This window comes from Phytophthora cinnamomi (genome assembly GCF_018691715.1).
Source record: "Phytophthora cinnamomi strain GKB4 chromosome Unknown Contig35, whole genome shotgun sequence".
NCBI classification, from domain to species: Eukaryota; Oomycota; class Peronosporomycetes; order Peronosporales; family Peronosporaceae; genus Phytophthora; species Phytophthora cinnamomi.
In genome coordinates this window covers 690,799-759,755 of record NW_027150968.1, presented here as the reverse complement: position 1 = coordinate 759,755, position 68,957 = coordinate 690,799, and the positions used below count along the sequence as shown (strand labels likewise).

The 68,957-nt window shown below is 54.2% G+C and overlaps 9 protein-coding genes across 9 annotated transcripts; 7 read left to right on the top strand and 2 right to left on the bottom strand.

Moving 5' to 3' along the window:
- Nucleotides 1-9,389: 9,389 nt before the first annotated feature.
- IUM83_17040 (Pogo transposable element with KRAB domainlike) lies at nt 9,390-9,710 on the top strand (the record flags this gene model as incomplete). Its single annotated transcript, XM_067941966.1, has 2 exons — nt 9,390-9,474; nt 9,553-9,710. The coding sequence occupies 2 exons, from the start codon at nt 9,390-9,392 to the stop codon at nt 9,708-9,710; spliced, it is 243 nt and encodes an 80-aa protein (XP_067792435.1).
- A 4,082-nt stretch (nt 9,711-13,792) lies between these two features.
- IUM83_17039 (Vacuolar protein 8) lies at nt 13,793-15,316 on the bottom strand (the record flags this gene model as incomplete). Its single annotated transcript, XM_067941965.1, has 1 exon — nt 13,793-15,316. One exon carries the CDS (start codon nt 15,314-15,316, stop codon nt 13,793-13,795), a length of 1,524 nt encoding a protein of 507 aa, XP_067792359.1.
- Nucleotides 15,317-19,170: 3,854 nt separating this feature from the next.
- IUM83_17038 (uncharacterized protein) lies at nt 19,171-20,052 on the bottom strand (the record flags this gene model as incomplete). Its single annotated transcript, XM_067941964.1, has 1 exon — nt 19,171-20,052. One exon carries the CDS (start codon nt 20,050-20,052, stop codon nt 19,171-19,173), a length of 882 nt encoding a protein of 293 aa, XP_067792360.1.
- Nucleotides 20,053-21,634: 1,582 nt separating this feature from the next.
- On the top strand, nt 21,635-22,474 carry IUM83_17037 (Vacuolar protein 8; the record flags this gene model as incomplete). The annotated part of the gene is made up of 1 exon (XM_067941963.1): nt 21,635-22,474. One exon carries the CDS (start codon nt 21,635-21,637, stop codon nt 22,472-22,474), a length of 840 nt encoding a protein of 279 aa, XP_067792397.1.
- Nucleotides 22,475-47,127: 24,653 nt separating this feature from the next.
- On the top strand, nt 47,128-48,371 carry IUM83_17036 (Retrovirus Polyprotein; the record flags this gene model as incomplete). Its single annotated transcript, XM_067941962.1, has 2 exons — nt 47,128-47,535; nt 47,619-48,371. 2 exons carry the CDS (start codon nt 47,128-47,130, stop codon nt 48,369-48,371), a joined length of 1,161 nt encoding a protein of 386 aa, XP_067792398.1.
- An 18-nt stretch (nt 48,372-48,389) lies between these two features.
- IUM83_17035 (RNA-dependent DNA polymerase) lies at nt 48,390-50,031 on the top strand (the record flags this gene model as incomplete). Its single annotated transcript, XM_067941961.1, has 2 exons — nt 48,390-49,605; nt 49,673-50,031. The coding sequence occupies 2 exons, from the start codon at nt 48,390-48,392 to the stop codon at nt 50,029-50,031; spliced, it is 1,575 nt and encodes a 524-aa protein (XP_067792399.1).
- A 51-nt stretch (nt 50,032-50,082) lies between these two features.
- Nucleotides 50,083-52,220, top strand: IUM83_17034 (Gag-pol fusion protein; the record flags this gene model as incomplete). Its single annotated transcript, XM_067941960.1, has 3 exons — nt 50,083-50,714; nt 51,444-51,621; nt 51,996-52,220. The coding sequence occupies 3 exons, from the start codon at nt 50,083-50,085 to the stop codon at nt 52,218-52,220; spliced, it is 1,035 nt and encodes a 344-aa protein (XP_067792400.1).
- Nucleotides 52,221-52,259: 39 nt separating this feature from the next.
- IUM83_17033 (Enzymatic Polyprotein) lies at nt 52,260-52,958 on the top strand (the record flags this gene model as incomplete). Its single annotated transcript, XM_067941959.1, has 1 exon — nt 52,260-52,958. The coding sequence occupies one exon, from the start codon at nt 52,260-52,262 to the stop codon at nt 52,956-52,958; it is 699 nt and encodes a 232-aa protein (XP_067792357.1).
- A 745-nt stretch (nt 52,959-53,703) lies between these two features.
- IUM83_17032 (uncharacterized protein) lies at nt 53,704-54,260 on the top strand (the record flags this gene model as incomplete). The annotated part of the gene is made up of 2 exons (XM_067941958.1): nt 53,704-54,125; nt 54,200-54,260. 2 exons carry the CDS (start codon nt 53,704-53,706, stop codon nt 54,258-54,260), a joined length of 483 nt encoding a protein of 160 aa, XP_067792373.1.
- Between the last annotated feature and the right edge of the window lie 14,697 nt (nt 54,261-68,957).

Below are 68,957 nucleotides of genomic sequence, written 5' to 3'. Positions count from 1 at the left end.
GGCGCTTAAGTAGGAGCCCCATACGTTTTTTTGTCGTAAGTTTAGCGATACTGTACTACACCAAAACATAGGCACCATTTCCTGACACTCGCGCGGGCATTCCCAGCCACAGAAAGAGAACAGCGGCTGTTTTAGAGGCACGTCCTTTTGAAACGGTTTTTTTCCAACGTATTCTGGTCAGTCAACATCAAGGTGAAAATTGGACGTTGTTTTATTTAACAGGTGGGTCGGATTTATTCAAAGTTAGTTTTATTCGCTAGTCAGGTCGTCGAGCACTTCAACGCCGCGTTCAACAATGCGAGCGAGGTAGCTTGTGACCGGAGGTGTAGGCTGTTTGCTATTCCGCGGCGGCGCTAACAGCGTGTTAACGTCACCACGAAGCTTCCAGACCTTCTCCAAGAAAGAACAACATATCCCAACCTAGCGCGAGCTCCATCGAGCGCCCCACTCAACAGGCGGCCACCCACACTATGCTGCGTCAAGAATAGCAGTGCCTTGACATCCGTGGTTGGTTGGATTTCTTTGGTGGCGGTCCTCCTTGGTATCGTTGGCGCGAGAATGCGAATGACACTCAACCATCGAGTAAGCGTTTGCATAGCCCAACGCCTATTCGACATTTCCGCCAACATCTATAATATTTTAGATGTGGTACACAAAAAACCTCAATGGCCATATTCAAGTGGAACGGAGAAGTATATTAGTACTATTGCATGGGTCTGTGATAGAATTCTTACCCCCACTCTCGTAAAGGGTTGAGTAATTGTCGAAACGGATTAATGTACATGTATACATATTAGTGTCCTCCAGTGAAGTACATATAGAGAGAGTTCGTGGTCGTTCGTACGCCTTGTGTTGTCCGAGTACAGACAATGACATACAAAGCCGGCAGACACAAAAAGCTGGCAGACAAAGTCGTGCAGTGGACAACAAGGACTCACCAGCCAATCATATTCAATCAGTAGACTTTGTCTTTGTATTCCATATGCTTCTGAGTACTTTATATGAATTTACGTGTGCTTTGGGAAACTCTAGACGTTTTTATGTCATTTTACGTAGCGCTTTTTTATTAGGGGACGGCATTCATGATACTGGCTTTGTATGTCGTTGTCTGTAAACAGGCACACGCTACCCATCATCGCTGTAATGTACAGGAATGGCTCGCGCGGCTTTCTCATTCAACATCAATCAAGTTTACAGACAGCGCGCCATTTGTCCAACCAACCTAAGTTGGGCACAGATGAATACTCGAGCTAAATGGAGGCAGGCAGCGCCACAACCTTGAAATCGTCTGCGGACAAGTAGCGAGTTGTATGACGCGCCACGTGCTTGACGCTTAACCCTTTCACTACCAGAGATTTCTTACGGGTCTCCTTGGACCTATGGCTCTAGCAAATCAATTCAACGCACAGGGAAAAAAACGACCAATCAAAAACACCAATTTTTACACGTGGCGACGCTGGTTTACTTCACGGTACTTCCAATCAAAAGTTTGAGAGGTCAAGCTACATGCCGTCGCGCCCTGGTCAGTGTCGCTACAACGGCAATGGTCTACGGAAGTAGGAGCCGTTTGGGGTGGACATCACGGCAAGCCCACTGAGGATGCTGACCTCCGAGCGGCGGTGTCGCAGCCCGCGCGCTCTCAGCTCAGCGTCATTTCGTTATAGCATTACCTCAAGTATGCGTGCTTAGCCGAGCACCCCATGTAGTATCAGTTTCCAATCTACATCCGCCAACCGCTCGCACTCCTGCACATGAAATCCTGTGTAATATTCACATTGGCTTGCTATGACGCTATCACTGTAAGCTCATCTAGTTTGGTTAGGATTCTGTAGCGTTGCCTGATGTATGAATTTGAATATTAGCTGGTATACATTCGAACCTGCTCCGCACCCTTCCAGGCCAGGGTCCGTGTCGGTCTCCCAGTCTCACGTGTCGTCGTCGGCTACATTGAACAACGCATCTAAGTCCTTTTGGCCACGAAGTGGAGGCGGGGCTGCTAGCTAGACGAGAAAACAACTATGGCAGGTCACACGAACTGTTTGTGGCTCCTGCGGTAATGCATTTTACAGGTCCATGGAGACCTGTTAGGTTGTACAGTGCTTTGCCGTCGTCTCGTAGCTTTTAGTTTTGTCCAATCGCATCTTGCGATTAGACCTCTCATGGGTCCCTATGGACCTATAAATCACTCCATCTGGCTGGTAGTCAAAGGGTTAAATGGTAGCCGTCGTAGTGGTTGTGCAAATGATGCTGTCCCTGTGCAAGATTTGCCCTCGAGCCGGATTAATGGCAGCAATAACTGGTGATAAAAGTGTCCATCCTCCAATAAGGCTCCTTCCAGCTTTACCTTCCCCCAGTAATTGTTCATAACGTCGCCGATGTACAGCCACTGGCTGCCAGTCGCCGCATTGCGTTGAGTCGGAAGAATCTTGGATGGAGGGGACTGAAGAAAAGGGAGAGGCCATATCGGTGGGTTTGCTACCGCTGGCGTTGCTGCCACGGTCCCGTGCATCGCTCCAGTATTGTCTCCAGAAGACAGGTTAATCAATTCATTGCCAGTCATTCGATTTCTAGCTATTATGTCCACTCAATATGCAGGCAAGAGCTTTGTGCTGACGTTGCTAGCGTCACGTATTGTGTGTATGTGCCACACATTGTCCCAGAAGGGGTGTCGTCCCTAATGCGTCCCGCTTCGACCCGCAACAAAGAGCTCATTCCGCATCCCGCGAGATACAAGACTGAGCCTTACAGTAGTTTTTTTTGCTGGTGTGCAAACAGCTACATACTGTACGTCCTACAATGAGGCACAAGGAGCGCAATGCATCCAGTCGGCAAGTGGTCTCCATCGTGTCCTTGCCGCCAGAATCCACCAGTTGTACATGACATGGACTGTTGCCTCCACTCATTATTAATGTGCCGAATGCTCATCGTACCATGCGTCCTGCGTGGTATGCTGGACATCACTTGGCGCGCATTTCTCAAGCCGCATCGTGTAGTTGAAGCCTGGATTAATAAGCGTTGAAGCCAGCTATTATATTATATTTACAGTGATCTGCTTCCTCTGCAAACCGGCAAAATTCTATAATTTTCGATATTGCATAGTTATGCGAAAAGTACCGCACTCCGACTCTTCATCCCAAAGTACTGATATAGTTTAGTAAATCACCCCAAGCCCGGATAGAATGGTTCGTATTGCTCCGTACGAACGTGAAGAACACGTTGACATAAGCAACAATGAGAGAGATGTCAATACCCAGGCTGATTATCGGCAGAGGTATGGAGTAATACCCACAACGAGTCTTCAGGGATCGATCTGACGAATACTAAATCAGTATGTTGGTGTTGTTGGATTGTCTACGTAATTACGCGACAAGTTATACATTGTATATATATCAGGTGTTCGTTGAGGAAGCAGATTTCTGTAATGCACATGCAAAACCTGACGGGTAATCGTCAGCATCAAAAGGTGCAAACATGTGCTGCTAGTAATCCGACGGACACGACACCTTCGCCTGTCAACGATACAATGTATCGTTGACAGGCATGTCATGTCAGCAGCAATGGAGGCATACCCGTTGTCGTTGTTTGGCTGGCAACAGCCATAACTCGTATGAGGGGCTGGAAATAACTACATGTACATGACATCTTGTATACCTTCATTGCCGCTCTCCGAGCGTGTCACCATTGCCACCTGTCAGATTTGCGGCACATGGGATAGCCTCCTAAAAACAAAAATGCTGAAATTCGCAACACTGACCTTGGAGTCAACAATACGGAGCAACGCCTACGCCCCTGATGTTTTCTCGCCTCAATGTGCCTCTTCCTGGACAGCAGCGGGTGCTGGTCCTTCACCGTGTAGTCGTCTACTGTTGATTCAGTCTTGAATTTGCCGACTGAATCCGAGAAGCGAACAGGAATGCTTAATAACCTGGTTGGCACCGTCACTGAGGCGGTCACCTCGGACCCGGCCACTGCTGCGTACTCGTTGTCCGCCTTCGCTATCGGCGACTGGGGTACTACTACGTACAAGAGCTCATGCTGCACCCGCTCAGAGGCTTACACCAACTACGATATCGTCGCTGAGGATGTTGTTGCGAGCTTGATGAACACGGAAGCCGGTACCGCAGCTGTGAAACCCCAAGTTATCATTGGCCACGGTGACAACTTCTACTGGACGGGAATCAACAGCGCCTCGGGCCGGGATTCGCGCTTCACGACGACGTTCGAGGACAAGTTCAACGGTGACAACATCAAGACCATTCCGTGGGTGAACGTGATGGGCAACCACGACTACGGTGGCTCCAGCTACATCTGCCACAATGGAGACAACAACGCCAAGTGCGAGAGCACCGAGGCGCTGATTCAAGGACTGGAGAACAAGTTCAAGTGGCAGTCGAAGTACACGAGTCCCAACGACAACCGCTGGATCCTGGAGGACCACTTCTACGTCCACCGCATTGAAGACGCCGCCACGGGGATCAGCATTGACATCTTCAATGTGGACACTAATGACGCAGACATTCACGGCGCCATGCAGATCTGCTGCCAGTGCTTTGGGTACACGAGCGGCGATAGCACTGCCTGCAAAACGGTTGGCCGTGGGCACCAGTACTGTGCCGGAGGAGATACTGGGGCATTTGATAGCTGCATGGCCAAATTCTCCGAGTGGGGCGATCGCTCGCGTGCCCAAATCGCCGAGAAGGTGAAACAGTCCACCGCAACGTGGAAAATCATCAACAGCCACTACAGCGTGTACAATCACTACACGGAGGCTAACATGAACAAGTGGCTCGATGTTCTACGCGACTCAAGTGCGCATGTGTGGATCAATGGCCACGCCCACGCTGAGAAGCACGACTATTCGGCCTCGCTGGGAATTCATTTCCTTGAGAACGGTGCTGGTGGTGGCACACAGAGGGAGTCTGCTAGTAGCATTCCAGCTTATGCAGCTTCATTCGTCAAGAACGAGTGGGCCTACTCGGGCGACGAGTACGGCTTCATGTCGTTCCAGGCGTCGAAGGACTGGCTGAAGCTGCAGTACCATACAGCGGACCAGTCCTGGGTCTTCGGAGAGAACGTCACTTCCACGACGGTGGGTGGCGTCGCCACTAAGCACTGCTGGTACATCCCTGCTGACGGCACGGAGGGTCGGGGATGCTAATATGTTGGCGTTTTGCTGGTACTGCAACTTGAAGCAGTATATCGAGAATCGTTACCGCCTTAGATTTTATGCTTTTAACCGCGAGTAATCCTGAAATGTTCGAAACTATATTGTGTTGTAGTGCTTTTGAGTTTCATGGTTACCCTCTGTAGGCTTTTTGTGATGTTTACCGCATGTCATTCACACCGATGCGAGATGTGAGATGCCAAAAGCAAAACCGGTAGATACGTGCATGGAAACCACGATGAATTTTAGTGTTGATTGTCCGGCGTCTGATGTCGGAAGGTTTTATCAGGCGCCAACGGTGCTGGCAAATCACTGTCAGTGCAGGTATCTTTGCTTGCACGCCTCCAATTCCGCACCATCAGCAGGAAACCACCAGCAGTGCTCCGTCGCGACGCCGCCGACCGTCGACCCATCAACTTCTCCGTACTTGTTTTCCGTTGTGTGGTACTACAGCTTCATCCAGTTCTTCGATACCTCCAACGAGAAAAAAGCCGTACTCATCGCCTGTATAGGTTTACTCGTTCTTAGCGTACTGGATCGCGAACGATGGAATTCCACTCGCAGATTCTTTCTGAATGTCACCGCCAGCGCCATTTTCCACGAAGTGCATTCCGAGAGATGCCGAGTAGTCATGCTTCCCGCCGAGGGTGTGGCCATACAGAAAGAAACGCCTGGATTCCGGAACTCCTCAGAACGTCGAACCACTTTGTCATACCAGCCTCAGCGTAGTGGTCGCGTGGCCCGAATGGCTGTTCACAATCTTCCAGGTCGCTTTAGAGGCCGCCGTCTTCTCCTTCAGCTGAGTGCACGAATCATCGCCCCACTCGGAGAATTTGGCCATGCAGCTATCAAATGCCTCACTGTCCCCTCCGGCACGGCACGGTACTGGTGCCCTCGGTCAACCGTTTTGCAGGTAGTGCTACGCCGTTGGAGTTGCCTTAGCTCTGGCAACAGATCTGCATGGCGCCATGGATGTCGGTGTCGTTCGTGTCCACATTGAAGATGTCAATGCTGACCCCCGTGGCGGCGTCTTCAATACGGTGGACGTAGAAGTGGTCCTCCAGGATCCAGCGGTTGTCGTTGGGACTCGTGTACTTCGACTGCCACTTGAACTTGTTCTCCAGTCCTTGAATCAGCGTCTCGGTGTTCTCGCACTTGGCGTTGTTGTCTCCATTGTGGCAGATGTAGCTGGAGCCACCGTAGTCGTGGTTGCCCATCACGTTCACCCACGGAATGGTCTTGATGTTGTCACCGTTGAACTTGTCCTCGAACGTCGTCGTGAAGCGCGAATCCGGCCCGAGGCGCTGTTAAGGGTGTACGCCGACAGTAAGTAGTGCGGCAGTGACCCGAAGTGTGGCAAGTGTCCAGCCACCCTGACCTTCGACGAGCTTGGCGAGGAGCCCGTTTACTTTCGCCCTCAGGCGGTGGAGCCTGTAGCGGAAGAAGAGCTCCCATGGAAGAGCTAAAAGACGGCACACTCCGATGCAGCATCGATGCTGTAGGTATAGTCCTCATCAAGACGGCTCCAGCAGCCGCCACAATAACCATCACAATTTGAAACAGTGGAACTTATGAACGCACTCTCAACAACGCTTTGCGTTGAAGTTGATAAGTGAACTGGATGCGAGCTCTTAGTACTTGCAGTATTGTACTGCTGCTGTGATAATTTTGAATATTCTAGATTGTGAACCATACGATTTATGATTGAAATCAGTCAAACGAGCTAGCTTGTACCGTTTACACGAGAACTAGCTTATTAACACGCCTTGCCTTCCGAGCCGTCGGCAGGAATGAACCAGCAGTGCTTCGTCGCGACCCCGCCGATCTTCATGTCCGCGATATTTTCTGTGAAGTTCCAGTTGGTGTCCGCCGTGTGGTACTGCAGCTTCAACCATTCCTTGGATCCCGATACAGACATGAATCCGTACTCGTCGCCCGTGTAGGCCCACTCCCTCTTTACATATTTGGTCGCGAAATCCGGGATCGTGCTCGCGAACTCCTTCTTCATGCCGCCGCCAGCTCCGTTCTCCACGAAGTGCATCTTGAGCGACGCCGAGTAGTCGTGCTTCTCGCCGTGAGTGTGGCCGTAGATGAAAGCGTTGATTCCCGAGCCACGAAGCGCATCGAACCATCGGTTCATACCGTCCTCCTTGTAGTGCTGGTACGGGGAGTAGTGGCTGTTCACGATCTTCCAGGTCGCCGTGGACGCCTTCGCCTTCGCCGCGAGCTGCTTGCGAGAATCCTCGGCCCACTCCGAGAACTTGGCCATACAGGTGTCATACATTGCCGTGTCTGCGCCACAGCAGTACTTGTCGCCACGAGCAATGCTACCACAGCCGCCGTTGTCGTTACTGGGAGCGTAGCCGTAGCACTGACAACAGACACCATGGGCGCCAGCGATGTCGGCGTCGTTCATGTCGACATTGAAGATGTCAATGCTCACTCCCGTGGCACGGTCCTCGATGCGGTGGACGTAGAAACGGTCGTCCAGGTGCCAGCGGTTGTTGTTGGGGCTCTTGTACGTCGACTGGTAGCTGAACTTGTTCTGCAGGCCCTGCAGCATTTCCTGCGTGCTGTTGCACCTCACGAGCTGGTCACCGATGTTGCAGACGTAGTTGGCACCACCGTAGTCGTGGTTGCCCATGACATTCACCCAGTCGACGTTCTTGATGTTGGCTCCAGAGTACTTGGACTCGTACGTCGTCTGGAAGCGGGCGTTACGGCCCTCCAGACTGTCAATGCCAGTCCAGTAGAAGCTGTCGCCGTGGCCAAGCACTGCCTTGGGCTTCGAGATGGCAGCTTGCTTGTCCATGAGCATTCCCACGACCTCCTGCGCGTGGAGGTCGAAGTTGTTGAACGTGCCTCCGCAGCACGAGCCGCGGTCCGTAGTCGCTCCCCAGTCACCGACAGCGAAAGCTGACACCGTGTACTTGGCCGTGGCGGGATTCGTAGTCGCGCCCACGCCCGCGCCATTTGAAGCCCCCGCCATGGCGTGCAGCACTGCAGCGTTGGCCAAAATCTTGGTGTTGAGCATGACAATCGAGGATGTCTTGATTTGCTTGGGTTGTGCTCTTCGAGGCAAAATGAAGAATGAGTACCTGTACCGGGTGCTGTGTGCTGTACTATGAGTATGCTGGTGGTTGGAGGTATACTGGGTCCCAGTGACTGGGTACTGTACATACTGTAATAGTACGACGGTGTTTTATTGTCATCTGTTGTGCCAAGAAAAGTCGGCCCCATCGGCGCCCGATTCATGGCCCGGATAGTTTTTGTTGTTCGTCGCAGGGTTTCCGGGATTGCTTCGCCACTTGACCGAACATTTATAGGGCTTGTCGGTATCGATAAGGCCATCGTTGCAACTCAAATATACTGCATAGCGCTGCGCATACAGCGCTGTGTTAACGAGGAAGTACCCAAGCTACGTATAGGTATCAGGATCTGTTAGAGGAGGCAGTCATAAGTTCCTAAATGCACAAGTAGCACCTCCCTTAAAAGTTCACTTGTACTACCGAAACTCCACTTCTCAAGGCTCCATATGTATTGTTAACGTTAAAACTTCATAAGACGAATGAGGTCGAATACACGCGAGTAAAAGCCTTGTAGACCACTGCTTCGAATGATATCCTCGATGCGTACGATAGTTGGAGCAAAGGTCGTTTCGAAGACGAAATCAGCGGTTTACATTAACTGCGATGGAAGAGGTGAGCTGCAGGAACCAAAACTGTCTGGCAACGGCTCTGTGGTCGCACCTGCGAGCGCAGGCACGCAACAATTATGAAAACGTACGGAAGATGCAGAGTCAGGATTACTCTTATTGAGATCGTCTCTTTATTTAAACAAAAAACACAATTATTTATCAATAATCTTGTATATTATAAACATAACAAATAAAATCGTTTACATTTATAATAATTGTAGAAAGCGGTGACGCCAGTTTTAATGTTGTGGTGGATATTTCTTTGCATTTGAGTTTTGGCCAAGTCAACGCTCAAATGTTTAAATTAAAGTCCTTGTCATGTACATACATGTACTAACGGAAATTCCCGATTAATACCCTCTACCCAAATAGTACCCTCTCAGAGTAACCCGGTAGTAACCCTACAGTAACTCACGTACCCTACCCTGCTCTGATGACCAGTCATCTTGTTACACCTCACTTCACTATAGAACGCAGCCCCAGCCATTCACTAGCGCTGCCTGCACACGTTCGCAGGATCTACTCTACATGGAGATCAACGCCTGGAAGGAGAGCGACAAGGTCGAGTACACTCGCTTCGGCAACCCGCGCATGCCGGCGGTGGCTGTGGTTTGTGAGTGGGTAAGGAAGGCATGGCGCGACACTGACAGCAACACTGTCATTAACTCAGTCTCTGCTGCTGGGTTTGCAGACAGCTACCTGGACTGGCACGTTGCGAAGCACGACGTGTATGGTGAGCAATTCTGTACAAGCTGGGAAGCCGCTGACGAGGACCACGAGGATATGGACGACTTTAACCTGGACGAGCTGCACGACGCTCTTGATGATGCTGCACTGATCGACGAGTAAGCTAAGGTAGCGATGTAACCTTTTGGTAATACAGAGTAACCTTTCGAGATTTTGTGAGGGGTACTATTAAATAGTGCCCGGGGTATTATTCCGTAATTTCCGTTATGTACGGAATGAGCTTACTTGTGGTTGAACCTGCTTATCTCAAAAAGGATCACGTTGGCTTGAGGTATTAAATTCTGCATGGCTGCGACTTTGCCCATCATCAATGTTGGAACTTCAAACAGATCAGTTGTCAGACGCGCGTCTCGCCTTCCTTTGGGTGCGTTGGTGGGTACTGTACGATGCTTTCCATTACGTACTAGATAGCTACGCTGTGTCTTCGTTGGTTGGGAGTGGCCGTGTTAGCGCGACTCGTTACACTCTTTAGTATTAATAACTTCACGTTTGAAAAATATTGAGAAGTGAGGGTATAGTCACTGATCGCGATCCATAGTTCCTCTTTGCATTCGTATGTATTTAAAATTCACGAACTTTGTGTCGTAAGGCGCGTGCACAGTTCCAAGACCTGATTAAATTCCATTGAACTGTTGCTTTACTGTACTACTTGTATTGGACTGGCCGACATATAATATTATAGTTTGTACTGGCCAAAAGTTAGGGTAAAGCGCTCCAGTAGGGTTAGTCCACGAGCAATCAAAATACGAGCACATCATTGGCTCAATCCGTAAATCATATGGCAACACATCTGGATGCATTGGACAGGCAATTATGTTGACGTCGAAGACCAGGTTTGATTATTTTCAAAATCAAATCCGCTCGTATTTCAGAAGTTGCCCATCCTGTCTTATGTACATGTATCTTACAGTATTAACGACACTTATCGATAAGAAGACTCCGAAGCAAAGTCATAGCAGGCTAGAAGCTCTCCTGGTGTCAATACTCGCCCAACTTCTGCTGACATGCGCTCATTATGAAGCTGAAACGTTGTGGTTTTATGCTGCGTTGCAGTTGCTTTTTAGACTTGGCTTCTAGCGTCAATTATGATACTATGTTGGTGGTGATGCAGTGAAGGATGAATTTGGTGGCAATATTGACCGGGGCCCATACATCGCTAGACAAGCTTGTTTATGTGAAATATAGTATGCTAGAACGACAAGAACCGTGGAGTCATTTTGTGGACCACAGAGGCTTCGGTCGACAAATATTGATAAAGTTATGACCCAAAACTCGTTCATGTTACAAATCCCCGTACAATTGTTTTGGTCAGTACAATAGTTTCCTCATCAAATCCCGCAACAACGAGAAAAAACTATGGCCGTTGAAACAAGGAAAAGGGTTAGGGAATGATGCTTACTGAAAACAAGTAAGATGTCCCAAAAACATGGTGAAACAGGCTGAAATGTGTTTGGTTTGTGGGACGGGTGTCGTCGTGTCAAATCCTATGGATCAAGGTGAACTATGCTGCCAAACCTAGATCTATCGATCGTTAAAGCCCGCATGACCAAGCGCCGAGCAGGGAATCGTAAGACCAACCAGGACCATGGGGCTGAGTCTGCGGGCTGTTCGTGGCTCTGAAATGCCAGGGGGGGGGGGGGGGGGGGTCGATTTAGCTTAAGTGCCCCTGCTAGATTTGAGTGCTGTTTCACCCCCTCCGACTGAAACCATGAACTATACATTTTCCGAAAACTATCCAGGTTATGAATCGAGAATTGATGGGGGCGACTTTTCTTGGCGCAACAGATGACGCTATCTTGGCAGCACAGTGTGTCCCGTTGGTCCAGCCATCTGCCATCGCAGTAAGTTTCACCGCAGTTCATTCTCCCTTTTGCGTCGACGAACACAATTCAAATCCCAGCACGCAAAGACAACTCGGAAAGCTATGCTGAACTCTAAGGTGCTTACCAATGCTGCGGTGCTGCTCGCCATGGTGGAGGCTTCAAATGGCGCGACGACGGATCCTGCAACAGCACAGTATACTGTGTCGGCTTTCGCTGTCGGTGACTGGGGAGCCACTACGGACCGCGGCTCGTGCTGCGGAGGCACGTTCAACAACTTCGACCTCCACGCGCAGGAGGTCGTGGGAATGCTCATGGACAAGCAAGCTGCCATCTCGAAGCCCAAGGCAGTGCTTGGCCACGGCGACAGCTTCTACTGGACTGGCATTGACAGTCTGGAGGGCCGTAACGCCCGCTTCCAGACGACGTACGAGTCCAAGTACTCTGGAGCCAACATCAAGAACGTCGACTGGGTGAATGTCATGGGCAACCACGACTACGGTGGTGCCAACTACGTCTGCAACATCGGTGACCAGCTCGTGAGGTGCAACAGCACGCAGGAAATGCTGCAGGGCCTGCAGAACAAGTTCAGCTACCAGTCGACGTACAAGAGCCCCAACAACAACCGCTGGCACCTGGACGACCGTTTCTACGTCCACCGCATCGAGGACCGTGCCACGGGAGTGAGCATTGACATCTTCAATGTCGACATGAACGACGCCGACATCGCTGGCGCCCATGGTGTCTGTTGCCAGTGCTACGGCTACGCTCCCAGTAACGACAACGGCGGCTGTGGCAGCATTGCTCGTGGCGACAAGTACTGCTGTGGCGCAGACACGGCAATGTATGACACCTGTATGGCCAAGTTCTCGGAGTGGGCCGAGGATTCTCGCAAGCAGCTCGCGGCGAAGGCGAAGGCGTCCACGGCGACCTGGAAGATCGTGAACAGCCACTACTCCCCGTACCAGCACTACAAGGAGGACGGTATGAACCGATGGTTCGATGCGCTTCGTGGCTCGGGAATCAACGCTTTCATCTACGGCCACACTCACGGCGAGAAGCACGACTACTCGGCGTCGCTCAAGATGCACTTCGTGGAGAACGGAGCTGGCGGCGGCATGAAGAAGGAGTTCGCGAGCACGATCCCGGATTTCGCGACCAAGTTATGTAAAGAGGGAGTGGGCCTACACGGGCGACGAGTACGGATTCATGTCTGTATCGGGATCCAAGGAATGGTTGAAGCTGCAGTACCACACGGCGGACACCAACTGGAACTTCACAGAAAATATCGCGGACATGAAGATCGGCGGGGTCGCGACGAAGCACTGCTGGTTCATTCCTGCCGACGGTTCGGAAGGCAAGGCGTGTTAATGCTTAAGTTGCTGTTCGGACCGGGTGGTATTTGTATTGACTTCACTCATACGATACGTTTACTGCCTAGTAAGTCAATTCTCCTCGCTAATGTTTCACTCTTACCTTAGGTTGAATGTCTTCAAGAAGCTGAATTGTAAGAACCGACTTCACTACTGTAGAACACGGCAACCCGTGCTCAATACCTAATACGAATAGTTTTGTTTTGATGCACAATCGATGCACGCATCAAATTCGAGGGGAGGTGGTACACCACGCCACACTCAAACTTGCTTTCCCGAGCGAATTACCCTGTTAAGATGGTTGCATCTTATTGTGCATTTCGCTGCTCAAGGCACAACGGTTTCTCACGCGGAACCAAGTTCTTCATCGAGGGACCATTCCTCTACCTTGCCGTTGGGTACCTTTTCCATTTCGTTTTTTTTTTTGAACCAGCAGTGCTTTAGCTTGAACCCTAACATCTATCGTTAGGAGGGCAAACATCCGAAAAAACGCATCGATTTTTCGATCACAGCTCGTGCATCATTTGTCGGTGCTTGATCAGGCGTAAACCAACCTCTTAGCACGGTAGTGCCCAATGTAACCCAGACTTCGCTCTTGAATATCCGCATAGCTATGTAAGTTGCGGTTTCCTTTCCATGATAACGACATGTAGCTCATAGAAGCCCAGCTCCAGTCGATGATGCCATGCTGAATCCCCACCGTCTCTTTTCCAATCTGTACAATCTTACGTACATTGAGGAGCAAGAGCCCAAAGATCTCGCTGCATACAAGGCCATCCCCTCCACACCATCGCAAACACAATCGTTATGCGGTCAAGAAAGGTCAAAATGAGCTCTAGCTGCGACAGCGAAGTCATATCTACGAAAACCGAAGGATCTCGGTCTTCAAGCTCCTAAGGTTGTCTCTCGTCATCAGCGCGATGTGGAACGCTGGTTTAATACAAGCATGTATATTCAGTCTCTTCACCACTGCCTACTCAGTGTCATCTCGTTACTTACCGATGAAGAAGCTGCGGATGCCTAGCCGAAGTTTCGCCTTGATGGCCTTGGTACTCGATAGTTTGTCCATTGCTTTTGATGCCCAAACCTTCTGTTCCGCTGTACCGGATCTCACGAGCATCGTCAGCGGAGTTTTCGCTCCATGGCGAAGAATTTCGGCTCGGTTGGTATCATTTCGAGACGCTAAATTCATCAAAGCATGAGCGCTCCAGATCTTCTGTCCGTCCGTTCCGTGACGAACCAGACTCACTAACGGGGCGATCACTCCTTGTTTGGCGATGTCCGTCTTGAACGCCAAGTTGGTGCTAGCAAGATGAGCCAAGACGTTCACAACCAACTGCTTCTGTGCGTCGGTTCCGGTTTGGACCATCGCGGTTAACGGAGGGATGGCACCTTCACGAACAATCTCTACTCTCACTGCGTCGTTGCTGAACGAAAGATGCGCCAGGACGTTGGTTGCTAAACGCTTTTGCTCCTCAGTTCCATCTCGCGCGAGTGCTACTAAGGGAGGGATGACTCCTTCACGTGCAACTGCGGCGCGAGTGCCGTCGTTCATAGCGGAGACTTCTACCAAAGCATTTGTGGCCCACGCCTTCTGTCTGTCCGTTCCGGTTCGGAGGAGGTGAATTAGCGGCGGCAGAATGCCTTCTTCCATGATATGAGCTCTGATTTTGTCGTGGCTGACAAGTTTAGCGAGTTCTTCCGTTGCGATTCGCTTGTCTTCCTCGTTTCCAGTTCTCACGTGTTCCAATAGATGCGTGATATCTTCCTGACTGCTCTCCAGACTTTCCAAGTCGCTGTGAACCGTCTCGGGTGTGTTCATCTTCGCGCCACTATCGGTTGCGTTTTCGTTGGCGAAATTCACATCAGAGTTCCTACTGTCCGGGGGCTGGTTGGAATCTGCCTCCTTGGTGGCAGCCACCATGACATCGAACAGGTAGGAGCCACAGCTGGAGCACATGCATTGCTCGCCAGCGATCGAAGCATTGCAAGCTCCGCAGCATTTTAATTCAGTTTTTGGTTTGACCTCGTTCTGTTGATCCGAGGCACACCCATTTTGACGAATCAACTCGACTTCCAATCGATTGAAGAGAACGATAGGCTCCATCACATCCTGTTGAGCCCGCTTGTCAGCTTCCCATTGTTGCCTCCAGTCAGTAGGTTTTACGTTGAGCACGGCATGAAGCCCGTCAATATCTTCGTTGATCGCATGTACATCGTCCATCAACGTCTGGTACTTGACAAGACGTCGGACTAGTCGTTTTTCGTGGTAGCGTTCGAAGCAGATCGAACTCTTGGTCAGAACTGCGACGAACTTGTCGAGCGCTTCCGCTTGCGAGGCTTCATCGTTGATTTCCTTGCTCTTCATCGCGCAAAAGACACCATCCAGTCGCTGGTGCAGTCTCGTGCAAACGTGCCGAACCTCTTTCATGTCGTCAGCATGCTGAAGGACCACCGACAGCACATCCTTTGGTGAACCCCACCCGGGGATCTTCAATTCGACCAGAATGCCCATCTTGTAGAGGGAAGAGAGGCGATGCTTGCGAAGGCTTATGACGGTTTGAAGGGAAGTGGGCGAACAGGAAAATGGTGTCGTTCATAACAACCAACGTATCAGGCAACCACAGAGCAGGAAAATCCTGTGGAGCTCATGCATATTGAATATCAACTACGGTCAGACGATGAGGATAGCATTGTGAAAGAACCGACGCCACCTATTTTGCTCCATCGTGGAGTTCCAACACGAATAGCGGAGGTGGCGCTTGTTTGTGGTTCGAGGACAACCCAGCGATGCTCAGAGAAACAGCGATCCTAGTTGATGACAGAACTCGGTCAGATGTACGAACGAGTATCGGCGATGATACACCTCGGTCAGATACGGTGTTAGTGACGAAGACTCCAAAAGACGACAAGGCCGATGCTGTACTCGCATGAAGTGTATTAAATCTCCTGGCGCCGTTTGACTATTTGTATCACAGGAGAATACAGCATCCGTCTGCATTCAAGTGCCCTAAAGCCGCCTTTGCCAGTTCTCCGACCCACTTCGAACGAGCTCAATCAAGTAGCATGGCACCTTCTCTTTAATCTCGACACGGTGTTTCATTGTGTCTCGACTGTTCGACCGTACGAGTGCCACAAGAAACAGAAGAACTCCTTCCGTGCAAGTTCCGCATGGTTCGCTCTACTGGAATCAGCGAGGTTTCCCAGTGCAAGTGCCGCGGCACACATTTCCATTTCAGTCCCATCTCGAAGTACTGCAACAAGAGGCAAGAGAGGTGAGAGGTGAAATACCTCGTTCTCAAACGATTTTCTCCAGTATTCTCGACACAAGATAGACGTGCAAGCAACATTGCTGCAACGCGCTTGAGACATTTGACCCTAGATTCCAGAAGCTCTACGAGCAGAGGAATAGCTTGCTCGTTGCTACTGCAACACGTATCTCATCGTTATCTTCAACCAGGTCACCCAGTGCGCGTACGGCACATTCCTTTTATTCCCCAGGTCCACTGCGAAGATCAACTCGTTTTCATCCGTGACAGCAAGGTATCTCAGTGCATGCGAAGCCGCTTCTGTTTGCTCATCCGTCCCTCCTCTTAGAACCGTAATTAACGCCGGAACAGCGCCTTCACGAATAATATCGCTGCTTGCAGGGTCGTAGTTTGCTAGCACTCCCAACATATTGGCGGCGAAACGATTTTGCTGGACGGTCCCCCCTTTCACAAGTCCTACGATAAGTGCGACAGCTCCTTCCTCAACCATAGATTCCTCAGCATTGTCGCTGTATGCAAAATAGCCTAAGGCGTACGCGGCACACTCCCTCAGAACGTCAGCTCCATCTCTTAAAAGTGCAACGATCGGTGCGATCTCCGTTCCGTGTCCGTCATGTAGCTAGTTGCACGAGCTCAGATTTCCCAGCGGCTGGACTGCTGCGTACTTTTGTTACTCGGTTCCTAAACGTACAAGATCCACCAATGTTGTAATAACTCCTGTCCGCACGATCTCATATGTGTAATTCCCCATTTGAAGTAAAGAAACCAGTGGATTCACTACCCCAGCTTCCCGTAAGTCATCGGAGTTTCCTTTTAATGCAATGATATGCACATCGGACAGCAGCTTCTTCCTTTTGTTCATAACTTCCACCTTGAAGTGCACTCACTAAAGCTACTAGCTCTGATTTTGAAGCTTCTTCCATGCGACTTCGTAGCGCACTCAGCTCCAGTTTGGACACTCTCGCTGCAGAGAGTGCAAACCACTTCAGACACTCGAGAGCGTATAGTTGTGTGAAGAAGGTGCGTCCATTTCTCACGAAATTAGTAAGGACTTGGATCCCACGTTCCCTCTTCACAAGCTCCCGTTGATTCTCATTGACACAGCTATGAAGAAGTGTCAGCAGCGTGCACTCAATCCCATTAGCATTACCAGCTGCCATTTCTCCAGTGAAATTAGATTCTAGTATGAGCTGTCTGGACATCTGAAATATCGATGCCAAACGACTGAGTCAGATTCAGAGTTCTGCCGACAGGAGTTGGCGCCTGGGTTGCCCGATTTGTACAGTCGTGTGGCTCCGCAACTACACTTCCATCACATACACTGCATCGTGCTAGTGCAGCTTTAAGCTCCAGTTCCATTTCCTGAAAAATGTTCACCTTTTCGATCACCTGTGTAGGGCCAAGCGCTTCGCTGGAACTGTGCGTGTCATAGTTACCACAAGTTCTCAGGCTTCATCAGTCATTTTTTCGGGGCTTTCAAGGATGTTACCACTCCGAAAGTTTTCGCGGACAGCTTCGTCATCCAATCTACCAAACGGAACTTGGTCGGTCATCAATAATGCACATACCAAGGGAATACACATTAGATGCGAACGTTGCCGGCCTCACTACATTGTAAACATTATGGGGACCTCCAGCGCAAAGCGCCCGCACTGTCTTCTGCATTCCCCGCTGGTTTTGAGAGCGTCGAGTAAGTTCGAATTGTACTGAGGGTCTGAAGTATGACAGTTTTGTCATCCGAGCCGACAAGGATATTGTCAAGCTTGTGGTCACCATGAACTAACGTTACTTTCATCTGGTAAATGTAATCCAGCCCAAGAGCTGCCTGTACAGGAGCTGCCACATGTGTCTTTAGTTGCTTTTTGATTCGGCGAGGGAAGAGCAAAGGTCTCCAATTGAAGCATCTTCGCACACAATAAAATAGGGGAGAGCTCACATGTGCCCCAATTATCTACCGTTGGGGTGTTTAAACCGACCAAAGGTTAATTTCCGCTTCGATTTACGTTTTGTCCACTCTGTACCATCAACAACAAAACACTTTTCGACTACTTTACTCCCATACCCCCATTTAACACGATGTACAGAAGCAAAAGATCCACACGCAAATGCCTCTGGCTCGAATTCGATCGCATCAGCAGGCAGATACAACAACGGACGCTTTTACTGGCGCTGTTGACACAAGCATAACTGTAGTCTCTATCGAACGGATTAGTTGCTTCATTTCATCATCGTCTGCTTCTCTATCTCGTATCGAACTGCATAGAAGAATTCGGTTTGTCGATTAGGCGCTATCAGTCCCTGTAAAATTAGTTTGGAATCTCGCGCCATAGAAATAATCAACTCTCTGGGCCTGCTGGTCCGCTTTATATTGCTGCTTCCAGTCCATCATGGCAGCAGAGCTCGCGAGATTGAATGCTCGGAAGAACATGTCGATGTCTTCATTAATCTGGTATATCTTCCCCATCATCTGACGGTATCCGATCAGACGAAACACTAGTTTTTTTTGGCACGGTAGTGCTCCAAGCACAGCAAGGTCTTCACTAGTACATCCACATACTTGTTGACCGCAGAGCTTTGTGGCTGTTGTCCTTTCTCCTCCATCATGCTGAGCTCCGTGAAAACTAATCCAATCGGCCGCTTGCACGACTGCTGAACCTCCTTCATTTCGTTGCCGAGCCGTACGATCTTGAGCAGCACATCGACCGCAGACCCCGCCCCAGGCACAACCAGATCAAGCAGCATGCTCATTGCAACAGTGCAGCTGTAGAGCAAGCTGAACGGAGACTGTGTGATGGATGGGCTGAATAACTTCGAATGCAGGCGAACACTGTCGGTTGCGGAAATGTGGCTATTCGCATTCATAAAAACATGTCAAAAAGACTTGGGTAGTTTCGCACGTCGTAGACCGCCTCATTCACCAACTTGCGCGAGCACACTGGATTGCCAATCCAATCCAGGATTGCAAATACATATAAAATCACCCGATAGCCGGAATCGAAAACGGCATTCCACACTGCCTCTCAACGCATGCATCGACGTTATCACCCAAGCACCATTCCGTCAACTCAGCAACCGAGTCGCTCCATCGACCCTCCAACAGCTAACTCAAGTGTGAGAACCTGTCCACCGCCATCCAGTACTGACTCTCATCCAGCATCGCTGCCCGCATCTTCCTCCGTTTCTGTTGCACGGGGCTTTTCGGCGGCAATCCGCCTGCTCTCGCACCTTCGTCACTCTCCTGCTCGTCCACATCAAACCTCAGTCTCTTGATCGTCGTGTCGCCACTCCCACCACTCTGCTCCTGCATCGCCCGCTTCCTTTTGAGCACCACCTCCGTTCCCTTCGGCAGCCCCACAACCCCTGTGCTCTTCACCTCTGCTGTGACCTTTGCTGCAACTTTAGCGTCCGCCTCCACCCTGCCGCTCCACACCGCCCTCTCCTGCTCCCGCTTGGCCGCCGACTGTCGCAGCACCTTCGACGCGCCGGCCAGCTTGAGCGCCGTCTCCTTCATCACCTGCTCCCGCCCGCTTCTGCGTCTCTTCGTGGCCGTCTCCGCAGCCTCGTCGCTGTCGTTCCAGCTCCACGGCCGCTTCCGCTGAGCTTCCAGTCTTGCAACAACTTTATCTGAACATCCAGCAACTTTAGTATCCTTCTTCCGTGCAGCAACTTTAGCTCCATCCTGCAGTCCTTCTGCTTCCTCGCGGCTGCTGAGCCAGCTCCGGGGCCGCTTCCCCACTGCAGACGGCCGCGCGATGTGGTTCACGGCCACTGAGGTCCTCTCCACAGCGGAGACGGCGCCGGACGGGCCGGACTTGGTAGTAGACGGAACACGCCGCACTTGCTGCAACTTAGCGGCGTCTGAAGCCGATTCCGTGGATGGAGGGGCCGCGAAGGAGGAGGAGGAGGCCGAGGACGGACTGGGCGGCCGCGGCGCCTTGAACTCGCGCTTCTTGAGCCACAACTGGTACGCGGACGACGCCATGTTGCGCAGGTGGCTATTATGATAAAACAGAGGAGATGGAAGTTTTCTAGATGAAACTGCTTAAATTCATGCCTATGACCTAGAGCAGGATTCGTCCTAGAAAAACAACATCATCTTCCATCCGTTATTCTTGGACCATTCAAGTTGAATGTCACTGCACTGAGAGCCTGGTCGCCACCCTCATTACTGTTGGAGCGTCGACGACGGCAAAGAAGTCCAAGACTCCTCTCAACTTCACAACTCAACCTTCTTTTCTGTTACTATCCAATAACGCAATCTATCGGTCATTGGTTTTCACAATATTAGATGCTGTAAGAATCTCCACCGCAGCAAAACCATTTGTTCTTGACGCAACAGAATCATGATTCGCTTAGCATCAAAACAAGACATACAGACACCAAATCATTGCACCTTCGCAGTATTTCAATCTCCTCAAAACCTTACTCAGGATTGTCAGTTTTACAGTGATATTATAATACTTGGGTCCTACAAGAGACTGGTCCAGTAGGCCTTGACGAAGCCTAATTTACTTACACAACGGATATATAGACGACTGAAATAGCAACTTCATAAGACTTCAGTTCCGACACAAAAATACAAGTCACGTAGCTCACCTTCCCTCTTATCGTATACAATGGGGATTTTGTCCTCGAAGCCTCGTCCTGTGCAGCACGCAGCTTCTTGTATGCAGATCGTGGGCTGCCCAGAGATCACTGTCGCTCGATTCAATGATCATTTTCGAATTTGATCAAGTCCTGCCACTCGTGATCCCCGCTTCAGTGCGACGATGGACGCTCGACTGAAACAACTCGCAGAGGATGCATCGGTGGCATTTGGGGAGGCTTTCGCATCGACTGTCACATTTTGCTGCCATGTTCAGGAAGATGCGTCAACCACCTTTTGGTCCCGCTACTACATAGATCTTCTCAACGACAGCTTCTTTGCAGATGACAGACCGTCGATAGCCCGGAAACTGGGAAATCTCGCCAAGACCAGTAGCAAGGCTCGTGACGAAATTACGTCGTACAATGGTATTTTACCGTTGATGCGTCTGCTGCGTTATGGCGATGATGAAGGGAAGCAATGGGCTGCGTACGCCCTTGCGTACACGGCACTCGACAATGAAAACAATGTGGTCGCAATTGCGGAAGAAGGCGCCATCGAACCACTGGTTGGGCTTCTCTCGGGCACGGATGGACAAAAGGAATTTGCAGCTCGGGCTCTGTGGAGCCTCGCTAAGGACAACAACGCCAACCGTGAAGCGATCACCAAAGCTGGCGCCATCAAACTGCTCGTTGATCTTTTGCAAGACGGGACTGACAGTCACGTTGAGAGTATTTCAGACGCACTGGGAAGCCTTGCCACTGACTGCGATAGCAACTGTTCGGACATCATTCTTGAAGGAGCCATTTCGCCTCTTGTGGGTGTATTGAGAAGAAAATCTGCCACATTGACCGAGTCTGCGGCCAACACACTGTGGAGGCTTGTCCGAAGCAATCAGGCGTGTGCAGCAGAGATCGTTGCTGCTGGAGCAATTCCCGTTCTCGGCCCACTCCTCCGCGGTGATAGCAAACACTGGGCCATGAAACTCCTTGCTGCTGTTTCGGGCGATATCGATACTAACGCCGCAGAAATTGTGCGCACGTCCGCCGTTACTCCATCGATCGAGCTTCTCCAATCCGGAACTGACGAAGAGAAGGAAGATGCCGCAGAGCTCCTTGGGTCGATTGCTGGCATCGATGCTGCTATTCGCACTGATATTTCAAGTGCTGGCGCCATTCCGCTTTTCATCGGATTGCTTCGTGCTGGAACTGAGAAACAAAAGGAACATGCTATGCGTGCGCTGGCGAACCTTGCTTCCGACAACGACGCCAACCGTTCCGAGATCGTACGCGAAGATGTGGTCGTGATGCTCGTTCAGTTACTGGGTTCCGGGACTGAAGGCCAGCAGGACGCGACAGCAAAACTTGTTCACAATCTTGCCAAGGACAGCCCCACCAACCGCGTTGAGATTGCCGAGCGCGGAGCCATCACCCCCCTCGTGTCGCTAGTCCGATACGGAAATGACCTGCACAAGATCTCCGCTGCGCTTGCCCTCGGCAGTCTTGCGGAGCAGAACGAAGCGAACAGCTTGGAGATGTCGCGCCAAGAAGCGATTAAACCGCTCGTGGAGCTGGGTCGATCAGGCTCTGCCGAGCAAAAGACAAGCGCTGGGTACACTCTTCGAAGTCTGGCTGGCAGCAGTGAGAAACTTCGATCCGAGATTACTCGCGAGGGAGGAAAGGCGTCGCTAACGGTAGTGCGACCTGGGTCTGACGATCAAAACGTGTCGTCGTCGAAGATGGCAAACAAGCGCTCAAGCGCCAAGTTGCTTAAGCCCGGCATCAGCCAACGCCTTCGTACGATTTTCTCGAGCAAGTGACTGCATTCGCTTTCTTTTTTTATTTTTATATTTTGCAGTCAGGCTCGACTGTTACATTTTTCCATCACAGTTGAGAAAAGCGTTGCGCTGCCAACCAGTAGCACGTACACAGTTCGTCTATAACAGCAAAAATAAGTGACTTTGAATTAAAGACAAGCAAGATAAGACTGGAAGTATGCGGTGGAAATGCATGCACAATGAAGTGCGTTGGTGCGGAAAGAGCATTGAGGAGAGAACAGGTTAGAACTCCAATTCTTGGATGTGGGTGAAGAATTGGGCACAGGACCCTGCAGGCCTGTGAAACGCTTGAATTTAACGATCCCACCGGCTGGAGGGGGGGAGGTCTCTCGTCATAAATGCCAAACGGTGATCATTAGATCTTCATAGTTGTCACAGTACAACTTATTTAAGTATTACAGAAGTTAGTGTGCATACATCTATGGTTAGTGTGATGTTGGAATGATGTACCAGTAGATCTGGAAGAGTAAGAATTTTACCCGTAGCGTCGTAGAAATGGAGAATCCAAGCCTTTTTTCGTAGTCCAGGTGGTACTAAGCGACGGCCTTCTCAGATATGGGTTGTCCGCGCTTGATATAAATTTTCACCTCTACGAGTAAAAAAGAGAGTCACTAGTGCTGACATCAAAACAAAAAAGGTGGTTTACTTAGCATAGGTAGCATTTGTACGCGTTCATTGAGGCCCAGGAGTAATCGCGGTCAGTTCAACTGTCAGTCCCGACGTCTTTCCGTATAACCGAGGGGTACTCAAAGTGCAATATTCAACTGGGACCAGCTTCAAATGGAGAGGGACAAGATGATTTCCGAGTGGATTTGGACGGATTCTGAGCTAGTACATCTCTAAACGAGGAATTCTGAGCGGTCTGCTTTGGTTTCAGTTCTTCCCGTTTCCTCGATGGCAAAACTTGTGATGGACTCCCCGGGTAGTGAACACGTAGACATACTGCTAAGGCTTCAACTGACTTCTCTACGTAAATGTCGTTATGAAGTTATAAGAGCGTTTCCGTCTTCCTTGCACATCATTTTGCCACCTCCCACGTCAAAAGAGTTAGCGGGTTGCTGCAGTGTATCAGACAAACGGTGTGGCCTAGAAATTTGGCTCGGCTGACTTTGAGGAGATATGGCATGATTTAGTATCGTTTCCTTTCTCAATGAGGTATATTGATGGCACTTAGTTCCAGCTAACGACGTCCTATGTCCGTACCAACAGAAGCCTCTTTATCTTCCGTTGTCTACCAATAACTATAGCTGTAGCGCCCGGCCCAGCCTAGAGTTGTGACATGATATAGTTGAACATGAATCTAATGAGAGCTCGGTGCAAGTACACTTATTACAAATCCAGTCAAGATCAATCCTGACCCAATGGATTACCCCGCTGTTTGGGGGATCAAAGCCAACAGTTCCTTTTGTGTGTTCGGGGCATGCGAAGCGCAAGGGGAGATTCTAAATTCACGAGTATGTCATTTCTTGGAGACCGAGTGTGGTACTTACAAACAAGTCATAACAATTCTATATTTTTTTGTTCCTCGCGTTACATCGAGACATGCTCTTCATGCACTAGAACCGTTTACCGCTACTGTCGTGGCCTGGTCCAAGCCACCACAAGACGCAATTGACGAAGTTTGCTGGCGGGGCGTGAAACTATTTTGTAAGAATTTTACACGTAGCGAAATAGTAGCTCATAAATACAGCGCCTCCGTTGGTCCGTTGGTGTCCGGTCAAATCGTTTGATGCCATCAGTCCTCAATGAAGTCATCATTTTCCTCGAGCTAATGGCCATTCACCATGGCTTCGGCTTTGAGCAGAATATTGTGGACATCACGTGCTCTTTAAGCGCAAAGAGCACGCGACGTCACTAGGCAGCCGCGTGCCAGTGACAATTGACTTGACGGACAATGGTGTGGAGCACAGCACCATGGATGGTGACGAGTGAAGGCGATGCCGTGGCGGAAGAAGCTGCGGTCACCGAAAGTGTTGAAGCTGCGAAGAGTCGGTTGACGTTGACAAGATCGAAGATCGCAAGGAGAGCAGTGACACGAAGCGGCTCCAGAAAATTTGCCCAAGTCTCTGCTCAGTGACCCGGCCAGCGACAGGCCCGTAAGACATGCGACGGAAGAGCACAAGAGAAGAGCGAAGACACAAGCGAGAGAGAAGACTCAAGCAAGTCCAGACAGAGAGCCGAAGAAGATTGCTCAAGATCGTCCAGACTCCCGCCATAGTAAAGTCAAGTCAAACTCCAGACTCATTGGTCTCCGGACCCCGGACGCAGGATTCCAGACACCAGGCTCCGGACGAAGATCTTCGATGGGCGACCGGTCGCGCCCTGTCCCAGCCTGATTTGTACCCAGAAAGGCCTTCCAAGTTTCAAGTATACTCCGACCAAGATGTTAACGACCGACCAAGACGACCGACCATGATATGTTATGCACTGACCAGATTCCTGCCCTATCCATGACCTGCTCGACATGCGACGTGATTACGCCACGCCCCGACTATAGTGAAACCAAGATAAAAGAGCTGATTCCAGAGAGAACAGTGGATACAGAAGCCTAAGAAAAGATAATCAGAGAGTTCAATTTGCCAAGAAGGGCGCAAGTGCTTCCCCGTCCCCAGGGACGAGGTGTGCTGTCAAGCAAGCGAGAGGAACAAGCCTCGACCGGAGGGATTAACCCTGCCGGCGGCCCTAAGCTACAAGACCTGCGCTTGGACGCGTCGTGACCGCGAATACCGCCGTGGAACTCTCCCAAAGGCTAAGACCAAGTTAGGCGGTGATCGGGCGACGCGCGCTCCGAAGTGACCTGTCCTATTTCATATTCCAGTTGTTGGTCCTTCGTTCGGAGGTCCCATTTCATATTAACTGCGTTTCTAGGAGGTTGTGTGTAGTCACCCCTAGATCCGATTGATTGACTACTGTGTGATAGGATTGTATATTGTCTGACCGGAGGTTGCTCTCCTTTTGGGAGTTGAACGTTTGGAAAGTCTTCTGCCTGGAGCTAATTATCTCCTTGCGGGAGCTGGTGCGCGTGAGTGAAGGGTGCTTTCGGACTCGACCGGCGGTCCGGAAGAAACTCCAGTAGACCGGTGTACGGGCCCCCCGCTCAAGGCCCCCCATAGAATAAGTAGCGGCTGTATATTTGTATATTTGCATATTAACTCTCTCATTTTGAAGGTTTGGCTGGAAGGATCTACTTGTGATCTCAACCCCAGTCGTGGAGACCTACGTTTGAAGTAACGTAAGCGCTCTACACCCAAGACCTTATCATTGTGAAGACAACTCATCAGGTGAAGTTCGTTCTATCGAAGATAAACGACACCTACAGGGATTCACAAGGTCACACGCCACCTCCGTTGGGAGCACCTAGTGCTGCTATCGGAGTCTGACCCCATTGGGAAAATCCGTAAGGAGGAGTAATTCTCCGGACGGGCGGCCCCGTGGCATCGTGCTATACACCTGGGCGGCAAAGGCGCTCACCCGCCTCGCCACAGCTGGTGCGCGTGCCCGGATTTGGTAGTCCGTGGAATTTCACCGAGTTGTTTTTATATTATATTGATTAAGATCTAGGGTGTTGACTGCTAACGATCTTCTAACCGTGGTTGATATGGCTGGAAGTGGAAGCAGGAAGAAGGAAGGGCGACGGCAGTCGGCGGAGTCTGAACCAAGCCGGCAGTCGCGCCGAGTTGCGAACTTGGGAGTCGAGCCGCATCGACCTCTGGAAGACGTCGAACGTGACGCCCGGAAGGCCAACGCGGCAAAACGCAAGGCTGCCAAGGAAGCGAAGGAAGTGTCAGCTCCAAGCGAGACGACTTCTGGACCCGCTGTTCCAGACGCGCACCAAGTGTCCAAGAACGGCGACCAAGAGACGGCTCTGGAAGATGCTGACACTTCCATGTCGGCGGACTCGAAGCTAGGTCCGGACGACGAGGACAAGTCCGCTCCGGACATGTCCGCCAAGGCGTCTGCGGGAGGCGCCGATGTGGTTGAGCCCCCGGTGGGTGGTCGAGTTTCGGACTCCCCCCAACCGGAACATGAGGTCGAGGCTTCGGACGTCGACGACGAAGTCGAATACGTTGGGACGAAGAAGCCTTTGGAAGGTCCGGCTGAAGACGTCGAAGTTGTCGAAGTTGACTCCGAGCTGGACGACGAAGTGCAGCTGGTGAAGGTCGAACCGGCGGTCAAAAAGGAATCTCACCTGTCTACGGTTCGGGAAGACCAAGTGCTCGAGGACACAGAAGTGTCTTCGCCGAAGTCCTCCGCAACGGCTTCTGCCCGAATGCCGACTCAAGTCCGACCGACACCGGTGTCTCCATCGGAAGAGCAAGTGAAGGCGTATGTGGCTGACCAAGTGCGACGATGGGAGAGGGACGTCTCAGAAAGAAGTGTTCCTCCGAACATCAAGTATGAATGGCCTCAAGCTCATTTGGATTCAACGGCTTACATGTCTGCTATCCTGACTACATCTGAGTACTTACGGAAGCGGACGTCGATGGCCGTGGAGGCGGACGCTTGGATCGCCGAGATGGAACTGACACGTCGGACGTTTGGGGTCACCCGAGACTGGACGGCTGCGACGATTCCGGTCGGACTCTTCTCCCCACGCGAGGGTGTTGCGGTCCTTCAGACGCAATTGTTCGAGTCCGGCTTCAGTTTTCTGAACTTGGTTCCTGGCTGGTTCCGGACACGAGCTAACAAGGCGCACCCGGACTTGGTCCGCCACGTCGTCGAAGAGATGCTCCTGTTGCTGTCCATCGAGATGGCCGAGCTGAAGCAGCTGATGATCAAGGCGACCGAAGTCCAAGCGCAGACGGCTCGCCCCGAACGATCGCGTCCAGACTTGGCTGCACCGGAGCTTGACGCGGAGATGACCGACCACGAAGTCGAGTTGCTGGGACGCGGCTACATCCAGATGCTCAAGGTGTCTGGACTTCAGACGCCGCGAAGTCCGAGGAGCCCCGCGGTGAGTGAGCCTGGACCCAAGCGCGTCCAACGTGTGCCGGCGCTCGCACCTCCGTCGTCCATCCCGACGCCTGAGTCCCCGCAGTCTGTGTCGTCGTCTGCTTTCCGAAGTCTGGAAGGCGCTCGACCTGGCAGTGTGGCGTCCGGTCTGGATGCCTCAGTCAAGTCGGAATCTCGAGCATCGTCAAGCCTCTTCGGAACGTCAGGTGGCTCGGACGAGTCGCTTGCTAGCGCCACGTCAGGATCGCGAACCTCGAGGGACAGCTCGTCCGGTTCTTCGGGACTGAACTGGGGGCAGGACGCTGGATCGCACATGCCGGCCGTTCCGATGGCGATGACTGCCCAGACGCTTGGTGGAGTGGCTCCGGTCGAATCCGCGATGGCCATGTACGTCACCCAGGAAGCTCTCCCCCCGAACCCGATGCGCGTGGATCAGGACGATGCCGTTATGTCGGAGTCCGAACGATCGCACGCCCGGGGACGGAGGTCGAAGACATTCCGGCGTCGCTCCAAGCGTCGAAGTCCGTCGCCATCCGACAGTTCCAGCAGGACGATGATAGCCGCCGCCGCAGGTCCAGCCGGCGCTCCCAGTCTGAGCGTTCGTACCGCTCGGGACGGTCACATGATTCAGCCAGTTCTGGAAGCACCCAAGTTGCCTTGAACGCCATGTTCCAGGTGCAGGAGGCGGTCGCCAGGATGGAGAGGCACCAGGACTCCGCGCTCGAGAAGCTGAACACCAAGCTGGACTTGGAAGTCGCTCGGAGGTTCGGACCGCCGGCTCGGGACCCACCTGCGAAGGAGGAGTCCACCCGGAACCCGGCCGACGACACTTGGACACGCCGCGAGGTGGAGACCAGGGAAGCCGCTCGACTGGAAGCCGCGCGTCTGGAACGTGAGCGAGCGGACGCACTCTTGGCACAGTATCGTGCCCAGACGGAGACATGTCAGGCCGAAGAAGCGCAGCGCGTGGCGGCCATGATGGAGTCCTTGCAGCGCGAGCTAGAAGACATGCGCGCGGGGCGGGCCCAGGAGCGAGAGGCGGCCAAGAATGTCCAGAAGTTTCTTACTGGACAGTTGCGCGACCTTCGTGCAACATCCGCCCAGACGCCTCCGCGACCATTCGCATTCAGACCTGATTCGGCAACTCGGGACCCTCATGTGACAACGGAAAATCCAGTGGCGACCAGTCGTCAGGTCAGGCGTCCAGAATCCAGTGGCGTAATCAGTGATGACGTAATCAGGGGAGATGTCACACGGACCTCGACGAACCTCGACGAATTCCTGGCGGCCCAGCTTCGGGCGACTCTCAGCGCCGCCACCAAGGCCGACGCCGCGCCGACGCGCGCCAAGACCGAGAGCGCCCCCGACGCCTCCGCACGAGGACACGCCGACGCGCGCCCTGAACGAAATGCGCAGGCGGAGGGCGTGCCACAGCGCAAGGCACAAGCTGGCTCGGCGAGACGGGGGAAGTCTGCGAGTGGCAAGTCGACAGAGCGAGGGGGAAGGGACGCCTCGTCCCGTGGAGAGAAATCGAAGAAGCCCCCAAGCACCGTGGTGATCCGGATAGTTCCGATTCTGGCTCAAGCTCCGACGGGAGTTCTTCGGACTCCGACAGCTCCGATAGCTCGTCGTTTGAAGATGTCGCCCCGAACACGCCGACTGTTGCAGGGCCCGGAGGAACGCTATTCACGTTCCGGCCATATGTGAATGCGAACAGCCTGGAGGATTTCGATGAGAAGGCGTCGCTGGCGGTCCGGATAAGGTGGCTGGAGAGATTCCAAAGCATTGCGGCTCAGGGCGGATGGACGGACAAGGTCAAGATATACGAGATGAAGCTCAAGTTGTCCGCCGCCGTCCGGAACTGGCGCGCGAACCTTCGTCCGAAGGTGAGACGAGACTGGAAGAAGTTCCTGAAGGAGTTCCGTGAGATGTATTGCAAAGCAAAGACCTCAGACTCCGAACGCTACTACACGATGGTTCAAAGGAAGTCAGAAAGCCCGCTAGAGTTTTACTATCGCCTGAACAAGGTGGCAGATAAGGCGGGTATCGATTTCGACTCGTCGTCCAAGCAGCGGGAACGTCATCTGAAGGTATTCACGAAGAAGCTCTTGGACTCACGCCTTCGATCGACGTTGCAAGGCCAACGCATCCGGAGACTACGTGACTTGGAGTACGTCCTAAAGCAGCACGAAGAGATGACCCAAGGCGACGACTACGATGCTCCTCAGGCCAAGCGAGACTTCCGGGCGGACAATGTTCCGCACGGACGGTTCCAGTCGAAGCGTGCCGGCCGCGCGTATGTGGTCCAGGACGAAGATGTGTCGGATGAAGGTGAAGATGATCGGGAAGTGCGGTTCCAAGATGCGGTGGAAGAAGTTCCTGCCACTCCGTCGACGGCAAGCTCGGCTGTTGGAAGTGCGCCAACCGGAGGTGATTCCAGGCGAGGCGAAGATCGCGTGCAAGATATTTCAAGCACTGTCTTCCGGATTATGAAGAACTCAGGTTGGAGACCTCCTTTGAGCGGAGATTTCCGAACACCACCTCGGTCCCCTCGTTTCGACACTGCGAACCGCACCAAGTTCTGTGAGCGCTGCAATGATTTTGGACATTCTACGGAGAGCTGCTGGACCGACCTCAAGTGTGATCGCTGCGGCCGGAAAGGGCACCCTGCCCGCCTGTGCAGAGTTCGACCCTGCCTATTCTGCAAGAAGTTTCATGAAGACCAATGTGAAGAGTGGAAGAAGTTCCAAGCTGTGAAGACTCTCGCTCGTCAAGGTACACTGGACCTTCCGTCCGCTATCCGGAATCAACTACTGGATGGGGACGTCGATTCTGGGGAACAACAGTTAAACTAACAAGCCCGCTGGATGGGGATCCAGAACGCGTCGGGCCCAAGACTACCCCGGAATTGTGTGTCCTAGTGTATATTGGACCAGAGTTGAGGAACAAGCACCAAGATAACCATCAATGCATGACTGTGATTTCAGAAGAAAACGACAAGTACCTATCCGATCAACAGCGTTTGGAGCGGTCTCGGTTGGAAGAAGGTCGTCTGGGGGATAATAATTCAGACGACCCTCCCGAATTCCGACTGGGGCCCGGCCAAAGGTACGGATGGTGGAAAGAGCACAACCCTGAGGACACCAAGAAAGTGGCGATGGTGCATGGTGCTGTGAACAATTATCGAACGGATATCCTCCTGGACTCCGGAGCATCTGTTAGCATGGTGAGTTTGGACCTTGCGCGTAGGCTCAAACTCCGGCTTAGGTTTTGCAAACAGCTCCGGGTGTCTGGACTGGGTGGTGTCCCGACGATTATCACGGCTACTACCGAGGTGAAGATTACCTTGGGACCTCGCGTGGTCTACATTATGGAACTATTGGTCGCGAACATTGGCGAAGGCGTGGATGTGCTTCTCGGTATGAACTTCATGTACTCGGCTGGGGTTCGATTGTGTGCTCAGGAAGGGTTGGTCAAGCTGCCGGACGAAGAGACGGTACTGTTAGCTGGCCGGACTGCGGACCACATGGGACGTGGCCTGGACCTGGCCGTCACTCCGAAAGATAGTCTGTACTTAGCCCCAGGTGAGGCGGCCGTCGTCCGAATTGACTACGGTCGGAGCAATCCGCAACGCGAAGTCATTTGGGCTGGTCGAGGTGACCGCTGGGTTACGCAGATTATCTATGCTGCGAAGTCCTGGCCAGTTGCTGTGAAGGTGGTCAACATTTCGGACAAGACAGTCTGGATTGACCCTCGAACGGCGGTGGCCCGGGTTGTGGAGTTTGGATTTTTCCCGACAGCCGGAAGGTTTGTCCGTCCAGGATTACGGAGGTATCGAGAATGGCAAGTGATGATTTATGAAAGTACCAACTCGAGGGAGCTCAGAGAGCGTGGGGAACGGCTCGCTCGAGCGCAGCAGGGTTCCGAACCGCCGTGTGTACAGACTCCCGATTACCCGTGGCCCACGAAGTTACTCACTCGGTCACCGGCTGATTCGGCGAAGGTGCACATGGTGCGCCTGCAGCCTAAACCTGGCGTGGAGGCGGAAGGTCGTTGCCCGGATCAGACTCCTCGCCTTTCGGAAACCGAGAGATCCGGAGCGTCCGAAAGAGAATGCACGGTTCCCGAGGCTGCTCCAGGTGAGGTACCCGGACCAGGCGAAAATGTTGAGAATGCGAGCTCGGTGTCTGAAGTTGCGAAGGTCCAGCTGGTAACGATCGAAGATCCTGATAGGAACCCGGATGAGGACTCCGGTTCGGACTTGGACGAGTTTTATGACGCGATCAGTTTTGACGATGAGTGTCTGACCAATTGTGTTCCAGAGGTCCTTGAACGGAGTCCTGAACGATCGTCTATTCCGGTCCGAAGGCTCGAAGTGGAGTACGAATGGTGCATGCAGATGAGTGCGGAAGAGCTGAACTTGGAACCAGCCGTGTACATACACGAAGGTAGTGAGTTACTGGCTCAGCTGCGCGACGAACTGGCCATGCTTCCGGAACTCCAAGAGCTGAGTCCAAGGTGTGATATCGAGAAGACCGATGTCGGAGAATCTGGACGGACTACTTCGGCCGAGGAGGAGCAACTTCGCACGCACCTGAGGTATCACCACAAGATATTCTTGGGAGACGAGAATGCTGCCCCCGCGCCGGCTCGTGGAGTGTGGTGTGATCTAGATGTCGGTGATGCTAAACCAGTTGCTCAGCGTCCGAGGTCAATCGCCCCACACTTAGCGGTCAAGGTCTACGAGTTGCTGAAGAAGCTTTTGGAGACAGGGCTGATAGAACACTCCGAATCGCCGTGGGCCTCCCCGATCGTCATCGTCCTGAAGAAGAACGGCGTGGACATCCGGATGTGTATCGACTACCGAGTGGTGAATGGATTCATTCAACTGTCCAATTATCCTCTGCCTTTGATCGACGATCTATTGATTGGCTTTGAGAGTGTAATGTGGTTTATGAGTCTGGACATGGCGAGTGGATTCTGGGCCATCCGGATGACTGAGCGTGCGAAGCTGATCTCGGCCTTCGTCTGTCCGTTCGGGCACTTCCAGTGGGTTCGGATGCCGTTTGGACTCAAGAATGCCCCTCTCGTCTACCAGGCAGTGATTAATAACTGCCTGTGGGGTTTCGTGAGACTGTCCCCGGAAGAAGAATTGGAGGTGGACCAAGATGTTCTGGACTTCCTGAGCTTGGACCCGTCCAGGAGTGACTCCGAAGGCCAAGTGTTAGCATTGACGGATACAGCGACAGTGTTCCAGAGGAACATCCCTGCTCCAGACAGCATGGGTCCGGTTTTGGGGCGGAGCTCGTACATTGATGACATCGCACATGGCGCGCCCACCTGGGACAAGCTTTGTGAGGATTTGAATGCTCTTCTATTCCGCTTGCGCTACTGGAATATTTCTGTGAGTCTCCCGAAAAGTGAGTTTGGGAAGCTGTCGATTCCATACCTGTCGCACGAAATTAGTGCAGAGGGGATTCGAGCAGTTCCGAAAATCGCTAAGGGAGTTCAAGACCTGCCATTCCCGAAGACTCTGAAAGGAGTGCAATCCTTCCTTGGAAGTCTGAACTACTATCATAAGTTCATTGAAGACTTTCCGGTAGTGGCTGCAGTCTTGTACGAGCTTTCAGACGACCAAGTGCAAGCCGGACGAGATCTCACCAGGGCCAAGGCTACGTTCGAGATTCTCAAGAAGAAGATCGTTTCAACCCCACTGCTCCGGCATCCAGACCGGACAAAGCCGTTCGTGATCATCCCGCATGCCAACCGTTGGGCTGCTTGCGCGGTCCTCGGTCAGGAATACGATGGAAAGATCCAACCGGTGCGGTTTACTGGACGAGTTCTGAACGATGCTGAGCTCCGATATCACATAGCTGAAAAGGAGGTGATTGCTGTGCTAAGAGTCCTTCAAGTCTTCCGACCACTTCTCGAGGGTTGTCGCCTGGAAGTCTACACTCGGCACTCAGTCTTTAAGTGGATACTCCAGTCGAAGTCTGCTGACGGACGCTGTGTTCCGTGGGGGGTTATGCTCTCACACTGGGACATCACCGTCCGGAAGGTCCAGAAAGATGAAGACGGTCTGGCGGCTATCATGGGAGCTGGGATCACCCCGCGTGAGCATTTGGACGAAGTCGCAGAAGTACTGATACCTGCCAAGGGACGCGTTCAGAAGCCCCCAGTTCTCAGTGTGGAGATGCTCGACGATACCTATCAGGGCGTCGTCCTGAGTTTCGATGGTGCGGCCAAGACGTCGACTCGGCGAGGAAGCTGCGGATGTATTCTCTGGCAGCTCCCCGGCTGGAAGGTGCTCGAAGCCCGAGGTTTTATTTTGGACGACGTGACAGTCAACGATGCGGAGTATCATGGATTCCTGAAAGGAGTCCAGATGGCGCTCGACCGTCAGGTCGAAGACTTGGTGGTTGTGGGAGACTCTCGGGTCGTGATTCAACAAGTCCAAGGTCTCATCAACTGTCACCAGCCGAACCTCCAGAAACACTTGGCTGAGTGTGAAGTCCACAGGGATAAGTTCCGGACGTTGCGACTGGTCCATGTTAAGCGCGAGTACAATCAAGCTGCCGACTACCTGACGTCGAAGACGCTGGCACTCGGGGAGTCCTGGATTGTTCAGGATTCCGAAGAGCGGACACACCTGGAAAGAGTGTCAAAGATTGCGGAGAAGCTGATGAAGGCAAAGGTGGTCCATCTGGATGGAGACCCATCTCCGCGTCCTGAGACTTCGGCCCGGGTGGAAAGTGACGCAGTGGCTGCAGATTCACAGTCCGCGCCACTCTCTCGTGCGGCAAGAGTCTTCGCTGCGTTGACGAGGTCGAGGACCAGGGACGCCGTACATCCGGATCCGGGAGTTGAGGACATTGCTCCTCCTGGTGATGGTGAACCTCAGCGACCCATGGGTCCCCTCGAGTATCAGGCCGAACGGTGGAGACGTATCAGGACGCACCAGGATCAGGATGCCTACTTGTCCGAAATCAAGTCGTTCCTGAAAGGGGATATCGACGGATTCTCGCCGAGAAGGCTCCGCAAGATTGCTAAGGTGGCGGACTTGTTTGCGTTAGATGCTCGGAATGTGTTATACCGTCTGGCCCGATCGACTCGAGACCGCCCTCGCGACTTTGAAGATGAGCCGAGACTGGTGATCCCGGAATCCCTGCGGCCAGACATGCTGCACTACGCACACGAGGATTTCCAAGGTGGCCACCAAGGCATCACCCGGACGTACGAGAGACTCCGTTCGGAATTCTACTGGCCAGGGATGTACGCTGATGTTGAGCGCTGTGTCGAGGAGTGTGTCGACTGTGCGAGTGGCAAGGGACGACCGCCCAACGAAGGACCGTCGCCCGGAAATATTGAGCCCAGACGTCCGTTCGAAGTTGTCTCGATGGACTTTGTCACTCACATGCCGGAGTCCGAACGTGGAAACACCTTTCTGTTGTTGTTCCAGGATGCGTTTTCCGGGTTCGTGATGTGCAAGCCCACGCGGTCGACTACTGCTCAAGACGTCGCAGAGGTCTACGAAGAATGTGTGTTCCGGAGGTTTGGAGCGAGCTCCATGGTCCGACATGATCAGGACCCCCGCTTCATGAGTGAGGTCTTCACACGGTTCAGAGAACTTCTGGGAAGCAAGCAGCGAGCCACTCTCGCTTATCGTCCGCAAGCTAATGGTCAACAGGAGCGGTCCGTCCAGACTGTCGTTCGAAGTATCCGAGCGTACATTGCTGAGGCGGACCAAAGTGACTGGGACGACCACGCGGAGAAGCTCATGTTCGCTCTGAACACGTCGTTCGATGCCACGCGTCTGGATACACCCTTCTACCTAGTGCATGGTTGGGACGCTCAAGGGACGCTGTCTGCGATGTTGGGTCCGAAACCCTCTAGCGTTCCGGAGCGGACTGCCTATGAGTGGCGTCGGAAGCTTCAACGACAATATAGCTACGCGCAAGCATGTGCCGAGGATCTGCAGAAGAAGGCGAAACGCCAGCGTTCTGAGGTCCAGACGCAAAGGTGGAGAGAGCTGTCCGCACGACTGAAGTCTGGGTTCGAGAAGGGAGATTCGGTCTGGCTATACATTCCGAAAGTCCAGCCGGGTCTCAGCCGTAAACTTGCCCATATGTGGCATGGCCCCTTCCGGATTGAAGAGATGCACGACAACTTCCGAGTCAAGCTCAAGGTTGATGACACTGGGTACCAGGTTAATCCCTGGGTACATGTCAGTCGACTTAAGCCACGTGCCCTCTTCCCGAAGCGTCCAGTCGGAGAGGTCGAAGTGTCCGGAGACGATGATTTCGACGCGGCCTTACTTCCGGAGGACAGCTGGGAGCCAGACTCCGAGCGTGACGAGTATGAAGTGGAGAATATTCTGGACCTCAGGTGGTCTAAACGGACCCGAACGTCTAGACGCACTCGAGAGTACCTCGTTAAGTGGAAAGGGTATGACGACCCCGAATGGTTGCCCGTATCTCAACTCAGTTGTGGAGCATTGCTGTACGCGTTCAATCAAGGTGCACGCGCACGAGCCCGGTTCCAGACGATGCAGGCTGGGGACGATCACCCCAGAGCCTAGTTCATGTCTGAACTGGATCGACTGCGCGGATGTGCCCCTCGACGGAATGTGCTTTGAATCGATAGATTTGCAATGTGAGCTCAGATATGATATTTTCGGAGTGTCAAGTGGAGAACGAGTGGAGAGTTTCGGAAAGACGAAGCTTGGAGTTTGAGAAGTTTGGAGTTTCAGGACTAAGGTGACAAAGAGATAAGAATGAGGAAAACCTCCTCTTCCGCCGCCTCGCTCTCATCGCTCGAGCTACGAGAGGCGCTCGGACGAGGTCCATCGCCTACGCCAGATGTGGCGGAGCCAGCCCCGGCTGGGGCGCTGCTCGCGGCGCTCGTTGCAGGCGCGACCACCATCGTCTTGTTTGGTTGATGGGAAATCGCGATTTGGCTGCGTTTCGACGAAAGAAGTTTCCGATTGATGTTTTGCGACCCGATTGGCTGACGCGACATGGGACAAAGAAGGGAGGCCACCTCTGCGAGCTGGGCTACCTTGCCGCCCTCCGGACCACTCCGACGTTTGGACATTTTCGTCCGCCTTGCTACGCGTGGTCTCATCGCAACCTATCAGTTCGGGAGTAAATTCCTCTATGAGAGATTGGGATGAGAGGGACGGTTGACACGAAGCGGCTCCAGAAAATTTGCCCAAGTCTCTGCTCAGTGACCCGGCCAGCGACAGGCCCGTAAGACATGCGACGGAAGAGCACAAGAGAAGAGCGAAGACACAAGCGAGAGAGAAGACTCAAGCAAGTCCAGACAGAGAGCCGAAGAAGATTGCTCAAGATCGTCCAGACTCCCGCCATAGTAAAGTCAAGTCAAACTCCAGACTCATTGGTCTCCGGACCCCGGACGCAGGATTCCAGACACCAGGCTCCGGACGAAGATCTTCGATGGGCGACCGGTCGCGCCCTGTCCCAGCCTGATTTGTACCCAGAAAGGCCTTCCAAGTTTCAAGTATACTCCGACCAAGATGTTAACGACCGACCAAGACGACCGACCATGATATGTTATGCACTGACCAGATTCCTGCCCTATCCATGACCTGCTCGACATGCGACGTGATTACGCCACGCCCCGACTATAGTGAAACCAAGATAAAAGAGCTGATTCCAGAGAGAACAGTGGATACAGAAGCCTAAGAAAAGATAATCAGAGAGTTCAATTTGCCAAGAAGGGCGCAAAGTGCTTCCCCGTCCCCAGGGACGAGGTGTGCTGTCAAGCAAGCGAGAGGAACAAGCCTCGACCGGAGGGATTAACCCTGCCGGCGGCCCTAAGCTACAAGACCTGCGCTTGGACGCGTCGTGACCGCGAATACCGCCGTGGAACTCTCCCAAAGGCTAAGACCAAGTTAGGCGGTGATCGGGCGACGCGCGCTCCGAAGTGACCTGTCCTATTTCATATTCCAGTTGTTGGTCCTTCGTTCGGAGGTCCCATTTCATATTAACTGCGTTTCTAGGAGGTTGTGTGTAGTCACCCCTAGATCCGATTGATTGACTACTGTGTGATAGGATTGTATATTGTCTGACCGGAGGTTGCTCTCCTTTTTGGGAGTTGAACGTTTGGAAAGTCTTCTGCCTGGAGCTAATTATCTCCTTGCGGGAGCTGGTGCGCGTGAGTGAAGGGTGCTTTCGGACTCGACCGGTGGTCCGGAAGAAACTCCAGTAGACCGGTGTACGGGCCCCCCGCTCAAGGGCCCCCCAAAGAATAAGTAGCGGCTGTATATTTGTATATTTGCATATTAACTCTCTGATTTTGAAGGTTTGGCTGGAAGGATCTACTTGTGATCTCAACCCCAGTCGTGGAGACCTACGTTTGAAGTAACGTAAGCGCTCTACACCCAAGACCTTATCATTGTGAAGACAACTCATCAGGTGAAGTTCGTTCTATCGAAGATAAACGACACCTACAGGGATTCACAAGGTCACACGCCACCTCCGTTGGGAGCACCTAGTGCTGCTATCGGAGTCTGACCCCATTGGGAAAATCCGTAAGGAGGAGTAATTCTCCGGACGGGCGGCCCCGTGGCATCGTGCTATACACCTGGGCGGCAAAAGGCGCTCACCCGCCTCGCCACAGCAGACATGGAGGGCGAAGGACAGTGGCGAGTATAATCGCCAGGCGATGCGATGCAGACTGTAGGTAGGCGGTAGGTATAGGCGGCGGGGACTAGCTAGGAGAGCTCTGTGTGTGCGGCTGGCCTCACATCTCTCAGTTGCAATTTGGACGGGAGTAGTCCGGATAAAGCAGCTAAATGCTACGCGTAGTGTTCTGCGGCAGGGATCTGCACTACCCAACAACAAAAGAGGTTCGTACTGCGGCCAAGGGGGTCGGCGAGGCGTGCGGGCCATTGCAAGGTAGTGCTGAGTAGTTTAGAGGACGAGCGATGACGAACTTATGTGTCACAGGGTGGCTGGGAGCGTGGTTAGCGACCACGAGGGCGCGAGGGGACTATTGATGTCCTCTTGGCCGTGGAGTGCAGGGCCCGGAGTGGACCCGATGGGTTTGTCTACGCAGGAACGGTCCTCACTCAACCTTGTATTTACATTCGGGCTTACAGAAGGCGCGAGGACGGGTCCATAGACCTGCCCGGGTTGCCGGCTGCCTAACAGTGCTCTCTTCCTAAGCTGGTCCCTGGTGCGGTTGACCTCAGTTGGCCCCCCGACGTCCGCGTCGGCGATGCAACGGTTCCAGCTCCTGCTCATGTACTTGCCCTCCCCTCCGAGTTGGATCTCTGCACTTGTGCAGCGTAGTGGTAAGCCATGCCGACATGGTGGTCATAGCAGTGACTTACTGGGCGAGCCTGTGAACTGAGTCAGGTCGCGAGCTAAGCTACAGCGGGCAAGAACAGAAGTTTGTGTGACCGTCCATGTAGTGGGCCTACTTTGGCTCACTACTTTAGCTTACACGTCGCGCTACGGGTATGAGGAAGCGTAGGAGTTTATTAATAATTTAATTAATTATACTTGAGTCCACAAGTATAATATAAATCAAATAAAACACCAAGTAGCTTAATTAGGTAAAATGAGAACTGTATTGTTTGTAAATTGATCTTCCTCCTAAATCTGCTAAAACAGTTTATCGTCTATGAAAGGGGTTGGCAGCGGCTGGCTGGCTGTCAGAGCCCCGCCAACATGCACGTCTCTAATTGGTAGAAATATGCTGCTCTCTACCAATAGGATCTTTGGGTATGTGTGAACCACTCATTGTGGTGGCCCACTTCAATGTACCCATTGGTGTGCCATACACCAATGTGAGGACGTATCTAAAACCTTTAACAGATATTTATCTGTTAAACCATAAGTGACAGTTGTCACTTGTGACCGTTGTCATGCACAAGTGACTATTGTCACTTGTATGTGTAACCCCGTTACACCATCCCCCCGTTAAGCTTAGACGTGTTGGTCTCGACACGTCAATTAATATTGACTGCTTGTCAATTGTTTGTGCTGGGGATTTCCGTGCTCATCCGCAATGAGCACGATCAAGCTGAAGACCACCATTGCAACAGAGTGTAAACTCTCTGTTGCGCCGCTACCACGGGGACAGACAACACAGTGTCTGTGTACGATTCTCCGATGTCGACCGCGTCTGTGCGTCGACATCGCTAAGCGAATTTCTGTTGCTTACCGTGATCGGGTAAGCAAGCGCCAAAGCACTTCGAGTCCTTCTCGAAGCGAGGCAAGTATTAGCAACCCCACGCTGTTGCGGTGGAGGCGGGTGTCCGTGCGCTGTGCGCACTGTTCGTCCAGGTGGCGGTGCGTGTTAGCAACCGCGACCTCAACAGGTATACTATATGTATACCTGAAAGCTTCACTGATCCCCGTGCCAATTATCTAGCACGCGAGCTGTAGGGCGTTGTAGATTACTACAGCGCTCGCACTACCTTCTTGCTGGTAGTGCGTGTTGGGTTTCGTATTCCTTCACCATGTCCGGAACGTCTTCCATCAGGACGTTCCGTGGTTCCCACGTGTCGTGCTGGGGAGGGAAACCTCTCCAGCGAAGGCGAAAACAATCCGGACCTCGGATTGTTTTCCTATGATCAACAATTTGCTGGACGACCCAGCGAATTTCTCCGCGTGGGTCTCGCAGCGGTGGCGGAGGTGGTGGAAACACGCCCCGATGGTCAACGCCGTGTTGAGCTTCATCTCGTGTCGCTCCACGACCGTCACCTGGTCGTGGAGTACCTTCAGAGCACGGAGGTTGCCGCTTTGTACCATCGTGTCCCGGCTGTGGCGGTCTCCCAGACCGCCTTGAACGTGCCGGTCGGGCTGTAGGCTCGACTGTATCAACTGCTCCAGCGCGTAGTCGCGCTGGAGAGGAGAGTTTCCCCTGCCGAGTTTGTCTCTTCGGGTCAGACGAGCCATGGGGCTCGTGCTGGAGGTATGGCTTTAACCGCCCGACATAAAATGTCAGGTGGAGCCGCATGCTAGACGGTATGTCTAGCGTGTATGCGTTACCGTGGCGTGCCAACACAGTGAATGGCCCGATGCAAGCTTACTTGCTCCGAAATCCGAAACTGCATGTTTAGGCAGGTTTTGAGTAGATAACAAAACCAATGAATCCACTTTGAATTCATTTGTGTTGCCCCTGCCAATATTATCGGCGTTCAGCTTCTGTCTATCCACAGAAACTGCAATCGTGTCCTGGACAAACCGAATTACGGCTTGTCTTTTGTTGATGAAGTCAATCGTATCCGAGCTGAGCGAGTTCAACTCGCTCTCCGCAAGAGGCCCGGCCTCTGCGTCGTTCTTCGCGGTGTCTGCGCCCTGCGCAGACCCGTGGTCCTTGTTCCTTGTGGAGTCTGTGCTCTGCACAGACTCGTTTTCCTTGTTCTGGGGGTCGGCGCCCTGCGCTGACCCTTGGTTCTTCCTGCCAACGCCTGCACCCCGCGCAGACCTGGTTGTCTTGTTCCTTGTTGTCGCGGCTGACATTGTGCAGGTGTCAGCGGCTTTCTGCGGCTGCTGTGTTGCAGTCGTAGATCCTCCCCCACTTGAAGTGGGAGCCACCACTCCGAGTAAACTCGGCAGACGGGGATGCCGCATGGCATTCACATAAAACGGTGTATGCCCGGTCGAGGCATGCACCGAGTTGTTGATGGCGAGTTCCGCTATCGACAAACACTCACTCCAGTATTGGAACGAGTGAGCGTAGCTCATCAACATATCGACGAGCACGCGATTCACGCGCTCGGTTTGGCCGTCCGTCTGCGGATGGTCTGCAGTCGACATGGAAAGCTGGCTCCCAAGAAGTGTAAACACTTCTTGCCACAGGTGCGCTGTGAAGCGCTGGTCTCGGTCCGACACAATGTCGGTCGGCATGCCATGGTGTTTGAACATCATGTCGACGAACAGACGGGCCGTCTGCTTCACTGTCACTTCTGCCGGCACTGTAGCAAGATGTACCATCTTGCTGAAGCGGTCTACGAAGACCACAACACCGGTATTCCCTCCGCTGTCCGGGGGAAGACCAAAGATGAAGTCCAAAGACATGGTCTTCCAACACTCCGACGGAGTCAGTAGTGATTGCAATGGGGCCTGCGCAAACGGCGCAGGCTTTACGCGTTGGCACACATCGCAAGCACGGATGTACTTGCGCACCCACTTATACTGGTGGTGCCAGTAGAAGTCGCGCGTGAGAAGGACGTATGTCTTCTCACGTCCGAGATGTCTCGCGGTCGGTGCATCATGATACTCGTACATGATCCTGAGTCGCAGGTCATGATCGTTTGGCACGACAACGCGGTCCGCGTTGTCGTCGACTGTATTGTAAAGCAGTATTTCGTCGTGCACACGATAGCGGTGTACATGCGCACGAAGATGCTTGGGCAGCTTCTGACGGGGCTTGTCAGAAGGCGCTGTGCCATAGGCCAGCAAGAGCTTCGCATCCGCGTCGTGCGCGTACGCGGCCTTCACATCATCCAACAGAGATGATGTGGGTTTGCTCGATCGCATGGTGTCAATGGCATTGACGTCAGCAGCTTCTGCATAATCCGGCCGACGTGATAACGCGTCGGTCACCACATTCAATCTTCCGGATTTGTATTCGACCCGGAAGTTATACTCCGCAAAGAATGAGAGCCATCTCGCCATTCTTTGTGATATGTGTGGTGACTTCACTGCGGTGCGCAGTGATGCATGGTCGGTGTAGACCACAAACGGTCTACTTCCAAGCAAATGCACTCGGAACTTTGCGAGTGCGTATTTCATGACAAGGAGTTCCTTATCATGCACCGGATAGTTGCGCTCAGCTGGCTTCAGCTGACGCGATTGGTAGTAGACGACACGATCGATGCCCTCGCGATCGTGCTGCATCAACGCACATCCGATCGCGAAGTCGGATGCGTCGCACACTACGTGAAATCGGAGATATTGGTCAGCCACTGCCAAGATCGGCGCCACAGTCAAGCCCCGCTTGACTGCATCGAATGCCTTTTGGCAATCAGTTGTCCACTTCCACACAGCTTCTTTCTTAAGAAGTTGTGACAGCGGACGGATCTTGCCCGCGCAATCCTCCACGTACTTGCACAAGTACGTGGCCAAGCCAAGGAACTGCCTCAGTTCCTTGACACTTGAAGGCGTTGGCCATTCATTAATCATTCTGACCTTTTCCGGGTCAGGGCGAACGCCATTTTTCCCTACGAGACACCCGAGGACGGGTATCTCGCTCTCCCCGAAGATACACTTCTTCAGGTTCGCGTGGAGCTTATACTTTCGCATAAGCTCAAGTAGCTTCCGGAGATGCACCCTGTGCATCTCTACGTCGGTCTTCCTGTCCACAGCCCGGCTGTGAATGAACACATCATCGAAGTAGCTCGGCGCGAAGTCGCGCACCGAGCGCAAGAGGTGTGTCACGCACCTGTTGAAGGTCGCAGGGGCGTTCTTAAGCCCTGCGGCATTACTAGCCACTCCCAGAGCATGCCACTTGGCGTGCTCACTGCCGTCAGAGGGATATCGCTCTCACGCATTAGGATTTGATAGAATCCATATCGTAAGTCGAGAGTACTGTAAGCGGTACTCCCGGCAATCGAATCGATGATAACATCTTTTCGTGGTATCGGCGTCTGTGCCAGTACCGTCGCATCGTTCAGCTTGTTGTAGGCATGAACGATGCGCCATCCGCCCTGTGGCTTTTTGACACAGAACGTCGGAGCACTGTGCGGGGACTTCGATTCCCGCACTTGTCCTGCTTTGCGACGACTTTCAAAGAAGTCGTCGATTGCTTTTACTTGCTCTCGCGGCAGTGGCCACTGCCGCGTGACACAGTACTTGTGCCCGGCACGAGATCAATCTCGTGCTGTATGCCCTTATCCTGCGGAAGCTCCGCAGGAATCTCTTCCGGGAGTACGTCTTTGTACTCCCTCAATAATTCGTAATAGGGACTCGACTTCAGCGAGTCCCAGCCTTGTTCCTCGAAGCGCTCTCGCTTCGTCTTCGCACTGAGAGTGTCTTCACTCTCAGTGGTACTTCCCATGAAGAGCTGCCTCAGCTCTTCGCTCTCGCTCTTCGTTCTTTCGCTGTCCGAAAGAACGCAAACTTGCTCGATGCGTCCGTCGTGCAAGTCGCGCGTGAAGCGTTTCCAGCTCATGACTGGAAGCGAAGTCAACTCCGACGCCCTCGTCGGAGGATTAGCGAGTTCCATTTCCTGACACTGGAATCCAGTATCGGTAAGCGTCCACACGTTCAGCGTCTCGACATCCGGCGTCACCGCCTCTGTCTGCCCGGCAGAACAGTTCTTGTTGCGTCTCGGTCCCGGACCGATACTTGCGCAGCGTTCTTCGCATGCGCCGTCTTCTTGTTGTGCGGAGCCCGGCTCCGCATGGTGGTTCTTCTGGTCCAGGCCCGGCCATGGACAGTTGTTCGCCGGCGGACCCTGTCCGCAGGCGCGCGGCATCAAGCCCGGCCTGACCGCATGTTTCATCTTGCAGCCCGGTTGCATGGTAATGTGTTCCTTCGCCGGCAGACCCTGTCTGCGGGCGCGCGATATCAAGCCCGGCTTGATCGCATGACGCTTCGTCGTGCAGCCCGGCTGCACGACAGCATGCAAATTGCGTCAGTGCGGTACGTTTGCAACCATCCGTACTGTTTGCAGCGTCAACTCCCGGAGTTGACACGCCTTCGTCACCTCGACGCCATTCATTGGCGGAGCCCCTCATGACCGAGAGTGCGTCGCCTCCCGGAGTCGACGCGTCGTCGTCGTCGGCCTGACCTCTTCGGGCAGGGACTGTCCCATGCGTACTTGAACGCGAGTGTTGGTTCCCGGAACGGACGCATCCTCATCTTCCGACGTCGGCAGCACCGCCGACGTGGATCCCACTTGTGCGTATACTCGCGCACCCCTTGGGAACTCCGGGAGAGCGGCATTAAGCGCTGTCTCGACTGGCGAGTCGCGCGCATATGCTGGTGCGTGCGCTGCGGTAATAGGGCCATCGCTCTCTGTTCCGCAGTCGCGACCGAAGCGCACGAGCGTGCACTTCTTCCAGTCAATTACCGGATCTTGCTGTGCAAGCCACGACATGCCCATAACAACGTCGAACTAATCGTCCGGGTCCAGGACGATAGAGTGTTCGACAAACACCCCTTGTTTGTAAGAGAAGCGCACGTTCACGACGCGCTTCTCTGTCTTCACGATGGCACCTGTTGCCAATCGAACTTCCAGAAGACTTCGAGGTACCTTTACCTCCTCGAAGTCAAGACTCGGTAAACTCCGCAGTCGAACAAAGTTGTTCGACGCGCCCGAATCTACCAGAGCGCGAAGAGAGTCGCTCGCTCTCTCCGACGTTTCCTTCAAGATGACCAGGTTCGGCCTGTCATCTTGCTTCTTGCAGCGAGATCTGGTCTCACTGGGGGCTGCAGTCCTCCGTGCCGCGTGCCCGATGTCGGCACGCGCGACTGCATTACCAGTAGGGCGCCCCGCGCCTACTGGATGTCCGCGTTTTTTGTTGGTCCGCGGCGATGCCTAGCATCGCCACGACGGCCACCATTGTAGTGCACGGGAGCCGTGCACTCTCTGGCAAAGTGACCGATCCTTCCGCAACGGAAGCATCGCACATTACTTCCGTGCTGCTGGTGACCAGCAGCTGTTGCATTCGAGAGGTCCATTGGTTCCGGACCTCCCGTCCTCACTGCCGGGCGCGGTTGCGACCTCGGCATGTTCGCATGCAGTTTAGCCTGCCGCATGCTAAACTCTTCTTGCATTGCGAGAGTAATCGCAGCTTCGAGAGTACTCGGGTGCTCTCGGAAGAGATAGGTCTTCACAGGCCCATCTCTAAGCCCCTTCATGAACGTGACGACCTTGGTCGCCTCGTTTTATCGGGTTGGTCACGATGTTCGAGACCAAGTACCGTGCACGCTGCGCGTAAGCATGAACGTCATGTTTACCCTGCTGCAGGTCGAGGAATTCCGCCCTCGACCGGAACTCATTTTGCGGGGGCTCAAACGCTTGTCTGAGCTCCTCTTTGAATATCTCGTGCGTGCTAAAGCACGTAGGATCTGAGAGTCGGCGTCCGCACGCCCAACTCCTCGCTCGTCCGCCAAGACATGACATGGCGAACGCAACCTTTGACAACGGGTCGACGATACGTCGAGCCGCAATGGCTGTGTCGAGTTCGACAAGCCATCGGAGGAGAGGCTCGCCCTCTCTTCCCATGTAGTTGCTTACACTCAGTTTCAACGACTGAGCACGCGGTGTCGTCCCCGATGACGCCGTCGCTGAGGAGGCGGCATCACGCTGCTCCTTCATGATGAAGCCCAGAGCAACACCATGTTGCTCCGTCGGCGATAGCGTACGCAGCATCGTAGCTATCGCCGCCTCCCCAATGACTGTTGGCAGTCGTTGGAGGGCCTCCCACTCTGGATCCGACAGGTGGGGGCAGTCCGCGCGTGCAACATGCATTGCAGGCGTATTGGAGCTCTCCATGGGCACCTCCGTGCTCATGGGGTTCTCGGCTCCGCGTTCGTACACCCTGTACGAACGTCACGTAGACGGTCGTTGGACGGATTACAAAGTGCTACTAGGTGTAGTGGGCCTACTTTGGCTCACTACTTTAGCTTACACGTCGCGCTACGGGTATGAGGAAGCGTAAGTACTTAGTAATTACTTAGGTTAATTATACTTGAGTCCACAAGTATAATATAAATCAAATAAAACACCAAGTAGCTAGTTTCAGGTAAAGTGAGAACTGTATTGTTTGTAAATTGATCTTCCTCTTAAATCTGCTAAAACTGTTTATCATCTATGAAAGGGGTTGGCAGCGGCTGGCTGGCTGTCAGAGCCCCGCCAACATGCACGTCTCTAATTGGTAGAAATATGCTGCTTTCTACCAATAGGATCTTTGGGTATGTGTGAACCACTCATTGTGGTGGCCCACTTCCATGTATCCATTGATGTGCCTTACACCAATGTGAGGAAGTATCTGAAACCTTTAACAGATATTTATCTGTTAAACCATAAGTGACAGTTGTCACTTGTGACCGTTGTCATCCACAAGTGACTATTGTCACTTGTATGTGTAACCCCGTTACAGTCCAGCAGTGGGGGCGGCGCGCAGGGTGAAGTTCGTGTGACCGTCCAGCAGTGGGGACGGCGCAGGTGGTGAAGTTTGTGCGATCGTTCAGCAGAGGGGACGGCGTACATGGACAATAGAGGGCCTAACGGATAAGTATGGGTTACAGAACGGTACAGACACTAACAGAGTTAAAATGGGTTTGGTTTGTATTACAGAAGACTACAACCAACTAAGCTAAGGGAAGATGACGCAGCAGAGGGCGTCAAGTGTTTCGAGAGATGAACGAGCTGGTCGACGTGCTGCGCAGGCCGAAGCGGATGCGGCGGCAACATGTGAGGCAGTGGCATCGGAAGCGGTTCGCGAGGCAGCGAAGCGAGTGCAGCTTGTGCCTGCCGCGACGCTGTTTAGTTGAACGGACGGAGATTTTGTGGCGACGTCGGCGAACGTCCGGGTCTCGACAGGACGCACACCGAGGACTGAAGACGGCGGCGATGATGAAGACGATGGCGGTGTCGCGTGGCGGACTCCGGTACGGGAACTGGGGGGCAACGCTGTAAGTACGGATGGAAGTAGTGGAGGTGGCGGTGGCCAAGGTGCTTCGCAGGCGACGAGTCTGGCGGCAGCGGCGACTGGAGGTACCACGGCAGTGCGAGCGGGAACGGGAACTGATCCGCCGGCTCCACCAGGTCCGCCAGCACCTGCAGCACCAGCGGCATCACCAATACCGACGGTGATCTACCGCGATCGGGAGCGGGAGAAGAAGTTGAGACTACCGAAGTTCAAGGGGCTTGACGAGTCCAAGCTCACGGTGAAGGCGTGGTTAAAGGCGGTGAAGAACGAGCCTTGCCGCCAGGCCGCGATCTTGCACACCGAGTGGCGCGAGCACGAGGTGTTAATCGATATGGTGGCGAGCTTCGAGGGTGAGGCGCTGCTGTGGTTCGACACGGTGGAGGACTCCTTCGTGAGTCGTGAAGACCAGACGTACGAGAACCTGAGCCGGTTGCTGAAGGACCGGTACATGGTGAGAGGTCGAATCCAGAGGTGGTGGCAAGGCTTCGTCTTCGTAGGCAGTAGCGGGGCAAACCTCTAGTGGAGTACGCACAGAAGTTGCGAGAGATTGCGTCGAGCAACCCCGTTGACGAAGAGTGGCTTGTGGATGCGTTCCTGGCGGGGATGCACAACACGTGGAGCGCGACGCTCATACGCGGACACCGGCCAGCGACGTTGAACGCGGCGGTGAATGCGGCACTTGACCAAGTCGGAGAGTACGGAGAGGGCTATGGCGTGGGGCTCGGCATGGCCATTGCGACGCAGGGCAGGCGCGTGGCGGCCACGAGCGCGGTGCCCACGATGGCCCCAGACTTGGGCAACTTGCAGTTCGGTGGCGGAGGGAATTTGGGGTCTGTCGTGAGCGGCTACAACAACTTCGGTGTCTCTGCCGGCCCCCCTCACAGATACGATATGGAAGGGCGGCTAGTAGTTTCGAAGGGAAGTACGGTACATCAGGTTGGCGGCCAATGGGATGCGATGGTTCCTACCGGTTACCAGATTGTACCGGTATCTGTTGGACCGAGTCGCCAGGGAGCCAGCGCGGAGGGAAGTTCAAAATTTCAAACTTCGCAGCGGGCGAAGCAGCAACCAGCACACGGGCAGCATGCGGACAGCGGTACGGCGGTTCGGCACACGGGCACGACGCTGAAGATGGAGGGCCACGGAGGCCAAGGTAAGCAAGGTGGCAGCTACAACGCAATAGAGCCGTTGAGGACGCGAGAGGAGCGTCTACGCAACCATCAACGCTACGAGGCATCGAGGGCGCAGCGGCAAGCAGCAGCGACACGGTCGAAGGAAGACGTCTAGTGCTGCTACTGCCATGAGATGGGGCATTATGCGGCGGAGTGCGAGCTGAAGCGCGCCGACCTGCAGGACAGCAGCCCGGCAGTGGATCAGAACGGCGGTGCTAGCAACCAAAGCACCGACGCTTCGGGAAAGGCGCGGCGGGCAAAGGGGACCCCACCCTACCGCTCGCTGAAGAGATACGGGGACGGATCCGAACCGCTCGCCCTCGCCCTCGCTCGGGACGAAGACGGCCAGGACGACGGCGTGCACACCAAGAAGAGGACTGGCGGGCGCAAGAAGGCGGAGAACGCACCGGTGAGGTGGTGCGCTCTGAGGAACGTAATTGACAAGAGCAAGCGGCGGTGCTGGTGCCGGACGAGCCTGCCGGCTTGGGGGGTGAAGACTGAGCAGTGGTCGACGAAGGTGGAGCCGTTGACCAGAGGTCGCGATGCTCGCAGGCGGTTGTTAGGCACATGGTGCATGACGGCGGCGTGGTGGTCGCGATTGGGGAAGACGTGCAAAAGTACGTCGGCGCGAGGAACAGCACTGGCGGGGGACTACAGACTGGGGATGGCGGAGCAACGACGCCGGACCCAAGCACGGTGCGCCGTGGCGGCGGGCGCCGCGTGCACTTCGTGGATGCGAGGGAAGACTGAAGACGGCGCTCCGGAGGTGACGACGGAGACGACGACCATCGTCGTCGACAGTGACGAGACGATGGTGGGCAACGGTGAGGACGGTGAGTTGGCCGACAGCATTGGTGGTACGGTCGAGTTCGAGGCTACGGACCCGGCCGTGGTGACGACGAACGCGGCCGTGGACCCCTTGAGTGCGGATGTGTATGCAGCACACGGTGACGACGAGGGTGTGGCCGTGAACATGGAGTCGGTGATCATGCCGGTGCTCGTCGAGAAAGAACAGCGAACAGTGATGACGGTGCACGGCAGTGCTGCTGCCAGGAAGATTGTGGACGAAGTGTCAAGTGCTGGGGATGGCAGGAACGAGACGCCACCTCCTGGCATGGAGCAAGTGGTGTCGTCGGAAATGCAGCTCCGCGACGACAAGCAGGCCAAGGTCATGCAGGCGAAGGCGAAGCCGAGAGGACCAGGCAACGTGGCTGAAGAAGCGGCCCGGTGGGCAAGGAAGGCGGCAAAGCAGCGTGAACGGTCGCTGCGACGCGAAGTCCGGTGGTCTGTGGAATTACAGCGGCGTACGACGACACCGAAGTCTAGCGCAAACGGCACGGTGGTGAACGGTGAGTCGGGCGAGACGGAGATAGTGGCCATCGATGGCCATCGAGGGTGTGCAGAGGCAAAATGCAGAGAAGATGGTCGGCGTTGTGAGCGAGGAGCCGAGCGGTGAGACGACCGAGGACACCAGCGGGTACTTGTTGGTGTCCCGGATAAGACGACGGTTCGAGAAGACACCAGTAGACTACATGGAGGGGTTCAGCGAGGCGCTCGTGCGCGTCATGGGCGTGTGGCGCTTCGAATTCAAGACCCAGTACGGACAGACGATGAGTGTGGACGCGCTCGTCGTGGATCACGACACCGAGGACTTCTTGGTTGGTGAAGACTGGATGTACGACAACGAAGTCAAGATCGACTTCGTCAGCAGTGAGATGAAATGGTACGACGACGGAGTGAAGAAGATCTTACCTTTCGTCGGAGTGGGAACGTGAGAGCAGCGAGGGGCTCGACCAGAAAAAGTGCGTCTCCTGCGCAAGTCGAAAATGCGCACACAGGCAGTGCACAACGTTGAGGTGGCGGTGCCAGCGAAGGATGGTGCCATGGGACTGTTCATGCCACGGGTGCGGAAGCAGTCGCACTTGTTGCTGGCTCTTACACTAGTGACGGTGCGGGACGGCAAGGCAGTCGTTCCCGTTTTGAACTTGGTTGGACGCACGCCCAAGTTGCCCAGCAAGGGGAAGCTTGGCACCTGGGTGCCGACCGACCGTGAGATGGACATCTTAGAGCTGGACGGCGAGTTAGATAGAGAGCGGGTGAGTGCGTGGCTGGAGTCGCTGCGTACGACGACTGCACCCCTGTCAAACGAAGACGAGCTGAACATCGGTGAGATGGAAGACAAAGACAAGGAGTTGATATTCACGCTACTACGCAACTTTCCATCGTTGCTAGAGCTGACGACGGGATGCCCGCCAGCGACGACGTTGGGTGTGGTGCACCACATCAACACGGGTTCAGAACCGCCCGTCAAGGTGTTGCCGAGGAGACACTCGAGGTCGGAGCATGAGACGATCGACGCCGAAGTGAAGGGCATGTTTCACGACGGGGTGATCGAGGAGGGCACGGGGGCATGGGGCTTCCCGGTCGTCCTCGTGCGGAAGAAGGACGGGACCGTGCGGTTCTGTGTTGATTACCGAATGTTGGATGCGATCACTAAGAAGGATATCTACCCGCTCCCTCGCATCGACGAAACACTGGAGTCAATGCTTGGGGCGAGAAGGTTCACGAGTCTAGATATGCATGCGGGCTACTGGCAGGTACCCGTGGCGGAGGACAACAAGGACAAGACGGGGTTCGTCACGCGGCAGGGCCTCTTTCGGTTCGTGAGGATGCCGTTTGGCTTGGCGAACGCCCCGGGCACGTTCCAACGTATGATGGATGCGGTGCTCCGGGGTCTCGCGTGGAAGAGCTGTTTGGTCTATCTGGACAACGTGATCGTGTTTTCGAGTGGCACGGTTTCACGTCATGTGGTTGAGCTAGCTGTGGTACTGGAGCGGCCGGCGAAGGCAGGGATATCGTTGAAGCCCAAGAAGTGCAGCTTCAGGATGAAGAAGTTGGAGTATCTGGGGCACGAGCTGGATGAGGACGGTATTCGGCCCTTGGTGTCGTTGGTGGAGTGCGTGAGGCAGTTTTCGGTGCCTCGGGATACAGCGGAAGTTCGTCGTTTCGTGCATCTTGCTGGCTACTATCGGCGGTTCGTGCCGAACTTTGGAACCAAGGCGGCGTCAATGACTAGATTACTACGCAAAAGTGTTGAGTGGCAATGGGGGTGCGGGCAACAAGAAGCTTTTGATCTATTGAAGGCGGAGCTGACTAGAAGGCCCCTTCTTATCTACCCTGACTTTAGCAAGTCATTTAAGCTGGTGACGGACGCATCGGAGGTGGGCTTGGGCGCGGCGCTCATGCAGGACCACGGGAACGGCGACCAACCCGTGGCGTTCATGTCTAAAGTCAACTCGCCAACGGTGTCCAAGTACGGGATCACGGACTTGGAGTGCGCTGCAGTAGTGTGGGTCGTGCGGCTGGTCAGGCCTTACTTGTATGGACGACGGTTCGAGTTGGTGACGGATCATTCGGCTTTGACCTGGTTGATGAAGACGAAAGATTTGTCAGGCAGACTGCATAGATGGGCATTACAGCTGCAAGAATACGATTTCAGCATTACGTACCGTGCGGACTCAACCAACGTTGTAGCAGATGCGTTGTCACGAGCACTGCTACGCGCTGTGGTGGTAGCAGAACCACGGACGGAAGACGACGGGGCAGCTGGTGATCAGCTGGCTTCAGAGACGGAGGAACCAGATGTCAGAATCGCTAGTGGCGAGGCAGCGCCAGTGGCGACACGACAACAGGGGAAGGCACAACGGAAACTGTGTCGCTAACTGAAGAGAGCGGCCAGTTGACGGACGAGGAAGTGAGGCAGCTCCAGCGGGAGAACAAGCTGGTGAAGCGTCTCAAGGATGACGGCGCCTACAATGGACAGGAGGTGGCCGTGGAGAACGACTTAGTGTATTTGCGTGGCAAGGACGGAGCGCTGCGACTGGTGCTGCCAGTCCCGTTGCGTGCGAAGGCGCTCCGTGAAGCGCACGACTCTATTTACGCAGGGCATCTGAGGACGCCTTAGACATTGGCACGGGTGGCCCGGTGTTACTGGTGACCGGGCATGCGTGGCCAAGTGAAGAAGTGGGTGCACAGCTGCAGGGATTGTAGTACCCGGAAGACACAGCCGACGGCGGTGATCCCGCCGCTTCGAAGTCAAGGGATTGGTGCTGTTGGTGATCGGTGGGCTCTGGACGTGGCAAGACCTCTACCGCTCACACAGGATGGCAATCGTTATGTCATCGACGCGGTGGACTACGCGAGCAGGAACGCGGTCGCCGTGGCGACACCCTCACACACGGCGGAGTATATTGCGAAATTTGTGGCGGAGCGGCTGGTGCTCGTCTACGGACCCATGCGTGAGTTGGTCATGGGCGGAGCCCCGGAGCTCAAAGGAGCAGTGGTGAAGCACTTGGTGCGGTTGCTGCAGGCGAAGCAGCCGACACCAGTACCGTACAGGCCCAAGCTGCTGGGTCTGGTGGAAAGGTTCCACAAGGTGTGGAAAGACATGGTCTCTATGTACGTTAGCGAGAGCCAGGATGACTGGGACCAGTGGCTCCCGTGTGCTCTCTACGCCTACAATGGTGCGAAGCAAGGGACCACGGGCTTTACGCCCAACAAGTTGATGATGGGTAGGCGTTTGCGGGCGCCAAACGAGTTGCTGCGGTCGAGTGAGGTGACGGCAGTGGGCAAGTGGTCGGCGTACCACAAGAGGTTGGTGAGCCAGATGGAGAAGGCGGCGGCGTTAGCGGAAGAGGCGTAGCGCTGAACCAGCGAAGACGAGAACGATACTACAACCAGGGCGTGGGGCAGAACATGCGGTTTCAAGCAGGCGACCGGGTGTGGCTGCTGAAGCCTCCTCGAGGCAAAGGCGTCACGTAATTGGCGCACCAATGGGTTGGTCCGGCGAGGATTGACCAGGACGGGGGCTATGACAACTGGATGGTGACGAGGCAAGCCACGGGGGACAAGCTGAACACATCCTGCTGCCTTATCGTTGCAGGCCTGGGCAGCTGGAGACGGTGGCTGACCAGATACTACGAGAGCTGCCGAGAATGAAGGCCAGGATGTGGAGAATGGCGTCTCTGCAACGGACATGCAGGGCGTCGATCGGAGTGCGAGGCCGAGCACTACAAGTAGTAGCGGCGAAGCTGCCGCCAGAAGAGATGATAATGGACGAGGCCGTGGCGGGCCGATACCACTGGCTACTGATCAGATGACAGTGGTTCAGGCAGAGCCACCGGCAGCAGAAACAGATTAGACAAGACGAGGTGAAGGGCGGAGCGTTGCGTCGGAAGCCAGTGGGGCTGAAGATGTAGCGCCGAGTCCGGAACCACCAGGAATAACTGGCGGGGGTACCGGCCAGACTAAGGAACGACTGGCAGTCCGGGATCGGCTGACGGGAGCAGAAGACAAAAACGCAGGCAGTGGTGAAGTGCACGGCGAGGCGGTCAAGGCCAAGAAGGCGCCTCGGAAGCGCAAGACAACAGAGCGAGCGAGCGACGGCCATGGCAGTGACAGCCATAGCGAGTAGCAAAAGAAGCGACGGGTCGAGGCGAAGGCCCGGCAAGGACGAGCGGCGAGACGAAGTGCTCGCCGTGACCAGCAGACGACGGCTGGAGCAGAAGCCGTTGGTGCAGATGCGGATCTCGGGGTTTCGGGTGCTGCGGCGGCCGACCGTGGCGGAGTCGCGAGAACCAGAAGCGGCGCCGACCACGGCGGCGCAGCGACAGCAGACGAAGGCGGTGGTGACAGTGCAGTGCGGACTGGAGGCGGAGCTGCGCGTGCGCTCCGAGTTCGTGGAGCTACGCGCTGGACGACGCCGACTCACCACCTGCTGCAGGAAGCAACAGAAGGATCAGTCATTGAACGAAGACAGCAACGAGTTCGCAATCGAGCAGGAAGATACGAGATCCAGTACCAAGTGGAGGTTAAGCCCATACCTGGTGGGCCAACGGCGATGGAGTGGCTCACTGCGCGTGAGTTCGAAGACTTGCTGGACAGACGAAAGATCGGGGACGATCTTCTGTCGGGGGATGGCGTGTGGATATCACGTGCTCTTTAAGCGCCAAGAGCACTCAACGTCGCTTGCCAGTGACAATTGACTTGACGGACAATGGTGTGGAGCACAGCACCATGGATGGTGACGAGTGAAGGCGATGCCGTGGCGGAAGAAGCTGCGGTCACCGAAAGTGTTGAAGCTGCGAAGAGTCGGTTGACGTTGACAAGATCGAAGATCACAAGGAGAGCAGACATGGAGGGCGAAGGACAGTGGCGAGTATAATCGCCAGGCGATGCGATGCAGACTGTAGGTAGGCGGTAGGTATAGGCGGCGGGGACTAGCTAGGAGAGCTCTGTGTGTGCGGCTGGCCTCACATCTCTCAGTTGCAATTTGGACGGGAGTAGTCCGGATAAAGCAGCTAAATACTACGCGTAGTGTTCTGCGGCAGGGACCTGCACTACCCAACAACAGAAGAGTTCGTACTGCGGCCAAGGGGGTCGGCGCGTGCGGGTCATTGCAAGGTAGTGCTGAGTAGTTTAGAGGACGAGCGATGACGAACGTCGTGTGTCACAGGGTGGCTGGGAGCGTGGTCAGCGACCACGAGGGCGCGAGGGGACTATTGATGTCCTCTTGGCCGTGGAGTGCAGGGCCCGGAGTGGACCCGATGGGTGTGTCTACGCAGGAACGGTCCTCACTCAACCTTGTAATTTACATTCGGGCTTACAGAAGGCGCGAGGACGGGTCCATAGACCTGCCCGGGTTGCCGGCTGCCTAACAATGTTCTCTCCCTAAGCTGGTCCCTGGTGCGGTTGACCTCAGTTGGACCCCCGACGTCCGCGTCGGCGATGCAACGGTTCCAGCTCCTGCTCATGTACTTACCCTCCCCTCCGAGTTGGATCTCTGCACTTGTGCAGCGTAGTGGTAAGCCATACCGACAATATGTTTTCGGCGCTGTATGCATCGATAAACTAACAATAGTGACGAATACAAGCTAAAAGTTTCCAATATGCCGTGATTTTCTTCGTGGTTTTGGGGGCAAAATTTGAAAGCGCAAACGAAGCCGTGATCGGTCGATAAAAGGTCGACAAGTGACTTGATTGCATCGTTGCCATCAATAATGACATGATTCGATGGGTCATGCTCAGCGAGACACCCTAGTGCATAGGCACCTGCATCTTTTCAGCCCGGGCGCGACTGGATACACGTTCGACATGCCGAGGAACAGCTCCCGCCTGCACGATTTTACGGGGCACTGCGGGATGAGCCATCGCTAAGCTTCTGAGGGCAGATGCAGCCGGTCTGTGTGATCTCCTTGTAAAAGCAAAACGAGTGCCCGGAGTGCTCCTTCGTGTACAATATCGTCGGCAATTGTACCACATACAGTAGCCAAATTTCCTAGGGCTTCCCTTGCTTTTCCTTGTAGATCCGTCAAGTCGCTCGAAGTATCGCCAACAGAAAAGGAATAGCTTCTTCACGCACAATTGTAACAGCACTGTTGTCATTGTTTTTTCGCCGGTCGGACTAACGCTTTTGCTGCGCCCTCTTTGAGATCGTCGGTTCCTTCTTTTGGAAGCGGAGCGAGAGCAGGAATGCCTCCCGCAAAATCAACCTCAGCGAGAGTAACATCGGTAGCCGATAGGTGGACCAAGGCACTAACATCGCCTTCTTTTTGATGCGTGCCGGTATTGCCCATTTGTCGCCATGATTGCGGCTCAAGATCAAGCTTGGGCTCGGCTGCAGCGTCAAGTTGCGGTGTTGCTCGGTCTAAAGTCCAATGAGAAGAGCAGGAGGCAACATGGCACTCGCAGCAGCACCTATGGGCTACGACAAGGATTATGGAAGGGGACCCTACTGGCTGGGTGTACGAGGCACAAGCTGTAAGTGGGCGAGGGCACACGCCCAAGACTGCACGAAAACTGGACCTGAGCAAGAACGCAAGAACGGCAGCAAGTGAGAAGTTAGTTAGTGTCCTTACATTTGTGTCTTGCTTTTCTTCATTAATAAACTTTCCCCTTTGGATACACCACGGGTTTCGCGACAAAGCTAGCTTTGCGCTCTTCGAAGCGTTCAGTTTGTTGATCCCGGAAGTCGTCGACTGTCCGGAACATCGCCTCTTCGGTGCGCGTGGCGACCGAGAGTTTCCTGTCGTCGTTTGGCCAAGGACAACCGAGAAACGTCGACTAAGTACGAGTTCGAGGAACTTCGTAACTCCACTAAGTGCGATTCTATTGAGTTCGCCTTAGGTTCGACTGGAGTGGACTTCAAGACTCCGACGGTGATTTGGAGGTGTTGCTGCCGCACCCTATCTTTGAGGTCATCAGGGCTCCTGAGCTTTCCAGCTGGGACCATGCTGCCCTCATTGATTGGCACCGGGAGTGGGAGCGCAACGTAGAGAAATTTGCCACCGCTGCACCACCACCGGCGAGACGTTTGAAAACGTTGTCGCCACCGTCAAGGGTTCGGTGAGGCCTAAGACGCTGAAGAACATGGCTACCTACGTGCTGAAGAAGCCGGTGGCATCGGTGACCAACGCTGACATCATGGAGGCCGTGAAGGCACGCTATCGCACGCTCAAGAGTTTGTAACGGGGTTACACGTACAAGTGGCTGCAAGCCACTTGTGAATTTAACAGATAGGTTATCTGTTAAACGTTTTGGATACTTCCTCACATTGGTGTAAGACACACCGATGGATACATTGAAGTGGACCACCACAGTGAGTGGTCCACACATACCCAAAAGATCCTATTGGTAGAAAGCAGCATCTTTCTACCAATCAGAGACATGCATATTAGCGGGGCTCTGACAGCCAGCCGCTGCCAACCCTTTCATAGATGATAAACAGTTTTAGCAGATTTTAGAGGAAGATCAATTTACAAACAATACAGTTCTCATTTTACCTAATCTAAGTCACTTGGAATCCTTTCTTACTTAACTTATATTTGTGTATTCAAATATAATTAACCTAAGTAATTACTAAGTACTTACGCTTCCTCATACACGTTGCGCAACGTGTAAGCTAAAGTAGTGAGTCAAGTTAGACCCACTACACCTGGTAGCACTTGTTGGTCCGTCCAACGACCGACTGCTTGACGTTCGTACGCGGTGTACGAACGCGGAGCCGAGAACCACATGAGCACGGAGGTGCCCATGGAGAGCTCCAACACGCCTGCAACGCATGTTGCACGCGCTGACTGCCCCCACCTGTCTGACCCAGAGTGGGAAGCCCTCCAACGACTGTCAACAGTCATTGGAGAAGCGGCGATAGCTACGATGCTGCGTACGCTATCGCCGACAGAGCAACACGGTGTTGCTCTGGGGTTCATCATGAAGGAGCAGCGTGATGCCGCCTCCTCAGCGACGGCGTCGTCAGGGACGACACCGCGTGGTCAACCATTAAAGTTGAGCGTAAGCAATTACGTGGGAAGAGAGGGCGAGCCTCTCCTCCGATGGCTTGTCGAGCTCGACACAGCCATAGCGGCTCGACGCATCGTCGACCCGCTGTCGAAGGTCGCGTTCGCCATGTCCTGCCTTGGCGGACGCGCAAGGAGTTGGGCGTATGGACGCCGACTCTCCGATCCTACGTGCTTCAGCACGTACGAAGTGTTCAAAGAGGAGCTCAAACAAGCGTTTGAGCCCCCGCAAAACGAGTTCCGGTCGAGGGCGGAGTTCCTCGACCTTCAGCAGGGTAAGCATGACGTCCATGCTTACGCGCAGCGCGCACGATATTTGGTATCAAATATCGTGACTAACCCGATTGACGAGGCGACCAAGGTCGTCACGTTCATGAAGGGGCTTAGAGATGGGCCTGTGAAGACCTATCTCTTCCGAGAGCACCCGAGTACTCTCGAAGCTGCGATTACTCTCGCAATGCAAGAAGAGTTTAGCATGCGGCAGGCTAAACTGCATGCGAACATGCCGAGGTCGCAACCGCGCCCGGCAGTGAGGACGGGAGGTCCGGAACCAATGGACCTCTCGAATGCAACGGCTGCTGGTTACCAGCAGCAGGGAGGTAACGTGCGATGCTTCCGTTGCGGAAGGATCGGTCACCTTGCCAGAGAGTGCACGGCTCCCGTGCACTACAATGGTGGCCGTCGTGGCGATGCTAGGCATCGCCGCGGACCAACAAAAAACGCGAACATCCAGTAGGCGCGGGGCGCCCTGCTGGTAATGCAGTCGCGCGTGCCGACATCGGGCACGCGACACTGAGGCCTGCAGCCCCCAGTGAGACCAGCTCTCACTGCAAGAAACAAGATGACAAGCCGAACCTAGTCATCTTGAAGGTTTACTCGAATAGAGCGAGTGACTCTCTTCGAGCTTTGGTAGATTCAGGCGCGTCGAACAACTTTGTTCGACTACGAAGCCTGTCGAGACTTGATTTCGAGGAAGTAAATGTACCTCGAAGTCTTCTGGAGGTACGACTGGCAACAGGTGCCATCGTGAAGACCGAGAAGCGCGTCGTGAACGTGCGCTTCTCGTACAAACAACGAGTGTTTGTCGAACACTTTATCGTACTGGACCTGGACGATAAGTTCGACGTGGTAATGGGCATGCCGTGGCTTGCACGGCATGATCCGGTGATAGACTGGAAGAAGCGCACGCTCGTGCGCTTCGGCCGCGACAGCGGAACAGAGAGCGATGGCCCTGTTACCGCAGCGCACGCACCTGCTGGTGCGCGCGGCTCACCAGTCGAGACAACGCTTAATGCTGCTGTCCCGGAGTGCCCAAGAAGTGCGCGAGGGCGCGCACGAGTGAGACCCACGTCGGCAATGCTGCCGACGTCGGAAGAAAAAGATGTGTTGGTTCCGGGAACCAACAGCCACGTTCAAGCGTGTAAGGGACAGTCCCTGACCCGAACCGGTCAGGTCGACAACGACGCGTCGGCTCCGGGAGCCGACGCACCCTCGGTCATGAGGGGCTCCGCCAATGAATGGCGTCGAGGTGACGAAGGCGTGTCAACTCCGGGAGTTGACGCTGCAAACAGTGCGGACGGTTGCAAACGTACCGCACTGACGCAATTTGCATGCTGTCGTGCAGCCGGGCTGCACGACGAAGCGCCATGCGATCAAGCCGGGCTTGATATCGCGCGCCCGCAGACAGGGTCTGCCGGCGAAGGAACACATTGCCATGCAGCCGGGCTGCACGAAGGAAAATGCGGTCAAGCCGGGCTTGATACCGCGCGCCCGCGGACAGGGTCCGCCGGCGAACAACTGTCCACGGCCGGGCCTGGACAAGAAGAACAACTGTGCGGAGCCGGGCTCCGCACAACAAGAAGACGGCGCAAGCGGAAAACGCTGCGCAAGTCTCGGTCCGGGACCGAGACGCAACAAGAGCAGTCTGCTGGGCAGACTGCGGCGGTGGCGCCGAATGTCAAGACGCTAAGCGTCTTGACGCGCACCGATACTGGATTCCAGTATCGTGACTTGGAACTCGCTAGTCCTCCGACGACGGCGTCGGAGTTGACTTCGCTTCCAGCCATGAGCTGGAAGCGCTTCACGCGCGACTTGCACGATGGACGCATCGAGCAAGTCTGCGTTCTTTCGGACAGCGAAAGAACGGCGAGCGAGAGCGAAGAGCTGAGGCAGCTCTTCATGGGAAGTACCACTGAGAGTGAAGACACTCTCAGTGCGAAGACGAAGCGAGAGCGCTTCGAGGAACAAGGCTGGGACTCGCTGAAGTCGAGTCCCTATCACGAATTGTTGAGGGAGTACAAAGACGTACTCCCGGAAGAGATTCCTGCGGAGCTTCCGCAGGACAAGGGCATACAGCACGAGATTGATCTCGTGCCGGGCACGAAGTACTGTGTCACGCGGCAGTGGCCACTGCCGCGAGAGCAAGTAAAAGCAATCGACGACTTCTTTGAAAGTCGTCGCAAAGCTGGACAAGTGCGGGAATCGAAGTCCCCGCACAGTGCTCCGACGTTCTGTGTCAAAAAGCCACAGGGCGGATGGCGCATCGTTCATGCCTACAACAAGCTGAACGATGCGACGGTACTGGCACAGACGCCGATACCACGAAAAGATGTTATCATCGATTCGATTGCCGGGAGCACCGCTTACAGTACTCTCGACTTACGATATGGATTCTATCAAATCCTAATGCGTGAGAGCGATATCCCTCTGACGGCAGTGAGCACGCCAAGTGGCATGCTCTGGGAGTGGCTAGTAATGCCGCAGGGCTTAAGAACGCCCCTGCGACCTTCAACAGGTGCGTGACGCACTTGTTGCGCTCGGTGCGCGACTTCGCGCCGAGCTACTTCGATGATGTGTTCATCCACAGCCGGGCTGTGGACAGGAAGACCGACGTAGAGATGCACAGGGTGCATCTCCGGAAGCTACTTGAGCTTATGCAAAAGTATAAGCTCTACGCGAACCTGAAGAAGTGTATCTTCGGGGAGAGCGAGATACCCGTCCTCGGGTGTCTCGTAGGGAAAAATGGTGTCCGCCCTGACCCAGAAAAGGTCAGAGTGATTAATGAATGGCCAACGCCATCAAGTGTCAAGGAACTGAGGCAGTTCCTTGGCTTGGCCACGTACTTGTGCAAGTACGTGGAGGGCTATGCGGGCAAGATCCGCCCGCTGTCACAGCTTCTTAAGAAAGAAGCTGTGTGGAATTGGACACCCGATTGCCAAAAGGCATTCGATACAGTCAAGCGGGGCTTGACTGAGGCGCCGATCTTGGCAGTGGCTGACCAAGATCGCCCATTTCACGTAGTGTGTGACGCATTCGATTCCGCGATCGGATGCGCAGCACGCAGCACGATCACGAGGGCCGTAATCGTGTCGTCTACTACCAATCGCGTCAGCTGAAGCCAGCTGAGCGCAACTATCCGGTGCATGACAAGGAACTCCTTGCCATGAAGTATGCACTCGCAAAGTTCCGAGTGTACTTGCTTGGGAGTAGACCATTTGTGGTCTACACCGACCATGCTTCACTGCGCACCGCAGTGAAGTCGCCACACATATCACAAAGAATGGCGAGATGGCTCTCATTCTTTGCGGAGTATAACTTCCGGGTCGAATACAAACCCGGAAGATTGAACGTGGTGGCCGACGCGTTATCACGTCGGCCGGACTATGCAGAAGCTGTTGACGTCAATGCCATTGACGCCATACGATCGAGCAAACCCACATCATATCTGTTGGATGATGTGAAGGCCGCGTACGCGCACGACGCGGACGCGAAGCTCTTGCTGGCCTATGGCACAGCGCCTTCTGACAAGCCCCGTCAGAAGCTGCCCAAGCACCTTCGAGCGCGTGCACACCGCTTTCGTGTGCACGAAGGACTGCTACTTTACAACGCAGTCGACGACAACGCGGATCGCGTTGTCGTGACAAATGACCATGACCTGCGACTCAGGATCATGTACGAGTATCACGATGCCCCGACTGCGGGACATCTCGGACGTGAGAAGACATACGTCCTTCTCACGCGCGACTTCTACTGGCACCACCAGTAGAAGTGGGTGCGCAAGTACATCCGTGCTTGCGAGGTATGCCAACGCGTAAAGCCTGCGCCATTCGCGCAGGCTCCACTGCAATCACTACCGACTCCGTCGGAGTGTTGGAAGTCCATGTCTTTGGACTTCATCTTTGGTCTTCCCCCGGACAGCGGAGGGAACACCGGTGTTGTGGTCTTTGTAGACCGTTTCAGCAAGATTGTACATCTTGCTGCGGTGCCAGCAGAGGTGACCGCGAAGCAGACGGCCCGTCTGCTCGTCGACATGGTGTTCAAACACCATGGCATGCCGTCCGACATCGTGTCGGACAGAGACCCGCGCTTCACAGCGCACCTGTGGCAAGAAGTGTTTACACTTCTTGGGAGCCAGCTTTCCATGTCGACTGCGGATCATCCGCAGACGGACGGTCAAACCGAGCGCGTGAATCGCGTGCTCGTCGATATGTTGAAGAGCTACGCTCACTCGTTCCACTACTGGAGCGAGTGCTTACCGATGGCAGAGTTTGCCATCAATAACTCAGTGCATGCCTCGACAGGGCATACACCGTTCTACGTGAATGCCATGCGGCATCCACGTCTACCGAGTTTACTCGGAGTGATGGCTCCCACTTTAAGTGGGGGAGGATCTACGACTGCAATACAGCAGCCGCAGAAAACCGCTGACACTTGCACAGTGTCAGCTGCAACAATGGACAAACCACATGAGTCTGCGCAGCGCGCAGACTCCCCCAACAACAAGGACAAAGACCACGGGTCTGCGCAGGGCGCAGACACCGCAAAGAACCACGCAGAGGCCGGGCCTCTAGCGGAGAGCGAGCTGAATGACTTCAGCTCGGATGCAATCAATTTCATCACCAAAAGACAAGCCGTGATTCGGTTTGTCCAAGACACAATAGCAGCTTCTGTTGATCAACAGAAGCTGAACGCAGACAATGCGGGCAGAGGCAACACAAATGAATTTAAAGTTGGTTCATTAGTTTTGTTAGCTACACAAAACCTGCCTAGACATGCAGTTTCGGATTTCGGAGCAAGCAAGCTTGCTCCGCGCTTCATCGGGCCGTTCACTGTGTTGGCACGGCACGGCAACGCATACACGCTAGACATACCGTCTAGCATGCGCCTCCATCCGACCTTTTACGTCGGACGGCTGAAGCCATACCGGCAGCACGAGCCATCTAGCTCGGCTGACCCGAAGCCTCGGCAGGAGCCGAGGCAGAAGCGGAGGACTTGGCCTCGGCGACGAGCAACCTCTCCTCCAGCGCGCGGACGCGCTGGAGCAACCCCTTCATCTGGGTCCCCAGCTCGACCTGGATATTCGAGGCGGTCTGCGAGACCGCCGCGACTTGGGCCTTCTGGTTCGCCAGCTCCTGTTTCAGGGCGGCGAACTCAGCGCCCTGCAGACGCTCCACGACGGCCACCCGGTCGTGGAGAGGCGCATACTGATCAGCCCGGGGCTGATCATACCCGGGGCGTGTTCCCACCCCCGCCACCGCCGATCCGTGACGCCCGCGGCTCAACCCGCTGGATTATTGAGCGGATTGTTGACCATAGTATCCCGAAAACGAACCCTCAAGGGGCTCGTTTTCTTATTCGTTGGAGAGGATTTCCTCCCCATCGAGATACATGGGAGCCGCGGAACGTCTTGCTGGAGGACGTTCCGGAAATGGTGAGGGCGTACGAAGAGCAGTACGCGCTGGCGCAGCGGAAGTAACACGAGCGCTGCGATCATCGCTAGCGCCCGAACCCTCACGTGCTAAGAACTTAGCACGGAGCTCTTTGAGACTCTCGGGCACACGGAACGACGTGTACCCGTTCAAGTCGCGGTCGCTCAAGCGGACCGCGCCTGGAAAGCACTTCGTGCACTGAAAGCCCTCGGGCACAGCGCACGGCACATTAGCCTCCTCAGCAGCAACATGAAGTTGCTCCAGCTTTCCACGCTTCGAGTACGTCTCGAAGCGATCACGCGCTTGCTTAATCCGATCACGGTAAGCACTCGGCCTCTTGTTGAAGTTTTCAACAAAGGCGTTCCAACTTTGACAAAGTGCCTGCCATTCGGGCACTTTGCTGCGAGAAGAGGTCTTCTTGCTTTGAAACCATCGGAGCTCATGAAAGAGTTCGATGTAGTAATCGCGCCTTTGATGCGTTTCCTCATCAAAGTGCAGCTCGGCAGCCACAGCATCATCTTTGATGGCGCTGCATACGTACAGCGGTACCTCATTCGGAGGTACCGAGTTCCCATACCGGTCCGTAATCTCGGACGCGGACGGCATCCACGGATCGCGCGCTGCAGACGCAGCGCGCGGAGAGCCTTCAGCTTTGATATCACGCGCTGCAGCAACAGCGCGCGGAGTACTGAGAGCCCCAGCGGAAGCGAGTGGGGTATCGCTCTCAGTACGCGAACGCTTCGTCCCCTTCACGCGGGCGAATGTTCTTGGCATGAGGGTCGAGCGATTCGCTCGACACTGAGTCTTTGCGCTTTGAGGGCGAGTCCTCCACGCCCTCCATATCTTCATCGTCGTCGTCGAAGTCGACGACGTCACCGTACTTCGCCTTCTGGCGTTCGAAGTAGTCGTCGATGGAGAGATGACTCCCCATCGACTTTGCGGACTTCTTCTGAGGCGCGCTCATCGTTGAATGAGCGCGGATTTCTTCTCCAAACGCGGAGAATTGACGAATGGTCAATTCCAAAGATTGACGTGCGGGGACCCCGCGCGTCTAACCTTAAGGGGGGGGGATGGTGTAACGGGGTTACACGTACAAGTGGCTGCAAGCCACTTGTGAATTTAACAGATAGGTTATCTGTTAAACGTTTTGGATACTTCCTCACATTGGTGTAAGACACACCGATGGATACATTGAAGTGGACCACCACAGTGAGTGGTCCACACATACCCAAAAGATCCTATTGGTAGAAAGCAGCATCTTTCTACCAATCAGAGACATGCATATTAGCGGGGCTCTGACAGCCAGCCGCTGCCAACCCTTTCATAGATGATAAACAGTTTTAGCAGCTTTTAGAGGAAGATCAATTTACAAACAATACAGTTCTCATTTTACCTAATCTAAGTCACTTGGAATCCTTTCTTACTTAACTTATATTTGTGTATTCAAATATAATTAACCTAGGTAATTACTAAGTACTTACGCTTCCTCATACACGTAGCGCAACGTGGAAGCTAAAGTAGTGAGTCAAGTTAGACCCACTACAGAGTTTGTGCCCGACGTCACGTCTCTGTTCCGCCAGCAGCTAACGAAGGACCTATCCATTGATGACTGTGATGCTCGGATCTTCCACTACTACGAGGACTTCAACGGCATCGTGGAGGACAATGGACTCCAAGGGCTGATTGGGACAGGCGATGAAGCCGCTACAGGCTATAAGAGCAGGATGAAGGCTCACTGTCGCCTATTGGCTGAAACCTTACTGTGGTATCGGGAAATGAAAGCCGAAGCCAAAACCCAAAGCCGAGACAGGGGGCGAAGAAGACTCGAGGCGCCGGCGCCAACCGGTCAGTCACAATCCATCGCCAATCATTGGACCAAACTCCCCGGTCGCTGATTGGCCTAAATTGGCAGGTGACGATGACTCGTCGACGGTCCCAAGTCAGGCGCTGGCGGTTGCAGCTCACTAAGTACGGTGTGAACCAACTGGCAACATCCGAACTTATGAGTCGTCGGTAGCGCCGTCACGTCGCAGAGAAATGGCCAAAGAGTCGTAGGTTACAATTGGCGGTCCAAAGCGGACGCGTTTATACTTGATATTTGTATTGATCGATAGGAAACTTGAGAGAGGACAAGATAAGCCTTCGGGCAACAATAACAGAACAGCTTTTCCTCCCAACCACGCAAGGGCGACACCGGTACGTGCAGTGAACGACCTGCAGCTCAAAGGTAAACCTGGTAGGTAGGATTATGACTGTCGCTGGGCACATTTACTAGTGTAGCGTGTGTTTATCCCTGGCAGGGCCAAGAGTTAGTGGCCGGTGTATTGGTAGCGACGAGTCGTCGCCAGGAACTGGAGGAGCGAGAGCGCACTCCATTTATTTCTTCCCGCCGGAGTATAGCTCCGGCACCCTCGTGTCACGCCGTAACAGGCCGGGACCCTTCCTTCTGAGGGCCTGCGAGGTATATTTTGTGTGTGAGAGCGTGCTATCTTTTGCTCGTGGCTAGTGACGCTGAGTCTTCCGTCTGTCGACTAGCGGAAGCTCGGTACACAGGGGAAACATCAACCCGGTGCAAGGGAAAATTCCTGGGCCTTCAGGTTCTAACCGTAACAAGCCCATTAAGTCTTCGGTGACTTGGTGAGTGTTGTTGGTGGGGAAAGTGTGCCAATATATAAATTAGCGCGTGTTCCTACACGACAACTGGTGCCGCGACCTGGGATTGGTGTGACCTTCTGTGTTTCGTGCTACGGCAGGTCGATCGACGTTACGAGCAACAACCAAGAAGAAGAAGAACAAGAACAAGACAGGAACAAGAAAAAGAAGAAATAAAGACGAAGAACGAAGAAAATGGCGAAAGGATCATGTTCAGCGGTTCCAGCAACTCCAATAAAGACTGGCAGAACGCGTGGGGACGACTCGACTGCGGCCCTGATCACGCCGCGCCTCAACCCGATTGCTGAGCGGACCGTCAGCTTCGACGACTCGATGACTGGATCCGACGCCAAGGACGAAGAGATGGATGAAGCCTATGATGATTACCTGGAGGAGAAGGCGCCTGCGCCAGCGGTGGTGACATCCGAGACTCCGAAGATGCAGTGCTGTCTGCGGGACGCAGCGAGGGCACGCGTTCGTTGTCGCGACACCTCGCGGTGGAGCTTGACGATGACGCGCGCTCCGTTACGCGCAACCTCGCGGACGAACTGGATGATGTGGATGGCCCTGGGCCAGCGTATGATGACTTGGAAGACTTTGAGGACGCCGCCGACGACTCAAGGTCACCAGTCCTGACGACTCAACTAACCGAGCAAACCTCCGGCAACCGGCCGCCACTCAACGGTGACACGCCGGTGGCCAATAAGGTTCTCGGTCGCCTCTACGAAGAGATGAAGAAGAGCGGCTGGGACGAGCTATTCGAGCCAACAATGACTCGCCAAGCGGTGTGGACCGATTTGTTCCACGAGTTGACTCGCCCCGTGAGTTCTGTGACAATCGAACAAGTGGTGAAGGAAACCGAGCGATTCCTGAAAGCATTGGGGCTTCGGCCCTTGGAATACCCTTCGCCGTCGACTCTGGAGTGCTGGGTGCCAGCAGAAGCAGGCGCGGAGCTCTGGAAATGGGAGAAGCGACTCCGCACAGCCTTTGGCGTGAACTCGTTCACTCTGGACGACTCGTGGAAGACGCGTGCGATTCGCGAAGTGGTCGACCCGGCTAGCGTACCGCTGCCGACGACTCCGAAGAGGGCCATCCGCGAAAACCCCAGCCGAAAACCCACCGGAGGGGTGTCCGGCGCGTCGGGGTAGCGATCCCCGTACCTTCAAGACTCCCACATGGTGACTCCACCACCTACGGGTAACTCAGACCGCGCTGGACGCACCAGCGATGACTCAAAATCGGCCAGAAGCACGAAAAGCAGTTCAGGACTGAGCAAGAGCCGCCGCTACCAACCCACCGACGACTCGTCGGACGAAGAAGCCGACATTACCGGAGGTGGAGGGGCGCAGATGGGCGAATACCTGCGTCAAATTCGTGAGGTGACCGAATCCGAGCTGCTTAACGCGACTCCGAGGATCGAGGTGCCCACTGGGGCATATCAAGGCTTTCTGGGGCACCAGGGACAAGAGCGAGAACTCGATGCGATGGCTTCACGCTTTTGTCTACGAAAAGGACGCGAGCATCGCCCAATGAGTGGTACATGCCTTTCGAGCTGAGTCTTCGGGACGGCGCTCTGCATTGGTACCGACAGCTGCCCAAGAAGACCAAGCGAACGTGGAGCCTCCTAAGTGAAACCTTCATCAAGTATTACTGCTCCCAGTTCAGCCACTCAGCAGAGGCTCGCTACTACTTGGCCAAGCGCGAAGACAAACAACACATCGGCGACTACCTGAACCGGCTCAATGGCTATGCTAGGAATGCCGGAATTCGGTTCGAAAGCAACGGTCGCAAAGCACGCGACCACGTCAAGCGGTTCCTCGAGACTTGCGGTGACCGAGGACTCAAACGGCGCCTGTGTCACATGCGTATATCCGATATCCACGAGTTAGAAGAGATGATCCAAGAGATATTGAAGATTGACGAGCGCAATTCATCCTGCGAGTCGTCGCTGCCTCACTCTCGAGGTCGAGATGTCTCCCGACGACGTGACGACAGGCGCCGCGACGACTCGCGCCGCCACGAGCGCTCGAAAGACACCCGCCAACGTGATGACCGCCGCCGCGACGACTTGAGAGATGCTTACAACCGTCGCGACCGACGCGAACGAGATTATGAGCGTCGTCGCGATGACTCACGCAAAATGCCGCGCGTGAGCCTAGCCGAACCATCTATCGCCGATATCGTCGCCGAACTTCACGGACGGGACACGCGGGATGCTCGGAACGAGCTGCAGCAACAACGCCACAGATATAATGGCGACAGCAGCAGCGAAGATGGAAGTGAACATGACAGCGACGACTCACAGCGTTGCAGCGAGGACTGGGGTGACAGCTACTCGTCAGATGGATGCGACCACTGCCTCGCTTCAACCAACGATCACGAACGCCGAGTCACCGCTGAAGGCACGTACGCCCGTTCTGACAACCGGCAACACAGGGGTGACTCAGCGGGCCGCAGCCAAGACCGGGACAACCGGTTCCAGAGCTGCGGCTACCGCGATGAGAAACCTCGCCAGTACGGGCCGTGCGCAGCCTGCGGAGGCCTCTACCACTCGGCGCACTACTGCCGACGCCGGTGCAAGCTGTGCAAGCAAGTGCATAACGCAGGAAATTGTGAAGTATTCCAAGAAATCACCAAGATCGTCAAGTCCAAGGTGGACAAGAAAGACCTCACACCCGAGCTCCAAGAACTACTGTCCTCGGACCATTTAAACTAGGCAGCCCGCCAACTACGACTGGGTTGGTCCCAAGCGGGCTACCACAGGTAGCTGAGCCCGCAATTGAAGCCGAGTGCACCTTTGCATTCGTGGGCTAGTGCGAATGGACGAAGACTGAACAAGACAACGATATGGAAACGACGGAACAAGAAAATGAGAGAGGCGACCGCCTCGGTGGAGGTGTATTGTGTGAAGAAGACGACAAGGAAGGGATAGGAGACACTGCCGAAGACTGGCTGACAAGTGCAGTGCAAGAAGACTCGCGCCGACGA